This window comes from Vanacampus margaritifer, chromosome 6, assembly GCF_051991255.1.
Source record: "Vanacampus margaritifer isolate UIUO_Vmar chromosome 6, RoL_Vmar_1.0, whole genome shotgun sequence".
Classification (NCBI taxonomy): Eukaryota; Metazoa; Chordata; class Actinopteri; order Syngnathiformes; family Syngnathidae; genus Vanacampus; species Vanacampus margaritifer.
The window spans coordinates 18,982,010-19,041,698 of NC_135437.1; the positions used below are offsets into that span (position 1 = coordinate 18,982,010).

A 59,689-nucleotide genomic window follows, 5' to 3' on the forward strand; every position below is an offset into this window, starting at 1 on the left:
AAAGAACTAATAGCTGCTATGAAACTGCAGTTGTTTTTGTTTACATTCAAACTTGCGTGTTTCAAATGCTATGATAGCGAGATTACACTTTTCAACATCCCGGCGCTTTTTGTACGTCAGGGAACACTTCAATCCATCAACAACATGCAACAAGAGGGAACTAAACTGTGGACCGCCTGTATGCCAAATGTCAAAATGAAGGTAGCGCTTCTCGTATATTGAAATTAGAAATAATTATTATAATAATTTGAAACATTATAACATAACATAACATATGCTCTTTAAATAAATTTGACGTGCATTGAGTCTTTTTATTGCATTGTGAGAAATTTTCTCGAGTGTAGTCGGCATGTTTTTGCTTCCACAAACAAACAAACAAAAACCCTTCAAGACTTAATCAAGACAAGACAATAATCGTTTCACTCACGCTGAGCAGAATCATCTTTTAAGTCAACAAGAGCTTAGCAAATTCATTCTTGGAAATGATATGCCACTGCCTACAACTGCAGGGCTTTGAAATTAGCTCCGGATATACAAAGAGTGAAATAATGACACTGTTGTCGTTATTCCACTTGGAACAGAATGCCGAATGCGTGAAGTAAATTTTTGGAGTCGATTTTCTGCTATCAAATAAAAGAAGACCTACTGCATGACAGGAAGCGAATAATTGACTTTGCAACAGCTATAAACAACCAATGGCAAATATAATTGCACAGAACATAAGATAACTTTTAGCTCGTGTTAGGAGCTAAGTGTTGCTAAACAGGTTTATCACACTGGCATTCAGTGATGAGAGATTAGCTGACGAGCTTCTTTATATGCAGGTCAAAAGTTTTAGAACACGCCTCCTTTGTCTTTTTTTTTTTCGGAAGGAGGGGGGGGGGTTGAAAGTTGAGTAGCTCGAGTCTGTTGAAAAGCTTGAAAATGATACAAAAGTTTGTGGTAAACGGACAGAGGTTAAAAAAACCACAAAAAAAACAGGTACGTTTACATCAAACTGAAAAATAATATAAATTCCAGAATTATACAAAAAGGCCATTTGAAGTGAACACGTTTGCGCAATGGTACCAACTGTGGTGCCATTCCCTCGTTAGTTATTTGAACATTTTCATGGCATTGAATCAATCGCAACTGGACTGTTCTGGCACGCATGACCCGGATGAATGAGAATATTCACAGCCATTATTCCAACAGTACTGCATTGCAGAAAGTGCGTCTACAAAACATGTAATAGTGTACATTTTAATTTCCTCTCTGTTGTAGGCTAATGTTAATTTCATTCCACCAAATATTGGAATCGGCATGAAAAAAAATCCCTATCAATCGGGTTCTAGCGAGAACTGTCTCGTTCGCCATGAAAGGCCCTCAGAAACCGTGAGAAACTGAAATCTGTCTAGCAACAGAGCCGTAACAGAATCCCAAGACAAGTTTGTGAGAGTCAACAGCTCGTGTTGCTAGGCGGCTCGCGAGGGAAACATCTTGAAACACAGCAATCTCCAATTGATGCAAATGTTTTATTATTCATCAATTTGAGAGGTTTTAGCAGTATACGTTCAAAGAATGAAGTCGGCGTTGTATTCTGCGTGAACTCTGGGTCTGCAGGACCTTGGTATGCACCGTAGTGTACTCCCTTCCTATGTATGTAAATCAACAATGTATCTCAGTGTACTGATGAGTGGGAGACGTTGGTAGGAAGGACGGAGTTGCAGCCTTACTGATAGCAGATAAAAACACTTTCTCTGCTTCCCATAATAATTAGAGGTGGGATGGTTCACTAATTACTACTTCCATGGTCCCGGTTGTATCTCAGTTTTCAATCAATTATGTCTTATAAGTGAACGAACGAACGAACACATGAAGTATTATTTTGGGTTTGGGACGGTTACTTTAAAAATGTATTCCAATAGAGTTGCTAGTTACCTGTTAAAAATGTAGTTCATGATGTACCATAATATACAAAGTCATTTAACTTGATTACTTTCAGTTACTTTTGGATTACTCCAAGGAGTTCGAGTCTGGGTTCCACACAGATTAGGCTTTGATACAAGGTCATTCAAAGGTAAAAGTGTTGCCTGCTGTTCATGTTTGGGGAGACGGCTCACTGGTTTGCTGAAGGTACTCCTTGATAACGCTGATGATAGTGGACATCTCCGCCATGGCACCTTTGCCTGTAATAAATTCAACAATTACAAATAACACGGAGACAGAATGTGCGCTCATCATTATTCAATTTTGCCTGTGATAGATATTATAACATTTTTAATTCTTCATTTCATATATTAACCATTGTTACACATTATTAACATTTTAATTCTTTATATTAACCTTGTCGAAATGTTTTGTGTCCTGTGCAGAGCAGGTGGTGTTGATTTCGGTATAATCTGACCTTAAGCTGGGACATACTATTTAGTCTAAAAAAGTTCCTTCTAAGCGCTTTGTGCGAAAACACATTTGGTCCTTGAGAACAGAATCTGTTTTGAACACGCACCCCTGACTCTGTTTTCGCCATCGCTCATGGAAAAGTACCCAGAGAGTATGTTTTGTCTACAAATGAAAGAGAGGAGGTCTTTTAACTATAAGAAGCCATTGTACACGCGGAAGAGGCACATTTCGATGCTCTGAATTCCACCTGTTTAAGTGATGAATTAGAGGCTGTATGAGTGTCCAGAGATCTCTGTTAGATAAAATCATTTTTGCAAAGGTGTTTTTTCTTACATTAAATCTGTCTTCAAATTTTGGAACACGCAAAGAGGACAAATAATTTTATTCCTCTTTCACCTGCCAGCCATGTGCAACAACAACAAAAACAAGCAAAATTCCAGTTGGAATTTGAAATGGGACCGCTGACTTTTGCAAGTCATAAAGCCACATTTGCTTTTTGGCGAATTGGGCTTGCCGTGTACGACTATTTGAACCTTTGTTCTCAAATGAAAAGTCTTCCAATGGTCGAATTAGAAAGTGGTACAGAAGGTAAATGCACAAATAAGATATCTTAATTGTGGGCTTTTCATTTTTAGAATTTGAACCTTTTTATATAATATTAATAATATCATCGTTTTAATAATAATAACAAAAATGTGGATATTGCAGGTAAATCCCTTCAAGTTTTTAATTTGGGGATTTTGTTTTGAAATTTTGAAAAAGTAATAGGAATGAACTAAATAGTTTAAAGTTGGAATGGTTTCAATAGGTCAAAAAATTGAAATAACAGTATCTAATGATAATTATATTAATATAATAATAATTCCCTTCAAAAATGTTGTTTGCTGCTTTTATTTTTTAAATGTTGCAAAAAAAATAGAAGATGAGCTGAACAGTTTGCAGGTGAAACTGTTTGAATTGGTCTAAAATGTGGAAATTACAGGTAAATCCTCTTTTAAATTTAATGTAATTGCGGGACTTTATTTTGAAAAAAATTTTTTGGGGGGGGAAATAGGAAGAGGATTGAGCTGGCCTGTCTGAAATTGGAAGGGTTGGAATCTAGTACGTAAAAAAAAAATCTGTTAAGCAGAGTAACAAAATAAAATAAGAACATAATCATAGCTTTGTGAGGCATGCATTCATCCTGTAGATTGAATCCAACTCTTACATAAAGTTATTGTTGATACGCTTTTGCTTTTGTTCTTTTTACTCTCTGTCCCCTCTAATAGACTTCATTTGGTCGGACTTCATTTTAAATCCTGTTCCACAGCAAATAAAAATAGATTTAAAAACAAGCAGCCAAACTGAACAAGTTGAGAAAAAAAGAAGAAAATTCAATTTTCCATAATGTCACCTTTAATATTTAATTTTTTTGTGGTTTGATTGCACACACCTTTGTCTCCACACACCAGCTTCTTTGCAATGCAGGGGATTTCCACGTAGCCAAACTCTTTCAGCCTGTGTACTTGCTGGGCTGTGATGGGATGCTGCCACATAGCAGTGTTCATTGCAGGGCAGAAGAGGAGAGGGCGACTGGTATCCCAGGCTCTCACCACACACGTCTGCCAATGATAAACGCTAAGTCATCTGAAAATCATTATTTAAAAAATATATATATATGGTTCCAACATTCAGTGCTCTCACCAGCAAGTTGTCACAAATGCCACTAGCGATCTTTCCGAGCGTGTTTGCATCTAACGGGGCGATGACAAGAAGGTCTGCCCACCGTCTGAGCTCAATGTGTAGCACCGGGTCAGATCTCTGACTCCACATCTGGAACAAAAGCACAATTAATGACTCGCGGTGAAGGAGATGACAAAAATGCAAGTAAACCTTGTGCCAGATTCAAGTTAAGTGGAAACAGTCTGAGACGGAGTCCAATTGATCCAGGTTTCATAGCAGATTCCAGCTAGCAGGAAAGACCTCATGTAGTCGGAGGAGATATTGTCTCAACAAGGAAACGCTTGGAGGTTGTATGAATACACAGCGACACCATTATAATAATTATAATATAATAATATTAGTCCAAGTTATGACAACATTATAAAATTTCCCCCCGCAAGCAAAACAATGAAAGGAAATGGGTGCATGCTTGTGGCCACCCTGGTTGTCTCGCCTTGTTGATGACTATCGCGTACGAGAAAAACGTACCTCCCATTCATCTTTGTCACTGTAAATTTTTACTGACACCTCTTCAGGGTTATAAAAGTGCAGGGCATGCTCAGTTGTGACCACTCTGACATCCACCTGGGAAAAAAAGTAACATTTTGATTTAACAACAATATTGGCCTCTTACTTTTAGTTCTCAATAGACAACACAAAAGCCAGTAAACTCCACAGTTGAGTTAAATACTTTTTTTCAAGTAGGTCACCAGTGTCATTCATTCAGCCCTTAACTGAATTACTAATACACAGTAACAGTACTACAGTATATCTAAAATTCTATGAAATCACTGCACAGTTGAATACATTATGTTTAAAGTGAGCCCTAGGGAAAAGACGAGCTAATTAGTAACGGACTAGTGAATGGACAAAAAGACCTTTACTAGTTGAAAATCTCACCCCGGAGAGATGAAGAAGTTCAGAAACCAAAACAGGAAGTTTGAGGGCAGCTACACTCCCGGTTACTCCAACAAGCACACAAAAAGTCCCGGAAGTCTTCACTAAGTCGCTTGGAGGATGAGCATCATTTTCATCCGTCTGCATTCTGACATACTACCGAAGGTGAAACACTCGTTATCCTTGTTTTCGCTTTCCAAAACGTTTGGAATGCTTGTTGATTCTTCTCCACCGTTTCCACTTCCGCAAATAAACCACAATGGCCAATCGGAGTAGAGAATATTATACCAGCCAATCACAGTGGCGGACGATGAACACGTCACGCAGTCGAGCTCAAGCACGTCGCTTGGATGACAGCGCGAGAACGCGCCCGTTTGTGGAATGTTCTGGCTGCTCGCTAAACGCCTAGCATGGGGAACTTGAGCGGTCGTCTTGTCTTTTGATTTATTTTCAACTAATTGATTGATACGAAATAACAATGGCGTTGACGCCTCTTGTTTACTGGGCCCAACGCCACGAGGAAATCTACCTTCGGGTGGAGCTGACTGACGCACAGGTGAGTTTGTAACTCGTATTTCTTCACGGCAACCGAAGTAGCGGATAAATAATTACAGTTCGTGGAGTGGCAACGATGATCCCTTAACATCACATGGAGATAGATGGGTAATGTTCCTTATTTCATCATATGAATGGGACTAAACTTTTTTTTTTTTTCTTGCCTGCAGAATATTAGCGTCAACGTGCATGAAAACGTCCTTCACTTTCAAGGTGACATATTTCTGTGTGTGTCTGTGGTGTTCATGCTCCTGGTGCTTTTGGGGCATATTTAAAATGAAATATTTTGTGTGTGTGTAGCCCTGGGCCACGGTGCCAAAGGTCAAAACCTGTACCAATTCAGCATGGAGTTTCTTTTACCTGTAAAAACACAGGTACGTGCGGTTCTCCCTTCATGTTCATTTCCCTTCTCGTCTCCTCCTCCTAAACGACTTTGGTGGATATGTGCAGGTGGCTTACAAGTCCACTCAGCGGCAGGTGAGCTTCAACGTGAGGAAAGAGCAACGAGGCTGGTGGGAACGGTTGACCAAACAGGAACGCAAACCTCTTTTCTTGGCTCCAGACTTCGACCGCTGGCTCGATGAGTCGGACGCCGAGATGGAGATGAGGGAGAAGGTGAGCAAAAATTGCCAATGGCATAGTTTGTTTTGTAAACTAGTACATTGTGTTTACGAGCTTGGTCTCGGAACAAGTACATTTTGTAAGTCAAGGTATCACTAGTTGGTAAAGGCAGAAAAAGACGGTGAATAAACTGCTTTGTACTTTGCAAAGGAGGAGAGAAGAATCAGGCGGAAGGCTTCACAGTATGATGAGGACGGTGAGTGAGGACAGAAGTTTCTCCATTTTCAGATGGATGGATGGAAGTTTTACCATTTGCAAAAAGTCACCACAGTTTTTTTTTGTGTGTTTCAGGTTTCATCAGTCTGAAAACAGGATTTTTGTTTGCATACAACCTGGTGCAGTTTCTTGGCTTTTCATGGATCTTTGTCAACATGACCATTCGCCTCCTCAAGTTTGGTCAAGGTGAGCACTGTGTGTGCATGTGAGTGCTTTTCCCTGGCACGAAGGCCACATTAACGCCGTGCGCGTCACATTCCAGATTCCTTCTACGACACGTTTCACACCATATCCGGCGTCATGTTCTTCTGCCAGATCCTGGCAGCCGTCGAGGTCCTCAACGCCGCTTTTGGTGTGGTCAAGACGGGTGTGATGCCCACTTTTATACAGGTCTGTCAATGTGAAATCCCTTGGGGACTTTAATATTAGCTTTAACGTGAGTCTTGTTTCTTTTTAGCTGCTTGGAAGGAATTTCATCCTCTTCATCATTTTTGGTTGCTTGGAAGAAATGCAGAATAAGCCGGTGGTCTTCTTTGTTTTCTATTTGTGGAGTGCCATTGAAATATTTAGGTAGGCAATTTTACTCTCTAATCACTGTATGTTTAGTTAGGTATACACAGATGGAGTCATTTTTTTTCTTTTTTGGCACCAAAAATGTTACACAAGTACCGTTACTTAAGAATAAAAATAGTCCTTCAAATATTACTCAAAGCGGAAGTCAACTTTAAGCTTTTCTTGACAATAATATGTTATATGTGACCTCACTAGTCTAAACATGACATTCTGATTTATAATACAGCCCAACTTCAGCTGTGATTGGTTGTTACCTGAGCAACATTGATGTCATCTTCAGTCGGCAGCAAGTGGGAAAATGGCCGCCCCCTGAGATGGATTTTTTGCAATATAACCTGGATAGCAGAGTTACACCAGTAGGGCTGCATAGAACATATTATTGTCAAAAAAAGAATTTGGGTTTACTTCCCCTTTAAGTACGCGTCCAGTGAAAAAACTAGCAAGTAGCTTTTTGTTATAATATTCGATTAGAGCAGGTAACGTTAAGTAGAAAACAAATAAAAACTAGGAATTGAACTCATTATACTGCCATAAATTCATTAAAAAAAATGTTTTTAATCGCATGACTTCACCAGTTAACTCACGATTAATCACACATTTTATATCTGTTCTAAATGTTCAAAAAAAAAATTCTAGGGTTTCATAGTCTTGTTAACAAAAGTGGAAAAAAATGTTAAACTAATAGAAATAGTTCAAATTATTTTTTGACGTTTTTTAGCCGTCAATGGCAGTGAATTAATAAAAAAAGAAAAGATTATTAAAAATTCGGAGTGTCAGGCGATTAAAGTTTTTAATCGTAATTAATCGCATGACTTCACCAGTTAACTCACGATTAATCACACATTTTATATCTGTTCTAAATGTACAAAAATAAATTCTAGGGTTTGATAGTCTTGTTAACAAAAGTGGAAAAAAATGTTAAACTAATAGAAATAGTTCAAATTAATTTTTGACGTTTATAGACGTCAATGGCAGTGAATGAGTTAATTTCAGATATTTCCCCCCCACAAAAAATGTAACTAAAATAATAATGAATGAAATCTATATAAAATAACAAATTAAAGCAAATTCAGCTACAAGTAATGACCTTATAAACTTCACAGCAAAGGTTAGTCGTGGAGTTCTACTAGGCTGAAACATGGACGTTTTTAGGCAGTAACTGTTCTTTTTTTAAACTTAGATTGCATGTGACACCAGAGCAAAGGTGTTGTGCTTCTAATAATGACTGTGAGTCACACGCTGTATTGCTTTCCGTAGTTTCTGAATGCTTCACGTAAATGAAGTCACTTTGAAAACTTGTAGGTGTAGCCGCGGGGACATCGTGTGCTTTAACGTAGGCATAAATCAAAAAAAGAATACCTGGCGCAAACAATGACAGATAATTAAAGTTGCGGGATGAAGCTCAGTGTAAGGAAAGCGGTATTTTTCTTGACAAAAATACTCAAGTAAAAGTACCCACCTCTGAGCGCTTGACCTCAATAAGGTCATCTGATGTTAGTGAGTGTATATCCTCGCTCATTTATCGTCCGCATAAATAATGTCAACCCAAGGCTAACCAGGCTTTTGCTGCAGGTATCCATTCTACATGCTGGGATGCTTCAACACCGAGTGGAAAATCCTGACCTGGTTGCGATATTCCCTGTGGATGCCCCTTTACCCGCTCGGTGTTACAGCTGAAGGTACGTTTTGCCTTCAAGCGTCCGAAAGTTGATGGATGACCAAATACAAATACAAGTGTCATCGCAAACAGCTGTGGCCGTGATACAGTCCATCCCCATCTTTGAGCAAACCAACCTGTTCCGCATTCCTCTGCCGGAAGCCGCGGGCACGTCTCTCAGCTTTTCGTACGTCCTGCGCGTATACCTGGCGCTCATGTTTTTAGGTAAGCGCGCACTTTGAAAACAGAAGCAACGTTTTTTGCAAGAGCAATCCGATGTGAATTGTCGTGTGGGTTCATCCCTCCTTTCAGGACTTTTGATCAATTTTCGTCATCTCTACAAGCAAAGGCAGAGGCGCTTCCGCACCAAGAAGAGAAAAGCTCATTGATCCAGCGCTCCTCGCACCTTTCGCTGCCTGTTCATTTTTTAATCAACATTTCCTTGAGATTGGTCTCATTTTACAGGCGCCGTTCAGTGTTTCGCTAAAACTCCAAATACACACTTCCAAATACAACTCTTGATTCACTCTGTCTGCATGTTTTGGCAAATAGTTTTACATACATTTTAAATTTTACAACACCACAAAAGTGTTAACAACCCTGCTCAAAACAATGTGGGTGTGTCTGAAAGCACACCCTGCTTAATTAACTGTCAGATTACTAGTCCTTGAAAAATGAACCCTATTTGATCTAGTATGTTCATTATGCCTACACGTAGCACAACAAATATATCCACTAAAAGCCTCCGGTGCTGGAATGTATTACACCGGGAACAACGTGGCGCTCTAAAATAGCCACAACAGTGTAAAACCACTGACTAGCTGTTAATTTACTTTCAAATATATCCAATGGGAAGATATGTTATCAGGCTGTAGGCATAGCAAGCTAGCTAACTGCGCTACAGTTGCGCCATATTTCATGTGGTACCATTTTAGCCATGCTCAAAACATCTGGTAAACTGAAACGGTGAAAGGCAGTTTTAATGCTCTAGTTCCACATTTGAGTCCGAAATAATTTTGTCTGCACACATTTTTAGGAATTGTCTTGAAACCTGTATAATGCATTTAGGAACAAATATCGGAATTCATTTTACAGAGTCTTCTAAAGGGAACTCAACCCCCCCAAAAAATGTCTTGACAATAATATGTTCTATGCAGCCCCACTAGTCTGAATATGGTATTCTGGTTAGTATTGCGTTAGTAGAATGTGAGTTAAGCAGCAAAATCCAGCAGTTTGTATCAATATCAGACGGTGGCCATTTTGCCACTTGCGATTGAGTAAAAATTACATCACGGTTGCTCAGGGTCTCAGGTAACAACCAATCACAGCTCAGTTTCAGAAAACAGGTGAGCTGTGATTGGTCGTTGCCTGAGCCCTGAGCAACTGTGACGTCATCTTCAGTCGACAGCAAGTGGCAAAATGGCCGCCACCTGAGATGGATAAAAACGGATGGATTTTGCTTCATAACTCGTATTACACAAATGTAATATTAATCAGAATGCCATGTTTAGTGAGGTCCCATAACAAGAAATGTTTAATGTCACGTCATTAATAATGTTCATAAATCCCAACATTTCTGCTGCAATGTATGTGTTGTACTTAAAATTAAATAATAATAAATGTAAATTTGTGAATTAGAGCTCCAAAAGACCTCAGGGAAAATTCCATTTCTAACCAGTGATACTTTGTTAAAACTCCTTTTTTTTTTTTACTCTTTGAAATCCAACACAGAAAATGTTGATGTTTGGGGTGTCGAGCTGCATCATACCAAGAGGTGCTTCCTCATCTACTTGTGAACATGTCATGAAACTTGACAGTGATTTAACAGACTTTACTAACAGAAAGTATAAAAAGACCCCCCCCCCCCCTTTCTCCCAAAGAAGCAAAGTTTGTTATAGTTGTGTCACATACAAGGTTTTTGGAGCTGTGTTTAAAAATCACTACTGGTCCACGCAGTTGTCCATATTTCAGTGCATTTTCCCCACAAAGTCAGGCGTGGCTCAGCTTGAGAAGTCGGTGTGCATGGGGACAATGTTGTGCTCAAAAGCAGCGTATTGGGAGTCCCCGGTGCTGGCCAGCTTGAGCTGCTGGGCTGCGTGGGAGAGCTGGAAAGCGGCGTCGGGGTGGGCCGAGTCGGGCAGCAGCGTGCACTCCCGCTCCAGCAGCTCGGCCACTCCCTTGAGGAGGTCCCAGAATCCGAAAGCCAGGGCGGCCTTCCGAAGGCGGTTCAGCTCCTGCGAGGATTTGAGAAATTTGATTTTATTTTATTTTTTTCAAAGGGTGAGAATGTAGTGCAATTTTACCTTGTAGAAGGTCTGTGTTTTATCAGGCAGTTTTCTTGCATTCCTCAGAATCTTTTGCACATCAGTCTGAAATGAATATAAAATGAGTGGCTTTTTCATTACTATCATTTTAACAGGAAGTCATTTTCCTTGAGTATTTAACTAGTTCACTGCCATTGACGGCTATAGACGTCAAAAATTTCTATTCGTTTTTTCCACTTTTGTTAACAAGAGTATGAAAACCTAGAACAAATGTATTGTACATTTAGAACAGATATAAAATTTGTGATTAATCTTGAGTTAACTAGTGAAGTCATGTGATTAATTACAATTTAAAAAATGTATCGCCTGATGCCCCTAATAAAAAATAAAAAGGAAAGATTATTAAAAATTTGAGGCGTTGGACAATTAAATAGTTAACTCCCGATTAATCACAAATTTTATACCTGTTCTAAATGTACAATAAAAAAATTCTAGATTGTCACACTCAAAAAAATGTGAAACTAATAGCAATAGTTTAAATAAATTTTTGACGTCGATAGCCGTCAATGGCAGTGAGTGAGTTAATTACTATTGAATAATTTTATCAATGGTTGCTGCCTCACAAATTCCAAAAGCTCCATGTTTTAACTTGACATGTATTTTGTGAATTCATGACACACAAGATTCAAGCCTAAAAGCCTTTTGGGAATGACATTTGAATGAGCCTGGCCATCAAGCAGAAGGATTTCACCTGAAGTCCGCTGGCTTTAATCCACACGGTGACATTCTGTGCGTAGCTTCGTTTGACGGGCGGCTGCAAGGGGAAAGGACTTTTACTGTCATCCTCTCCGTAGGGATTTTCCACCGTCTCTGAAAGACAGGAATTAAAAGATAATCAAAATAATGATTAACTTCCTGATTATGCTCACATACAGGAACCTTTGTCCTTGGAAGTGAAAATGTATTTGAACGGTTAGTGTGCCAAAGGCGAATGTATACAAAGGTTCAAGAGGTGATCTGAGGTGAACGTACTGGAAAGAAGGGCTGCCATTTGCATGGGGGGGGGGGGGGGGGGGGTGTTACCTGAGATTGGTCCCAAATGGGAGATCTTCCCCAGCCAAGGCAGAGGTTCAGTACCGGGTTCAAACAGTGACATCATCAGATTTGATTTCTTCTTGCTGTCTGCTTGCGAATACAGCATGCCGAACCACTCGGGTCTGTGACAAACAGAATCACGTTAAACGTCTATTTTTGTTTTTTTTAATATTATGAAATCATAGACAATCATGCATGAAAGCGAATTGGCAAAGCTTTATGAATGTAGTACAATAAGTACGTAGTTTGTTGGCGTCCAGCAGAAACCTCGTATGTCCAAATATGGTCAAACTCATGTTGAACATATGGTGGGTCGGATTGGCTTAATTGCATTATTATTTATTTGACTGATTTTAGCACGGCTATCATTAAATTAAACTGATTGCTTTACAAAACTCCCAATTAAGTGAATTTTGGAGAATTCACCGATGCACACAAACGTGTTTGGGAATCACAGCCAACTCTAAACATGACAAGATCCTCAAAATCTGCATCGCGTCTCTCACCCCAACTGGACGAGCGCCACCATGCCCTCCACTTTGAGGCTGCCATGTAAGAGCACGCAGAAATTGGGACTTTTCCCTGCCATTTGACTTGCAGACACTTCCTCCTCCGGTTCATCTGCGCCGCCTGTGCCAACGTCGTCAACATCTGAGACAAAGTCAAAATTCTGTGTTTAAACACCATCAGGCTGCTATTTGGCACACTGGAGAATCAATTGTTACATTTTTGGTCGGAAAAATCTTTGGAGTTCTTTTTTCATTCTTTACTGCAGATATTATTAAGACTTAATTGTTTTCATTCTTAATCTATTGTATTTTGTGTTGAGGTACAGATAAAAGTGAAAATACTGGATTGGAAAAGGATTGTTTGATATTCCTTTGACAAGAGCTAAGCAATCATAGCACTGGAACAGTTCAACAATGACAAAACAGATGAAGGGTCAGAAAAAAAGCCATTTGCATTGTGGTATTTTTTTGGTGAAACGTATTCCAACAAAAATCATTAGGAAGAAATGTAATCTTGCAAAGTCAGTGTTAATGTAAACAAAAACGCACATCACGCTCACCTTTGTTGACAGCAATAGGCAGGACCAAGTGTCTGGATATGACAGGCGGGCTGGAGATGTCCGCAATTTCAATAAAGCCCACAATTTCCAGATCTGCGACAAATAGGACACAGCATTTATTTACGGCTCAACATGAGTCAGTTGTGATTTTTAAATTATATTTCCTACTAAGTGTGGAAAATTACTATCACTACATACTGAACTCTTCAACTGGATTTCCTGCTATCGGTATGATTTATACACCGTAGACTTGTCTGGCTGGTTGAAATCCACTTTCCAGATGTTACATTGTTCCAAGTTATCAGCAGATGACAAATCGTAGCACTTTATCATCACATTCTGGCCATACAGCCTGTAATCATCTTTACGGCAGCAAAAGTACCTGGGTTGACTGTTCGAGCTAAAGGTTCCACCTCCTCATCCACCACGACAGGCTCAGGTCGAGGGAAAACCTGAACATTTGCGGACAGGTTCCCACAGTGGAGGACAGCATGGAAGGGACAGTAGGCCCTGTCAATTAATCTCCTGGACACAAACACAGAAATTTTTATTTTTTATTTTTGGTACTTTTTACTGGTTACATTACAACAGCCGTACCCAAACATGGCCTGCACACCCTGCATGCATAGCGGGCCCTCCACCGTGAACACCTGTCCGTCACCTCCACTGAGACAAAGAAGCTCCTCCCATTTGTCCAATGCGCCTGTTATCTGTAACTGGAACACAACAATAACAATAATTTCAAGCTGCAGGTGTGTTGACTGTAAAACTGGTCATTAAAACAAAGAAAATTACCCGTTTTTGTATTTAACCAAACAATTTTTTAAACCAAACTACGTAACTTTTGTCTTACCTAAGTCTGCTAGCTTAATGCTAACACATAACACGTACCACTGTTGCATCGCTATTGCTGTAATTAAGCATTTAAACATTTTATATTTAAAGGGATGCTTTACTTATTTACTTACCATTTTCAGCAGTAAAACGTTAATATTTTGTTTATAATTAATTTGAATTTGAGGCTAAATGTGTTTTTAAATGTATTAATTGTACATGCAAAATTATGAAGTTATCAAATTCTCTAAGTAAAAATAAATAAATATTTGCAATATGTTCTATATATATATATGTTTCCCCCACTAGTTTAAACATGGTATTCTGATTTATATTGTGTTTGTGTAGAAAGAATTTATCAGAACAATACACTCCTTTTCAGATGACATTTTACGCAGCATCGCCTCCTGCTGTCGACTACATATGACGTCATAGGCTCTAATTCTGGCTTTTGTCACTGTGATGAGAACCAAAAAAGAATGGAGGCATAAAATGAAGTAAATGACTTAAGTACCTCCTCTGTATTGGCAACACACATGATGAACATTTTGGTCGGGAAGGGAAAGGGCAGAGGGAACTTCTTGTCGTCCCCACGGTGCCTCAGCGACTGCAAGGAGTGGCGAAGGGATCCTTTTCCAATACCGAGAGCTCCGTCGGTCACCAGCACCACCTTATGGACACAATGGGGAACAACATCAACAAAAACTTAATACCTGTGGAGACGTCAACTTTTCAGGTGGTCTGCTTTATTACAATACCTGACAGGGACAAGCACTTCCCCACTCTTGTTGCACAACGTTGCTGACTCCATTCAGAGCTGATTCCACGCACGTCTTGTCATAGTCTTCTAAGTTACTGAGGGCGTCCTGTACAGGAAGTAGTATTAATAATTACAGATGCCCCCCCCCCCGTCTCGTTAGATTCTTGGCGTGTACCTGTAAAGCGTTATAATCCCTGGTGAACGGCACTAACAGTTCCCAGAGGGACGAGAAGGCCATGAGTGCGGTGAACTCCAAGCGATAGTTGGAGGCCATGTGCTCGAATAACATATTGAGCCCGTGGACGGCCAAGTTCTTCCTCTGGAACTCTTCGCTGCTGTCCTGCGACACCGGCCTCGTCATGGACAGGGACGCGTCCATTAATACCACAGTAGGCATGATTTACTGCGAAAAGTGTTGAGGACTCAAGGAATGGGGGGGGAACAAACGCGAGTGAGCGAGCTACGTAGACGCTAGCATTGACATGCTAACGATAGCGTTCATCTTTTTAGAAAAGCTGATTATACATTGTAGTAATAAGTAGGCCTTAAATTGTTATGTTGTGAGTAAACCATCCACCGAGTAGAATACGAACTAAACTGGACGCTACGTTTTTAACTATTGTCTAGTTTCTGAAGCTTGCGTTCGCCCCTAGGAACGACCGAGTGCCTTTTGTGTTGACATGTGCACTCCATTTTTCATCCGACTGGAAAACATTAAGAACACAGTGTTCCGCTATTATTTTATGACATGTACAATACAGTAATTGTTAATTTGCATGTTTTTTAAATTTAAAAATACAATTTGTTACACACTAATAACACACAAATGCTGATAAATACAAAAGTAATTTTAGAAGAATAGAGTATAGAGTCTATATAGTCTATATATCTATATCTATACAGTCTACTAAATCCACGGTTTGTGAGTTTTTAGGAAAATCAATGACATTGGCGCGGCAGTGACAAGGTTAAAAGTAGGTGATATTCTGGCTGCAGGAAAGGAAATATTGCTACTCCTAAAGTGCTTTTTATTTGACAGAAAAAGCTATTCACAAATTCCATAAATGTGCAAATAAAATGGAGCGTTTCATCTTCCATTCTGAGGTACTGTAATAGTTAAAAAATTCGTCCAGACCTCACCCCAATAGCTTTGTACTTTTGGCAGTATTGTCAAAGATAAAAGATGTTGAGAAGCAAGGCAATAAATTGACAGCAATAAATACATTACTCAGATACATTGGGTTTAAAAACGATTTTATTATAATCACTAGGAGAAGTTCAATGTACACTCCGTTGTACATACAGTATTTTGTGTCGCACACCACAAATAACCAGATGACAGACGCAGGTATGCCAGGAAAGATGTCGGAGTGGCAGTAATTGCCTTGCTGGAAGCAGACTGGCATCTCTTCAACATCTAATTGTTTTTTTTTGTCTACAGTGGGACTCAAACTATGACCCTCTGGTTCCAAAACCGAATTCCTTATAGATGAAAGACAACTGTTCAAACTGTCACTGAATAGGAGCTAAACAGGAGAGTGAAGCAACACGCCAGCTTCACTTAACGTTTCTTCCTGGACACAAAATGTATTTTACACAAAGGAGACCTCTGGAGTTATCTTCCCTTCTCCTTGTTCTATTCTTCAAACTGTATACCACTTTGCCCACACCTCAGACTGGAGAGGATGTTGCTAAGGACTTATCAAAGAGCATAAAAAAACGCACATTTTGCTGCCATGGAAACCACCACTCCATCTCTACCAACCACAAACTGGCATCACATAAATGGTTCCCTCGCAACCATATTGTCACCTTCACCTCCTGGTGATGCTCCTCACATGCGTGGGGAATACCCTGAAGATCTGTTTGACATTCCAGAGCGCAGACGAGGTTGGGTGGTCCTGCACATCTTTGGCGTGATGTACATGTTTGTGTCACTCGCTATCGTGTGTGATGAGTTCTTTGTTCCCGCACTGGGGGTCATCATAGACAAGTTTGACATCTCGGACGACGTGGCAGGAGCTACCGTCATGGCCGCCGCAAGATCGTTCCCGAAGCTCTTCACTGCTGTTATAGCGGTTTTCTTCTCCCACAACAGTGTTGGCATAGGCACGGTCGTTGGCTCAGCAGTTTTCAATATTCTCTTTGTGACAGGACTGTGCGCTTTGTTGTCGCGGGAGTTTCTTCATCTGAGCAAGTGGCCTGTTTTCAGAGATGTTTCCTTCTACATAGTGGACATTTTACTACTCGCCATCTTCTACTTGGATAATGTCATCACGTGGTGGGAGAGTATGTCGCTGGTGGCAAGCTACGCTTTGTACTTAGTTTTCATGAAGTTTAATGCGCACATCAAAACAGCGTTGAAGCTCTTCAAAGAAACAAAGTGTTTTGAAATTATTTCCAGAGAGGACATTAGAAAGGTAAACATATCACTTGTAAAATGTAGTCATATTTTAAGGACAACATTTTTTTTTTTAAACGTCTTTTTTATTAATATTATTTTTAGGAATATGCCGGTAGAGCTTGCAAAGAGTCCCGAGATAAAAAGAAGAATGAGCACAAACAAGGGGAGCCTCTGTCGTTAAAATGGCCGACACCCAATGTAAACGAGCCACCTATCTCGTCCTGCTGCCCACCATTCTCCCTCTGTGGCTCACTGTTCCAGATGTGCGCTAACAGGTAAAAAAAAAATAAAAAAAATCACACTCAACCTCAGCTCAATGGACAGATGAGACATTTTCAGACGGGTCCTTTATTTGCTTTATTTACCATCCGACATGGTCAAAACATTGAAATTAAGCATACACATGAAAACAACATCTCAGTTTTAAAAATATTAAAAATGTCCTCCAGAATTCCAGAAAATATTTTGCAGTCACACTCCTGGGCTCCATTCTATGGATTTCAGTCTTCTCCTACCTCATGGTGTGGTGGGCCCATCAGGTCAGCTTCTGTAGCAATGTTTTTTTGTATTACAAATATGTAAACAATACTTTGAAATGGCAAATATAGACCACATTCTGAATCCTGTTTGTCCTCAGGTCGGCGAGACCTTCAGCATCCCAGCTGCAATTATGGGCCTGACTGTCCTAGCTGCCGGGACGTCCATCCCAGATATCATCACCAGTGTGATCGTGGCTCGTAAAGGCCTTGGCGACATGGCCGTGTCTAGTTTACTGGGCAATAACATCTTTAGCGTCACCATGTGGTGAGGTTCTGTCATCATCTGTGTTTTAATTCTGATGGTGAATTATTGACACATTTCCCGTCATCCATCTTTCAAAAAGTCTGCCGCTGCCATGGCTCCTGCACTCGCTCATCCACGGTTTGGATCCCGTGGCCGTCAGCAGCGACGGGCTCTTCTGTGCCATTGCGCTGCTCTTCCTCGTGCTCCTTTTCTTCATCATCTCCATCGTTTCCTGTAAATGGAAACTTGACAAGGTGCTGGGTTTCATCATGCTGCTGCTATATGTCAGCTTTGTGGTACTCAGCGTGATGCTGCAGTATCACTTTCTACTGTGCCCTGTTTAAGGTGGCTTTGCTTGGAATCACTACAATCAACAACATGTATTGTAAAACATTAGAAAGCCTGTAATCAATATAGGGGAAATGTCAAATATCTGGAAACTAATCGAATAAATCCAAAATATGTTAACTTTAGCGCCCCCCTGTGGTCAAAAGGAAGAATGCCTTATATCCGAACCGCTTATGTTTTGATGACCGTTTGCTCATCATATGTTCCTATACTGTATTTCATATACACAAGCATAAAATGTGACATTTTTCGCTACTTGGAAATTTTAACATCGTATTTTGTAATTACTTTGACATCAAAACTTTCCATAATAAACATTATGTAGTGACTCGTGGTCAATTTCAATGCCAAAATGGAAATACACTGAAGAAGACCAATCATTATTCTGCCGTTTGGAAAAATTAAACAAATCGATTTAATTAACTTGCTGGAGGGTTTTGTTTGCATATACAGAAAAATAAATGCCAGGAAGTATTCGGCACGAAAGCGGATATTTATTAGTGAGGTGGACCGCGATGAAGTGAGAGTAAGACAATACGGTGTAGCTAATCCTCTTAAAGCCTGCAGGTATTAGCTATTATGCTGATCCATTGTGAAGACGTGTCCCGCGTCCTACATAAACTGTTGGCTAGCTCGTCTGTGTGCGTGCCGCTCAACCAGCTCGACTTCAGTCTGATTGTCAGACATTTCTTCATTCTCTGGACCAAGCAGAATTTTGGTAAGTGTGCATCTTAAATTAAAATTCATTGTTGTTGTCATTATTTTAAAACCTAGCAAATATGTCATATATGTGGGCTGTTTACACCCTAAGTTTGAGCGCAGAACAATTTTTGTTCATTGAGTTCTGGTAAGCAGCGTTGATCATATTACTAATTAAAATTAAAAGAAGTAGTTAACGGGCTAACTCGGCTTCTTTTTTCATGGCAAATCCTCAACTTTATCAAACTTTGAAGCGTGCTTCTGATCGGGGTTTGTTTAGGCAAATTCCTGTGTCAGAAAATGTCAAAAGTGAGAGCTTTTGAATTAATTGGCCCAAAATGGCTGCTACAAATCAAAATGGCCGACTTGTATGTTTGTTTGTTTTGGTTATTATATGTTCATTTTTCTTTTCGGACAATCATAGAGACAATTTACAACATTCACTTTTCACATACAAATATACCCGAAAAGAAAAAGGGCTGTTTCGTTTGAAGCATATACACTTTTTAAACTGATGTTGTGTTGTTTGCTAACTTTCCAGGAGTTGCTACTGAGTGTTTTTTGTGGCGTCGTGTTCAGGACCCCGACAATTACATACATTTTGAGCAGGATACAAAAAGGTCATTTGTTTGTCAGAAGAGCAATGACAATTCTAAGCTCCAACTAATGTGGGGTTTTTTTTGCACATAGGTTGGTCAAATGATGTGAAATGAAACACGTCGAGGAAGTGTCGGATCCTGTCAGCCCCAGTCATTTGGGGTTAGCGCCGGACTGTCCCACTGGCCCTTAATGCATCGGAGTCCACCCTAGGACACCCTGGGAATTATGTATTGCCTGAGAAGGAAGCGACTTCGCTTGAGTCGAGTCTTATTCCTCCTGGCTGGGGTCTTCTTCTGCATCGCGTACCAGCTAACCATTAGCGCCGGACGCTACGAGGCGTTGCCGTCTCCTCAGATCAGAGACGCTTTTACCGAGGGTTCGGCCGGATGGGTGGAGGATGTCACGGCCGAGAGCCGGCAGAAGCCAAGGAACCAAACGGCACAGGCGACCCCGTCCAACTCCACCTTAGATGATAGCGCTACCACAAGAACTCCTCCGCCGGCGACCACCAACCGGACTGTACATTGCATATATGTCCCGCCTAAACCCAAGGAGGAGGTCCCCACTCCATCTTCTCCATCTGAAGCTCCTCACATGAAGGGAGAGTACCCCGAAGATATATTTTCAGTGGAGGAGCGTAGACGAGGCTGGGTGGTCTTGCACATCTCCGGCATGATGTACATGTTTGTGTCACTTGCCATCGTGTGTGACGAATTCTTCGTCCCCGCACTGGGGGTCATCATAGACAAATTCGAAATATCCGACGACGTGGCGGGAGCTACTTTCATGGCTGCCGGAGGATCTGCCCCAGAACTTTTCACCTCCTTGATCGGGGTCTTCATAGCCCATAGCAACGTTGGAATCGGGACTATCGTGGGTTCGGCGGTTTTCAACATCCTCTTCGTGATCGGGATGTGCGCTTTGTTCTCCAGGGAGGTTCTTCATCTCACCTGGTGGCCTCTCTTCAGAGATGTTTCCTTCTACATCGTGGACCTCATCTTGCTCATCATCTTCTTCTTGGACAATGTCATCATGTGGTGGGAGAGTCTGATGCTGGTGGCCAGCTACACCTTGTATGTCACCTTTATGAAGTTTAACGGCCAAATAGAACATGTGTTCAAGGCGCAGCTTTACAAACACAAGAGCATCGTCCAGATCATTACTGATGAGGAGCTAGAAGTGGTAAGGAGAACATTGGATGTTTTTGATGTTATTAAAATTACTAAGTGAACGAATAATGACACAATTCAAGCACATTTGCAACCAAAATATTAACTCATTGACTGCCATTGACGGCTATAGACGTCAAAAACTCATTTGAACTATTTCTATTAGTTTAGTTTTTTCCATTTTTGTTAACAAGAGTATGAAAACCTAGATTTTTTTTTTTGTACATTTAGAAAATATATAAAATTTGTGATTAATCGTGAGTTAACTAGTGAAGTCATGTGAATAATTACGATTACAAATTTTAATCGCCTGATGCCCCCAATTTTTTAATAATCTTTTTTTTTTTTTTTGGAAAAGATTATTAAAAATTATGGGCGTCAGGCGATTACTATTTTTAATCATAATTAATCACATGACTTCACTTGTTAACTCACGATTAATCACACATTTTATATCTGTTCTAATACAATATTTAAAAAAAATCTAGGTTTTCATACTCTTGTTAACAAAAGTGGGAAAACATAGTAGAAATAGTTAAAAGGAATTTTTGACGTCTATAGCCGTCAATGGCAGTGAATGAGTTAAAAGACATTTAGAAGCAAATAAATAAAATGTAGCTTTTCTGAAATTACTAAAAGACTGTAGAGAGAAATTTATTTTAAAAAATGCATAAAAGACCTTAATCAAAGAAATGGGCAAAAAGTATCATTTTTAATCTGGATTTAAAAGCATTTATACTTTGCGTGCAGCATAACAACCAAATGCCACTTCACCATGTTTGCTTTAAAACCTAGGCTCCATTCTAATTGACCTGAACCAATCATAGTTGGCCTGTCCCAAATGACCTATGAATTAGGATTATTGTAATTAGCAAAATTTAACAAAATAGCTCAAGCTAAAATGGAAAAATATTTTTATTAGCGAAAAACGAAAAAAAAAAAAAAAGATAACCGAAACTACATTATATGTTTATAAAGCTAACTAACATTAACTACAGCAAAAATGTTTAATCCTTTGTTTTCAAAATTTTCAATGAATTTCATACATGAGCGGTCTGGGTTTATTCTAGATGCATTTATTACTGTATCACTGACCGTACAGAAGAAAGTGGGTCCAACAGTCATTTGGGAATCTTTGTTATTACACAAAACTTAGTGATCTTGTTTCTTCACCTTGCACCCCACAAGTTCGTCCTATATATGAAAAAAAAACTAACAAAATCTTTTCAAAAAACAACAACTAACCATCCCCAAAAGAAAAAATAAGTCAACGCAAAACAAAAACTCACCAAAAACTTCTAAACCCTCAATCATTTCTCATATTTTCACTTTCTTTCTGTATACCGTCCCAAAACTTTTGTCCACCCACTTTCTCGCTAATCCAATCACCGAGTTGCGATTTTGTCATCATCGACTTTTATTCCCTAAAAGGATCACACTCGTTTATGAATGTGTCAAAAGAACAAAGTGACACTTTGAAAGGCCTGAACGCGAAGCGACATAATCCCTCGAGGGTATGCAGAGCTGCGCATAGAGTGGCGTCAACCTAAAGTGTGTTTACCCACTCGTTGACAAGCTTATGTGACAGAATGTAGATGCACATACATGGATTCAATCAGCTTGGAAATGAATAACATTGTTTAATCACAAATTTGCACACAGACGAAGGCCAATGGGGACGCTGAAGATAACACGCCTCCTCCTCCGGATGACCGGAATCGGTTAAAGGTAAAAAAAAAAAAAAGTGAAAGCAGTATTTTTGACCACTTTCAGTCATGTCTCCGCATGTTTAATAAATGACCTCCGTCCTGTTCATTTGCATGACGCTGCCATGGCAACAGCAAACCTCTTGCAGCCGCTAATAATGAATTCTGCCTGCATTTCATTTTGTGATGATCGTTTTCTCCCAGTTGAGGCCATCCCTTCAACGCGGTGGAAGCTCAGCGTCTTTGCACAACAGCACCATGAGGAACACCATTTTCCAACTCATGATACACACGTTAGACCCCCTGGGAGAAGGTGAGCGCCCCCTACAGCCCCACATCATCAGCAGTATGTTCGGTTTAGGTGAACGGTATGGGATTTTTTTAATAGGTTTTAGGTGAACTAATGAATACACGCACGCACATACACATACTCACCCACATACAAAAAAAAAAAAGAAAAAAGGAGAGCAATGATGATGACATGTCAAATCGGTAAAATTACCGAATGAACAATACTGAGCTCTCCAGAAAAAAAAAAAAGCAGTATGTTTGGCATTTCCTGGTTGACGTTCTTGTGGCGCTAGCGAATGTTGATTTCACCTCAAGGTCAATTCAAGGTTGCACTTGCAACGCTTCTTCAAAATTCTCTTAAACAGTCTTAAATGTTCTCTAACAGTCTTAATGGTCTTTTTTGTCGGAAGGACAATTTGAAAGAAAGACATTCGTTTGGTTGGGTTGCAAATGTCTTAAAGGCTTAAAGATTTTTTGCACAACTTCTAACGCTAAAAACAGATTCCCTTTGCTGTTTGCCTACCGAGTCGACGGCATGCAGATATTTCTTTGTGCCGATGTGAATGCTTGCAGGCAAATTCAAGGACAAAGCCGAGAGTCTGAATAATGTAGTGAGAAGAAAGGCTGAAGGTGAAATTGCAGCGAAGAGCGAAGAAGGTAACGCACAAACGTGAAGGTCATGCCACAAAATGATGTCTTTGTAACGATAACAGTTATCTATGTCACATAGTTGTTCATTTGACAATGGAATTGATTATTGTTGTGAAAATATTTGATCAAAAAAAAAAAAAGTTTTTTCTTCAATAGTTTTATTTTACAGGAATCGCCTTATATTCAAGGATAAAAAAAAAATGATTATAATAGTTTTGAATCTAAATATTATTTCTATTTGATGATTTTACATTAATTCCAAGATTTTACTCAATAGCTGTCGTAGAAAATGCAATTAATTGCGATTAATCACAAAATTTCGTGCGATTAATTAGTTCAATATTTACTTGACAGCACTAATATAATATAAAATAATAACATCGAAATTTTGCAGTAAAAAAATAAATAATGCATATATTTGTGGAGGCTGGGGTCAAGTTGTATTTTACCATTTGTATGTGCAGAATTTCACAAGTTACTTCGTGTTAAAGAGTAGAGATAGCTCTTAACTCATTCACTGCCATTGACGACTATAGACGTCAAAAATTCATGTGAACTTTTTCTATTAGTTTAACTTTTTTTTTCATTGATTTTTTTATGAAAACCTAGAATTTTTTTTATTGTACATTTATAACAGATATAAAATTTCAACTATTAAAGTCATGTGATTAATAACGAATACAAATTTTAATCTGACGCCCCTTATTTTTAATATATTTTTTTAAATTAGGGGCGTCAAGCGATTACATTTTTTAAAATTGTAATTAATCACATGACTTCACTAGTTAACTAACGATTAATCACAAATTTTATATCTGTTCTGAATGTACAATAAAAAAATCTAGATTTTCATACTCTTGTTAGCAAAAGTGGAAAAAAATGTTAAACTAATAGAAATAGTTCAAATTAATTTTTGACGTCTATAGCCGTCAACGGCAGTGAATTAGTCAATATGAAAAGAAAATGGCACTGAGCTGTCACCACCTTACAAATGCAGTTATGCCATCTAGTGGCAGGAAAATGACAAATCAATATCACACTTGTTTTTTACAGTACAGTACATCGTTTTAATTTTAACCTAATTTTACGAATTATGAAATTACTGTGTCAATGACTAAAAGATGCAGCCATATTTCTATTACTTTAACTCCCCCCACACACACTTTTATGTTCACAAGAGTATTAAAACGTAGAAAAAAATATTTGATTGTACATTTAGAACAGATATAAAATTAGCGATTAATACGTGTGTTAACTATTGAAGCCATGCGATTAATTACGATTAAAAAATTTAATGGCCTGATGCCTCTCATTTTTAAATAATCTTTTCTTTTTAAATGTTTTTAAAATAATCTTTTTTTTTAAAAGAAAAGATGAGTAAAAATTATGGCCGTCAAATTTTATATCTGTTCTAAATGTACAAAACTTGAATCGTCTCACACCCCTAAATATAATATTTCAGTATGATAATGTGCAGCATCTCACAGAGATATAATTGCTGTTATTAGATGGAGACAGCGGACAGGAGCAGACCAAAGACGACCAAACTGCTCCTGCAGGCGAAAATGAGGAGGAGGAGCCACCCGAAGATGAGAAGGTACTCTCCGTCAAGCATGTCAAAAAGGCCAGAAGTCAATCTTTGATCCCTTTCTATGTAAGACGAACATGCAGCATGCAGCACGCTCCGTACTTTCATACTTGTGTCCAGTATACGTCTTCTTCTTGCAACACTGCAGGAGGATCAGGCCGCCGGGGGGGACGGGTCAGACGAGTCAAGCAGCGGTGAGGAGGATAGTGATGAAGATGACAGTGATGAAGATGACAGCGAAGATGAGGAGAAGGAGGAGGAGCCTCTGTCTTTAGAGTGGCCCGACACGCCACGGAAGCAAGTCACTTACCTCTTGCTGCTGCCGATCATCTTCCCTCTCTGGCTCACCGTCCCCGACGTCCGCAAACAGGTAACGACATTCAAATACTGGAACAATCACAAAAACTTGTCAAATGTGAATTCTCCTTTTCTGATAGAATTCCAGGAAATTTTTCGTGGCCACCTTCCTGGGTTCCATTATGTGGATCGCCATCTTCTCTTACCTCATGGTGTGGTGGGCGCATCAGGTCAGGACAATTGATATTGGGTTTGTCAAAGTTGCTAACAAAATTAATCACAGCCAAAATTGAATGTACTCGCACCGGCACCGTGAACGAGCCTGACACAGATGCTGCAGTTACGCTTGGGGCCAGAGGTGGCAGTCGCGAGTAAAAAAGTGACAAACTGCACAAAGATCCTTGGAGTCATTTTTGAGTCACATGAAGTGCCCAAAAAGTGCCCCCAAATTGAACAGGAAGGGACCCGAATGTGCCCCAAATCAACAGGAAGTGACACGGTAGTGCCCCAAAATCAACAGGAAGTGACACGGAAGTGCCCCAAAATCAACAGGAAGTGACTCAAAAGTGCCCCTATATCAATGGGAAATACCCACTGATCTAAATCTATGACTGGATAACTGATAGGCCAGGACTTATGAAGCCGCCATATTGCTCCTCCCAAGAAACATTTCTCGGCATACCATCCTATACATTTAGAGTATCGAAATTGGAGAACATTTGAAACAGTACTTAGTAGTTTTAAATTTGTTTAACATAAACAAGACAACTTGCCCTGTATGAATTATTAATAATGTTTACAGGAGGAAACTTGTATATTTTTTATTAAAGAATTATAATTGTAATTCAACAAAAGATGCCAAATCTAATATTGGGGTATGAGGAACTGAGCGATAAAAGAAAAAGGGGGTCTTCAAAGCAGCACATTCCATCCACTTGTGCATTTTTTTTTAACTTGTTCTAAAAAAATAGTCACCCTATACTAACTGCCTACGAGCTGTATATGTCTAATCTGTACGTATACCGTATAGTTGATAACTTTATACAGTAGTCTGCTCGCGAGCTGGGAGGAGGAAGATGGCCGCCCTGTGACTTCAACGGCTAGCATCGGCTATCCAGCCATATATTCAGATCAATGGAAATACCTCAGATTTAACATCTGAGGTCGCTAACTATAATTATTTGGCATCTGAGTCGCTAACTATAATTATTTGGCAGGCCAAAGGTGCAAGTACACCGCGTGAAGTAATGTTGATTTAGCTTATTTATGTTTGTTTATAGTTAGAAAAATGGAAGTAATCAATCAGCCACACAATTCTTGCAGCTGAACTTTAGTTTGTCTGTACAGGTGGGCGAGACGATCGGAATCTCTGAAGAGATTATGGGCCTGACAATCCTGGCTGCCGGGACGTCCATCCCTGACCTCATCACCAGCGTCATCGTGGCCCGTAAAGGACTTGGCGACATGGCCGTGTCCAGCTCGGTGGGCAGCAATATCTTTGACATCACTGTGGGGTGAGTTTGAGCCCCATCTCTTCTTTTTTGACGGCATTTAAATATTTTGGCTTTGAATTTAGAATCCGTGCATATTTCTCTTCTTGTGTGTCGAAAGTCTGCCGCTGCCGTGGCTGATATACTCGTTCATCCACGGCTTGGTTCCCGTGGCCGTCAGCAGCAACGGGCTCTTCTGCGCCATCGTGCTGCTCTTCCTCATGCTCCTCTTCGTCATCATCTCCATCGCGTCGTGCAAGTGGAAGATGAACAAGGCTCTGGGCTTCACCATGTTCCTGCTCTATTTCATCTTCCTGGTGCTCAGCGTCATGCTGGAGGACCGCATCATCGTCTGTCCCGTCTCCATCTGAAGGTCATGTGACGTCACGCCAGGTGGACTCGGGACGCGGGACCCACACGCCCTCAGTATGATGTGCGGGAGGATTTCAGTTATAACAGAAAGCCTTCAGTTAAACTAAAAAGACTTCTGTTTTCAACTCAAATGTGCCTCTCATTACGAGGGGCCATCAGGGACATAAATTAAGAATTACAGGCACTACTAAAATGCTCTTTGTCACAGCACCAACAAAATTCGGGTATAACACTCACACACACACTACTGGAACATGTATTTCAGTATATAGTGTGAGAGCATTACGTATGTATGAGAGGATTGGAGTGTATGAGAATGTTTCATTATGAGAGTATATGAGAGGATTTTGTGTATGTGAGCATTTTAGTAAGATGCGTGAGGTCATTTGAGTTGAGTGTGAGGATTTTATGTATGAAAGCATTTTAGTGAGAATGTGTGAGAATTTCAGTTTGAGTGTATTTTATGAGAGAGGAAAGAGCATATTAGTATAAAGCGTGAGGGTATTTCACTGTGATGAGAAAGATTGAATTTCTGTTTGTGTGAGAGAGAAGTTTTTTGTATGCTAATGTTTTAGTATGATGTGGTAAAAGCATTTCAGGTGTGTGAGAGGACTTTGTAATGTGAGTTTTAGTAATGTGTGAGTGCATTTCAGTTGAGCGTGAGAGGGATTGATGTGAGCGTTTTAGTTATTGTGAGAGCATTTCAGTTGTGTGTGAAGATTGATGCGAGCGTTTTAGTATATGTGTGAGAGGATTTTGTGAATGTGGTATTAGCATGATGTATGAGAGAACTTCAGCTGAGTGTGAGATCATTTTTGCATGTGAGCATTATAAGTATAAACTGTCAGAGCATTTTGTCTATGTAAGCATTTTAATATGTGTGCGAGCATTTCGGTAGTGTGAGAATTTTGTCGATGTGAACATTTTAAAATGGGTGAAATTTCAGTCAATTTAGAAGGCCTCACTGATGTCGGTATGCTAGAACTTAAGCAAAATAAGTGTTTTAGTAGTCATTGTCAGAGCATTTCAGTAGTGTGTGACGTTTCAGTATAGCGTGAGAGTGAATCATTTTTAAATGAGTGTGTGAGCAAATAATTTTCCATTAGTGGGTTTGTGAGTTTTGAGTGAATCATTTTTTTTTGTAATTTCAGATGGCCCTTTATATTAAATTGCAGACCGTTTTGTTTTGTTTTAAATCGAAACTTTATGCAAATCAGCAATTCAAGCAGATATCCAAAAATGCTTGTGTTTATTACAAAATGAACACAAATAACAGATACACTTCTTTTGAATGTAGTTTCATATAAATTAGTGTCCACCTTACAAATGGTGAAAAACAAACCTTGACACAAGTAGACATCAAGTGGTGAGTTTTCATATAGAGAAAGTGTAGAGAATTTTGAGTCTTGAGCTTCTTCTAACGGGACACAGTGACTTGAAGTGATGCAGGGCACGGCTGCTCTTTCAAACCTTAAACCTTGCACACACACACAAAAAAACAACTGCTATGTGCAAGAAAACCTGCTTTATCTTCATTTTTTAGTCATTTATCAAATGAAATCTACAAAATACATCAAATTCTGTACATGTATACAGTTGTAAAGTTGTGATTAATCCAACTGAAATATTTTTGATTCCTCTAGTTATCACATATTTTGATTGTACTTTACTGAGGGAATGTATCATTTTGTGGTCCCATACAACACAACCTTGTAGAACAAATCTCACTTAAAAAAAAGAAGAAGCTATTGCTTAAAAACGATATGAATCATGTTAGAATTTCCCTTTTGGGTTCTTTTGGTACGTAAAACAATACACGAATAAACATTGTGCATATAAATGAATTTAGTGCTCCCTTCTTGACTTAAAAATGTTTTATTTCTTTTTTTTAAATGGTTATTTATTTCTTTATTTTTTACCACCATTTCCATGTACTTTAGTGTCTTCACGTTATAAAGTGTTTACATGGTGAGGATGAGTAGGAATGTATTTTGCTTTTGGTAAAGCTGTATGCGTTAAGACATAAAAAACATCAACAATACATTTTGTTTTACCTGGTCCGGTCAAACCCATCACATCTTTGGCTGCTGGGCCAATGCAGAGCTCATCTTGTCAAAGTGCTTTGAAACAGTTTCAACACGGGTCGCCAGGACCACAAAGTCAATGTTGAGAATACGCATTATTTCACATAGTTTTAAAACACATATTCATAAAAAAAAAAAAAGGGTAATAACTGTACAGTTTACTGGTAGCTATAGTAAAAATAAGGTGGAATGTCCTCAATATTTACTCAAGACTCACAGCTCCGCACGTCCCAGCGCTCAACAGTGAAGACATGTCATCATGGCAGTTGCTTTTGCTTTTAAGTCATATTCCCATTGTGCTTAAAAGGAGCTCAGGTGAGCTGGTCCTGAGTCTCAAAGTCCCAAACCTTTTTTTTTTTTTTTTGTGGCATCATGTGTTCACAGACTGGGCTCCCCAAAAGTTTTCCTGCACTCCATGACACCCGCTCCAGGGGGTCGGTCACAGTTATGTGTCAGTTTGACCTGACTGGGGGTGAAGCGGTCGTAGGCCAGCTTGTACTCGCGGTCAAATGCATCTGCAACAGAACCAGAATTAGTTAACAATGTGGATGCAAGGCCTTAAGAAGAACTTAGCCCTATCTGTCAAGCCAGCTGGCTAGCTATTTAGCTAGCTGGCTGGCTAACTGGCTATCTCAATTATACAAACTTGTAATCATGTAAGACTACTTTTATTTTTTAGAATAACATGACTTTAAAAAAAAAAAAAGTAGACCTCCAAGAATCACTTGAGTAAGAAAAAAAAAAAAGAACTCAAATACTGCATATAGCTGACTAGCTGGTAAGATAGCTATCTGGCTAGCTAACTGGCTATCCATCTTGCTAGCTTGATTATACAAAATTGTACTAATGTAAAACTATAGTTACTTTCAGAATAACATGACTCAATAAAAAAAGAGAAAAAAAAGTAGTTGTCCAAGAATTACTTAAATAAGTTTTAAAAAAGCTACTCAAGTATGAGTATAGCTGGCTATCAGGCAAGATAGCTATCTGGCTATATCACTAGCTCGATGTAATGATCTAATGTAAAACTACTGTTACTTTTAGAATAACATGACTCAATAAAAAACGAGGGAAAAAGTAGACCTCCAAAATTTACTTGAGTAAAAGTAAATGGAAAAAAAGATTCTCTAGTGAGTAACTAGTAGCTTTTGATTGATCTTGAATGTCAAATAGACAAAAACGTCAAATTAAATGTGGAAATTCAGATATTGCTCAATGATAACACTTTAACTAGAATAAATAAATGTTAAAACAACAAAATAAGGTGATTTGCTGTTTCTTCATGTTTCACTAATAAATCTTCCCAATGCTTTTTGTAAAAGATCTTAAAAGGGTTTTGTAAGAGAAACTTATATTTAAACGTCATGACGTCACAAAGCCTTTAAATGGCATTTAGTCAGTCATCGCGGCATTATGACGCTTCATTAGCGAACCTCTTTTAAGATGACGTGACAAACAGCATCAGGCTGAGGAGAAAGAGGACGTTTACTGAATCCGAAGACAGAACAAAGCGACAGAAAGAAGAAAATGAGCAAGCAGTCTTTAAGGTTTGATAAGCTGCCTTGGCAAATGCAACAATGTAATTTTTTTTTTTTTTTAAAAAAAAACAGTTGTAGGTTTCACTTAAAATTTCGCAGTCAGATATCATGTTTCTGAACTTACTGATGTTGATGTTGTTCTTCCCCAAAGACACCAGAGTGAGGAATAATAAATCTCTGTACAAGCTCCTATATGGGACACACAACCCCAAGTTAGTTACTTCTCACCGGTGTCCAATTCCAAAGTAAACCTGCACCTCCTCACCTCTGTCTTTTAAAACCCAGCTCGGGCCCCAGCAGCTGAATAATTTGGCTCATGGGCTGATAGATGTCGCTCTTCTTGATGCTCCTCACCAAACTCTGAAGCAACTCCACGGTGAAGAGCTGCCCCTCCTCGCACAGGCCCGAGCGAACCAGAGAGTTGGCGCCTGCGACCGAAACGGAGATCGAGTGAAGCACTGATAAGAACGGGCGGTCCAAAATGCAATGATGCGCAACTGTGCCATTACTTGAATGCATGATGTCATTTACTTATCTGTAACAGAATCTCAGGGCTAATTGAATCTTTTGAGATGTGGAGTAAATGAAAACAAATGCCTTCATGACTTACAATGCGTGTTCCAGAGGATGTAACAAGGTTGGACTTTGTCCTGGTGCAGCTTGAGGTTGTCCCACATGATCCTCACCAGCACCTGCTTGCTGTCTTCGGAGGAAACGCCGGAAAGAGTCTGCAGACATGAAAAGTAGTCAGTATTCCACATAATACTTTTCCTTTTAATTATAATAATAATAATGATAATGGGCTGTTTATTTTATTATATATATATACTGTCAAAATTATTGTATTAATTTTGAGTTAATTTAAAGTACCTTTAAATGCCACCCCAAAAATTTTTAAGGTGCGATTAATGACCGCCCCTTACTTAAGCCTGTACTGGAGGAATTCCAGTTGTAACGCAGCAGACACGTCAAAATTTAGTAGTAGTAAATTTAATAATAATAATGCATATATTTGTGGAGACTAATGTTGAGTTACATTTTACAATTTTAAAAATGTGCAAAATTTCACAAGTTACTTCAGGTTAAAGATTAGCTCTTAATATGAAAAGAAAACTGCACAGAGCTGGCTTTCACCAATGTCTTACAAATGCAATAATGCCATCTAGTGGCAAAAAAAAGGACCTCAACACAAATCAATATCACATTAGTTTTTTTTTTTTTACAGTTAAGTACATCTGTTTAATTTTAACCAAATTTTATGAATTATTCTGAGATTACTATCAATGACTAAAGTATGCAGCCATATTTCTATTACTTTAATTTTTTTCCCCACTTTTATGTTAAAAAGAGTACGAAAACTTTAGAACTAAATTTAGAACAGATATAAAATTTGCGATTAATCGTGAGTTAACTATTGAAGTCATGCGATTATTTATAACTACAAATTTTGACATCCCTAATATACATATAAATAAGTGGCTGATTAACTCATTCGCTTTTGTTAACAAGAGTATGAAAACCTAGAATTTTTTTATTGTACATTTAGAACAGATATAAATTTTGTGATTAATCGTGAGTTAACTAATGAAGTCATGTGATGAAATTTTTTTTTTAATCACCTGACGCCCCTAATTTTTAATAATCTTTTCTTCGTTTTTTTCAAAAAGTATTTTAAATTATTTTTTTAAACATTTTTAATAATCTTTTCTTTTTTTCTTTAAAAAAAAGAAGAAAAAAAGAGAAAAGATTATTAAAAATTAGGGGCGTCAGGCGATTAAATTTTTTCGCAATTAATCGCATGACTTCACTAGTTAACTCACGATTAATCGCAAATTTTATATCTGTTGTAAATGTACAATAATTTTTTTCTAGGTTTTCATACTGTGGTTAACAAAAGTGGAAAAAATATTAAACTAACAGAAATAGTTCAAATGAGTTTATAGCCGTCAATGGCAGAGAATGAGTTAATATAACTATGATTTTTTTCCCCCTGCCAAATAATTGAAATAGTCCTACAATATACAAAAATATTGGCATAGTCCTACAAAAAAAACACATCGGTCATTTCCTACTTTGAATGATTAAAAACATAGTATCAACAAGTTTTAGTAACCTGATCGCCATGGCGACAGTGTTGTGAGGCCAGGATGAGCGCCGGCAGATGACTGGGCAGCTCCAGCCTCCGAAAGAACCACACGAGGTTCCAGAAGACGATCGGGTGCTGGTCCACAACCCCTGGCGAGTAGATGGCCTGCTCGCCTTCATTCACAAGGAGGCTCTCCAGTTCCTTCCAAAGAACCAGAGGGCTCAGATACGGCACCGTCACCGGTTCTGACGTCCCGGCATTCCTTGGGCTAGTGTAGCCCGCCTCAGACGTTTTGGTTTCGCGGTTGAGTGAAGTAGGTGTGTCGCCCTCGGTAACAGGAACAGACTGCTGGAGGGATCTGAGAGTAGACGCGGTGGATCAGATTAAAGAGGCCACATGGATAAAGGATTTACGTGTGTGTGCGTGCGCGCGTTTGAATGAAACCACTTGCCTGCAGGTAGGCCTCAAATCTTTGACCTCCACGTTGAGGAAAGGCAGGAAGGCTGAGCCGCAGAAGGGACACGTGCTGTTGAGGTTGGAGTCGTTGGCCGTCCAGCCGGCCATGATCTCCTCGTCGTACACCAGAGAGTCGCACGTTTTGCAAAGCGAGCAGCTGGACATCATTACCTGCATGCAAAATGTCAAATCTGGGCAATGAAACCGCTTGGCAAAGATGGAGGAATATTTGCAGGTATGGATTATGAATGAACTCACCTCAATGGAATAAGTGGGAGAAGGCTTGAAGCGGTTTATTTCGGGTGAGGAATCCGGAGTGTGAGAACTTCGAGAAGGAACTGTCAAACCACCTACAAATAACGTATACACAAATTAGGTTCAACCCAATCAAATAAGAGAACAATTCAAAACAAACTTTGAGTTAGATTTTAATGCTGAACTAAAATTGGCATGCTGATTCCAAAATTTTAGTTATTTTTTGTGCATGCTGATTCCAAAATTTTAGTTATTTTTTGTAGCATGTCTCCCCATCTTACCCTCCAGATAAGCAAAATGCCACTGATTAGCTGGAGTAAGTAAGTAAGTCATTTTCAATCGACAGCAAGTGGCAAAATGGCTGCCTCTGAGATGGATAAATACTACTCCCTCGTACTGGGCTCCATCGGCCCCCGGGTGAATTTTGAACATTTTCCTGGAGGACTTTCAGGAAATGGATCCAGGGGCCTTTTTCCAATTTATCCAATGGTGTACAGCTCGTCGCTGTACGACCTATCACTCCAGAGATGGGGGGGGGGGACATGCCGGATTTTTACCCGCCGTAGGAACCATCGATCCTTGGTAAAATTATGGGATTTCCTGGGGCTGTATCTCCGCAACCCTAACTCCTACCGGGGACATACGGGCATCCCCATATTGGTCTCAACGAGACCCGTCGCTTCACAAACTTTTGCTTTGGAGATATAGGGCCGCCAATGTCATGTACGAGAACGCTGTCTTTTTCCCCCAGGAACGCTCCGCGAAGTCCGGGTACACTTTTTTATTTTTATTGCGCTGGCAGTGAATGAGTTAATCAGAATGCAATGTTAAGAATAGTGGGGCTTCACAGAACATATTATTGTAAATATTTTTTTTAGCTGACTTTAAAGCCAGCTGTCAGACCTAAAATTGTGTTCCCAATCTGCTCAAAATCCACAAAAGCATTTTTAGTGCGTGTATCTTTGTGCAGGTGTACCTAATTAGAGCATATGCGTGTTACTTGGAAGAGCCCACACGCTTACTCAGAGCTTTCACGCCTGCTGGCTTAATTTCCCTCAGCACAGCAGCAGGCGCACTTTAACACAAAACGACCAAATGTAGACAGTTGCTGTGAGAACGCACGAATGATGCTGCACTCAAACATGACTAACATCTTTTGCATCAGAGGTTTCGACACCGATGGGCTCCAATATACAGCGCGGTGAAACAAACCAGAGAAGGAGTTGTGTCGGAAGACCCTGTCGGGGGAGGCGGGGCTGCTCAGGTGGGCGTGGCCCGCCGCGGGGCTCCTCCTGAGTCGGGCCGCGGCGCCGTGCTGTGGGGACACGAAGCCGTCCGCGTCGAGGCAGGAGTCGTTATCGACCAGCGAGGAGCAGTCGGCGTCCCCCGAGGTGAGCGAGGACACGCTGATGCGATCGCAATTTGAGTCCTAAAAGACGAAATGTGTTCAGGGTGAAAAGGCTCGTCCGGAGTGACGCGCGCTTGGGCGGCGCTGACCTGTGTTAATGAGGTTTGCGAGGACAGGCGCGAGTAGAGGCGGCTGGCCTTTTCGGCGACGCCCTTGAAGAGGACGCTGCTCTTGAAGCTGTCCAGGCTGGGGGTGAAGAGGGAGTCCATGGAGAAGGAGGAGGTGGAAGGAGTTGGGGACGAGGGCAACACCAAGGACGAAGGCCGCTCCCTGCCGAGAGGGAGCGACGGCGACGTCCTGAGCCGCTCTCTCGATTTGACGGGTAGCGGCAGGTGGGTGTTGGAGCGTAGCAACGTGTGGGGTCGGGTGGACTGTGAGGAGGGGCTGGATTGGTTCTGCGCGTCCATGTTGGGTCTGCAGCTCCTCAGCGGGCTGTTGGTGTTGTTCATGTACGTTTCGATCTCCTCGGCCAGATCACGGCGGGCGGTGGGCGTGCTGACGCTGCCATGGCCGCGTTCTTGCGCCGTGGCCATAAGAGACAGGGGGTCGAACCCGGCTTCAATATCTGATCGACTCGTTGTCGCGCTGCTGCAGGTTCTGGTCGGGTCCTGTTCACCATCAGGCTCTGTCGCCTCCTCCAGACCGCTCAGTTTGTCAGCAGCAATTTGGTGATGCTTGTTGGAGTTGAGCGGAGGGACGGCGCGCTTCGGCACTCCCGACCCGACTGACAAGTCCAGAGACTTTGGCCGCTCTGCTTGGGTCAGAGGTCCGCACAGCATGTTGTCGCTTAATGACGGACTGGAAATCAGGCTGCCAGCATTGCCTGGAACACAAACACATCATTGTAGGGTGCAACAATTTCATTTATTTTTATTTTTGTGGGGTCCAATATCGAGACAATATTGAACTAACAATATAATAAACTATTTTGGTCTTATAGGTTACGTTTACCCTAAAATAAATGCAAACGAACTATGAATTAATTCATTGAAACCCAAATATGTTTTTTTTAATACTTTGTCCTTCACTCCCAAAAACGTATTTATATGTTGTTGTTTTTTAGAGCATACAGAAGGCTTTGATACAGCTTCTGACATGAAGAGGTTGCTTAAAGCAAAACGGCCAGCAGGTGGCAGCAGAGTATAAGACATCAGCCAGGGCCATGTTGCAACAAGCTCTTTTTGCCAGTGTTTTCAACAGGCTTGTGAATAATGATGAAACTTAGCTGCTAATTCTAATTGCTGAAAAACGGAAACAGATACAAATATATATATTTTTCCTGATGAAAGAAGAGACTCTAATCTTGGTAGGTTCCATGATTTTTATAGGAATAGGACTCTGTGGGCCTTGCAAAATCAGTCAAAATCCAGTAAAACAGCCGGGAGCGAAGGGGGCGGCTTCAGTAGGTGCTCTTGGTTTAAGAAAGTCTAGTGCAATGAGAATTGATTGCATTTACACTGCATCTTTAAAACAGCACCATAAAGAGGAGTAAAAACCCGCAAGTAGTTCATGAAGCTTCATTTTCCTCGTACCATATTGGTCGCCCTATTGTGTCTGTTTTACAATTAATTGCTATTTGATGCAATTTTAAGGAAAAATGCTATATTGGGATCTATAGTGAGCATGTTAGTATGAATGCATGAATATCAGTATGACAAAGCACTATCATCACAACGCCGGAGTGGAGCTGACCCCTAATGTTCTTTGTAGGAGGATGCAAGACAAATCCAATCACAAACAATGATCTGGTTACATAACACAACGCTCATCCATCAACAGTGTGGTTTTCAGATAATAAAAAAAAAAAACGACTTTACAGTACACCCACACTGGAACGTTTGTTTTGCATGCAGTCGTTTGGTGATTAATTTAGTTGTTATGGTCAGTGAGTGTGAGATTAAAAAAAATGTTTCATAACTCACTGTGCAGCTTCGTGCCTTTGTCCTCCATCAGTGGAATGTTTTCACCCTCTCTGCAGCACATCTCCTCCTTGGATAAGGAATCGTAGCCTTGGTCTGACTGGCCACCTGAAATTGAGTTTACAGTATATGATCATTTGGTTGTGCTGCTGCTGCATCTTTTCTCAGACTTTTTTTATTTGTATGTTTTTTAGCATTGCTTTGTCATCTTACGGCACATTCTGAAAAACTCATCCGCTGCCATTGCCAAAAATTAATTTGAACGATTTTTATTAGTTTAACACCCCCCCCCCACACACACACACACTTTTGTTAACGAGTATGAAAACCTAGAAAAAAATGTATTGTACAGTTAGAACAGATTTGTGATTAATCTTGTGTTATCTAGTGAAGTCATATGATTAATTACAATTAAAAAAATCACCTGATGCCCCTAATTAAATAAAAAGATTATTAAAAATTGTGGGCGTCACGATTTATCACAAATTTTATATCTGTTCTAAATGTACAATACAAAAATTCTAGGTTTTCATACTCTTGTTAACAAAAGTGGAAAAAAAATATGACACTAATAGAAATAGTTAAATTAATTTTTGACGTCTATAGCCGTCAATGGCAGTGAATGAGTTAATAGCGCTCCCTGAGTAAGTGAAAAAAATAGATCCTAAACCATCAATCTGCAGTGAGAACAGTCCGAAAACAAAATATGCCTGCCTACCTGTGCTCAATCCATCATCGCTGGAGTCCATCTTATTGAAGTCGGTATCGATGGAGGTGCGCTCGGCAGAATCATTTGCGCTGTCCAAACTGCCGTGACTGACGGTGTCGAGATCACTACCGTCTGGAGGCAGATAAGAGACAGCAGGAGTCACCACTTCAACGAAAACAAATGAAGAGCTCTTGGGCAAAATGCTCGGAATCCATATGAACTATTTAAAGAAAAATGTTCAAAAATGAAAAAAATTTCATTCAATTCTGTTGTGGACTCTTGTTTCTAATGTTGCAATCCTATTCATATGAATTGGGGATTTAACAATACGTCTTGTGAACCAGACCACAAATTACCGCCCATAAAAACAAGTCTTGAAATAAATCACCTCTCCAAACAATTCAACATTATAGGCGTCTTGATAGGAGAGGTTATTGTTATTCTACAGAGGATTTACCACTTTGTACTACCAGAATGATTTATGGCGTGCAGATTGTTGTTATTGGGTCTTTCACAACGTGTGATTAAAAAAATGTGTGTCTCAGTGAGGTGTTGAGAGAATTAGAGATGTAATTGTTGGTTGGGAATATGTTATTAGGTTAAATAAGATCACACATGATCAATGAGCTCTTTTTTTCATTAGCAACTATGGGGAGTCAAACGCTTAACGTCAGTGGATCATTTATCAAAGCTGCCTACAACAGTGGAGTGAGATTATTAACTATTATTGCAAAATGTAAGTACATAAAAGATTTTTCATTTTGAAAGCGTTGAGCCTGGCTTGGGATGTGTCACAAGAAGTTCACATCTTAAATCATCGGATAGAATTGTGCTGTGAACTCATTGACTGTAACATTGCACACGCCCAACTGGGTGATTACGGTTTTGCTTTCTATAAGAGTAGCACAAATCAAGCCTCCATTGCAAATGTTATGCTCCAGAGCAGCCCTGCAGTGAAAGCCGCAATATAGAAATACTTCAATATTGTCTTGGCATGAATATAAGTTAAGCAGCAAAAGCCACACATTTTTTTAATCAATATCGGAGGTGACCATTTTGTCACTTCTTGACTGAAAATAACATCACATACTCAGGTAATGACCAATCACGGCTCACCTGTGTTCTGAAGCTGAGCCGTGATTGGCTGTTACCTGAGCAACTGAGATGTTGTTTTCAGCCGACAGCAAGTGACAAAATGGCCACCCTCTGAGATGGATAAAAACGGGTGGATTTTGCTGCTTTGCTTTATTTGATATTGCAGTAATTTCTGGACTACAAGGCGCACCTGACTATAAGCCGTGCTAGCTAAATTTGGGGAATACTCAAGTTTGCTACACATATAAGCCGCACCCGACTAAGCCGCATTTTTGATATTGCAGTAATTTCTGGACTACAAGGCGCACCTGACTATAAGCCGCGCTAGCTAAATCTGGGGAATACTCGAGGTTTTTACACATATAAGCCGCACCTGACTAAGCCGCATCCTTGATATTGCAGTAATTTCTGGACTACAAGGCGCACCTAACTATAAGCCGCGCTAGCTAAATCTGGGGAATACTCGAGTTTGTTACACATATAAGCCGCACCTGACTAAGCCGCATCCTTGATATTGCAGTAATTTCTGGACTACAAGGCGCACCTGACTATAAGCCGCGCTAGCTAAATTTGGGAAATACTCCGGGTTCCCGCTACTTTTCCATAATGAGGGCGCAAATTGTCTCACTCTTGTTCAGTCTCGGCTACTGTATTTGGCCGTCACTTGGGTTTGTTTGTTCTGCCCGATGCTCTTGCGCTTCCTTTATAGTGCGCCCCCATTGTGATCTGATGGATAAGCCGCACCTTTGTATTAGCCGCAGGGTCGAATGCAAGTGAAAAAAGCAGCGGCTTGTAGTCCAGAAATTACTATAATCAGAGATTGTAAGGGCTAAAAAAGCCCAAGCCAATAATGTTTTAGGCCTTGTAGAAAAAAAATCTACAAGTAGATACAAATAGTAACAGTAAAACTTCCAAAGCCAAATCCTACCTGACAATTGAGTTTCTCTGTGTGTTTGTTTCTTCCCCGCTTGCTTGAATTGGCCGACACCCAGGACCACATTTCTCAGCTTCCCCCACAAAAAGAAGCCGCCTCTGGTGGTGGACGGCCACGTGCTCTCCAACACCGCCTGCGACATAAACGTCATTAGCACTTGAATGAAACCTTGCGAGGCGAGATCGATCTAGCGCTCAAATGCTCGCACCTTGTTGTAGTAGCCATAGGTGATGGCATTGGGTTGAATTCCAGCCTTTTTCATCTCGAACAGCACCTTCACTGCCAGAACTGGCTGGCTGTACTGACCGCACAGTTGCAGCAATACACGATAACACACCTTAGGAAAATAAAGTAAATCTGTAAAATCAGCCCTTTAAAAAAAAAAAAAAATGTTCGTAGAGAGTAGTGTGGGTGTTTCATACCTCATCAAGAGCCTGAAGCTTCTTGTCTTGCATCCTCCTCAGCACATCGTAGGCTGTGCGCAGTGCCCGCACTTTAGACGGACACGTACCGACGAAACCGGGCAGGCAGATGAACCAGAGGCCGTAGCAGTGACGCAGCAGACACTTGGACCACATCTGCGGCATAGACGAGTAGGTCCGCGCCATCCTTTGAGCAGATTTGATCTCCTGAAATAAAAGATTTATAGACGTGAACATGCTTTCAATTGTGTTTTCATGTTTGGCTGCAAAAAGGTAACGGACCTGTTTGGAGCGTCTGAAGATGGCGGTCGGGCTTGCTGGACTGCAGTGGCGTGAAGCCGTGCCTGCTGATGAAGGATTTGGTCCCTCAAGTGGTTGTAGGAGTTCAGAGCTTAGCACTGGAAAGCCAGAGTAGCTGGAGAAATACAGTCAATGGCATCAGACGCATGCTGACCATGGAATTGCTTTAGAGCGCAATATTGAAAGAAAATCATGTTGGGGTCACCAATGTGGACAAAACTGTTTACATGCTACTACCCTTCAACCCTGAACCAAGAGACATCGTACTCCCGCCCTTCCCTTAAAGGTCACATTTCTATCCCTTGTGAGTCACCACACAATAGAGAGGAATATGAGTTAAGCAGCAAAATCCAGCCGTTATTATCCATCTCAGGGGGCGGCCATTTTGCCACTTGCTGTCGAGTGGAAATGACATCACAGTTGCTCAGGTCTGAGGTAACGACCAATCACAGCTCAGCTTCAGGAATCTGTGAGCTGTGATTGGTCGTTGCCTGAGCAACTTTGATGTCATCTTCAGTCGACAGCAAGTGGCAAAATGGCCGCCCCGAGATGGATAAAAACAGCTGCATTTTGCTTGATAATGTAATATTAATCAGAATGTCATGTTTAGACTAAGAGAGGTCACTTTTAAACGTTGACTTCCCCGTTAAGATGTGAAAAAGCAAAAAAAAACACTACCCACAATGATGACATGTTTTTTTGTTGTTGATTTTTTTCTTTTTTTTTGAGAGTACTGTTCATTCGGTAATCTTACCAATTCGACATGTCATCATCATTGCTCTCTTTCTCTTTTTTCTTATTTTTCCTCTTTCTTTTTTTGGTATGTGCGTGCGTGTGAGTGTGTGCTCATTAATTCACCTAAAACCTATTAAAAATCCCATACCATTCACCTAAACCGAATACTTCAGAATCCAGCTAGAGTCGTGAGGTTGTCAGGAGACCAGAGGAAGGATCAAAGAAAAGAAAGAAAAGTGAAATCCAGCACCGACCAGACATCACCTGCTACCCACTGGCTTACCAACCAGAATCTTTCACCAACCCCAGAAACATCTAAATTCCAACAAATTAGGGAGACCTTAAAAGACCAAAGGAAAGACTGAGGAAAGGAAGGACGGATAGATGAAGCAGAGTGAGATCCACAGACATTAGCCTCACATTGTTGATCACATGTAGTGTAATACCTGTAGCACAGAGGATGCTCTTCTCCTTCTGGCAGGAGAGGCAGTTCTGGCGGGTTGATGTAAACAGTGTGCTCACTGCGATGGGATTCGTCCAGTTCGATTAGTCTGGCGTCGTCTGGCTTTTCACTATCAATCTGATTTGCAACAGAAACAGAAACAGAAAAACATAACCAAATAACGCAACACTGCTTTTGTGTCCGCAATCTTTGTGTTTTGTGAGGATGTGACACTAAAAGCTGCATGGGTGTGCATAAAATGCAGTCATTTGGTTTATTTGAATGTCTTAGCAGCTAATCCCCAACTTGGGCTTCATCAAAACATGAATATGATGGCAGCTGAATGGCTCCTGGGTGGTACTGCGTTAAAGGCTTTTTTCCACTCGGTCGAGTGGATGATTCAGAATGGCGACTTTCTTTGACCCGCTCGGCCTTGTTTCGATTCTGCTCTTTTGTTTCTTCCGCTCGCTGCCCTTCCTGTTACACCCGAGAGCTCTTTCTCAAGCGCGCTTGCGTCGTCAAACTCAGCAAGAGGCTGTTGACGATGAATGAATCAATGCTTCCACTTCTCAATACTAACCGCAGTGACCATTCATAGAGTGGCCCGCGCAGGACGCACGTGTGACTTCCGGATTGCAAAAGTTTGCAGGCGCAATCATTTTTTTCCGCCAAGAAAGGAAGTTTTTTTTTTCATTACAAAACATGCGCAGGAAAGTTTTGTCAAGTCTATACTTATACATAGGATAGAATGATTAACTCATTCACTGCCATTGACGGCTAAAAACGTCAAGAATACATTTGAACTATTTCTAATAGTTTAACATTTTTTTCCCTCTTTTGTTAACAAGAGTATGAAAAGCAAAAAAAAATGTATTGTACATTTAGAACAGATATAAAATTTGTGATTAATCGTGAGCTAACTAGTAAAGTCATGCGATTAATTACGATTAAAATTTTAATCACCTGACGCCCCAGATTTTTAATAATCTTTTCTTCTTTAAAAAAAAAATAATAATTCATACGCTGCCATTAACGGCTATAAACGTCGAAAATTAATTTGAACTAATTTCTATTATAATTTTTCCAATTTTGTTAATAAGAGTATGAAAATCTAGATTTTTTTTTAGAACAGATATACAATTTGCGATTAATCGTGAGTTAACTGGTGAAGTCATACGATTAATAACAATATAAAAAATTAAGTCTATACTCATACATAGGATAGAATGATTAACTCATTCACTGCCATTGACGGCTAAAAACGTCAAGAATACATTTGAACTATTTCTACTGGTTTAACATTTTTTTCCCTCTTTTGTTAACAAGAGTATGAAAAGCAAAAAAAAATGTATTGTACATTTAGAACAGATATAAAATTTGTGATTAATCGTGAGTTAACTAGTAAAGTCATGCGATTAATTACGATTAAAATTTTAATCACCTGACGCTCCAGATTTTTAATAATCTTTTCTTCTTTTAAAAAAAAAAATCATTCGCTGCCATTAACGGCTATAAACGTCGAAAATTCATTTGAACTAATTTCTATTATAATTTTTCCAATTTTGTTAATAAGAGTATGAAAATCTAGATTTTTTTTTTAGAACAGATATAAAATTTGCGATTAATCGTGAGTTAACTAGTGAAGTCATACGATTAATAACAATAAAAAAAATTAATTGCCTGACGCCCCTGATTTTTCAAATATTTTTTTGTTAATAAATTTATGGCAGTGATTGAGCTAAGTAACTCTTAATGTAACTTTAAAAATAAATGTCCAGACGCCACTTAAAAATTCATGCATTCTTCAGCATCATCCTTCATAACTGACTCATGAGGGATTTTAGTGACGATCATTAATCTCGTGTCCCGGCATCGTCTCAACCGCTTGACTCTAATGATGGTGGGTCAATAATGTGGATTGCTGACATAAACAAGCAGCTAATGCACAAACCCGTCTTGCGCTCTGAACGTGCACGCAAACAAACCATGTTTTAAAGTCAACAGGAGACCACACATGAAGCTATTAGTGCGGTATAGCTTGAACTCAATGCTATGTTTTGACAACAAAAGCTGGTGTGTGTTTACCTTGGCAACTGTGGAGAGCTACCAGGCAGCAGAGAAAGGAGAAAAATAATAAATGTTACAAAAGACGTACAGATATTAGGCATAGTAAAGAACTCAGGGGTTTAGTGTTTGTTTCTTCCCATAAAAAGGATTCATCATTTCTGAGATGAAGACGATAAGGTAAGAAGATTAGTTGCAACTGTCACCTTATCGGCGCACTCGTCGAAGAAAGCCAGACTTGCATCTTTGTCACTGACAAAGGAGCATTCCTCAATGAAGCGGCTGAACATTTGGGTCTTGGTCATGAGTGAGTAGAACCTCTGATGGGAGCGGTCTCTGCTTTTCAAGAACCCTGAAAACAAAATATTATGTAAGGACACTGCATTATGAGACTTATTCAACCGGACCCTCATTCATCAAATAGCTTTTGTTGAGATGTGTCTTATCAGAACTGAGGTTGAAACGAGTTCTCTCCTGCGCTGCTTGCATAAGAGGTCTCATAAAATTACTCATTGAATGGTTTCACTCTGTACCAACATTTAGTACATTCAATGGCGCCAAAACCAAATGAAAAAATTCAAAACGTGCCGACAAACAACATAAAGCCAACCTTGGATGTCAAAAAGGGAGCTGACATCGGTGGTCTTCTCCGAGGGGGCCTGCGTTATGGGCTGCAAGTACGAGCGGTAACCTCGGAGGATGGCCGCCATGAAGCGCAGGAATGCTTCCTGGATTTCCAGCTCCAGAGTTTGGAGAGATTTTCCGCCGTTGAGTTCGTTGTCAGCCACCGCGTGCTCCATCTGCACATCTTCCTGGCTTAAGTAACCACCTGACAACAACAGTACATTTTGTAATATCTAAAAGCCACTGTTTATGTAATGTGACTTGCCAGATGTTTTCATTCATAAATCTTCTGGAAAAGGTTATGAACGTTTTGTCTTTCAATTTAACTCATTCACTGCAATTGACGGCTGTAGACATCAAAAATTCATTTGAACTATTTATACGAGTTTAACATTTTTTCCCACTTTTTTTAACAAGAGTATGAAAACCTAAAAAAAAAAAAGATCGGACATTTAGAACAGATATAAAATTTGTGATTAATCGTGAGTTAACTAGTGAAGTCATGCGATAAATTACGAAAAAATTTTAATTATCTGACACACATAATTTTTAATCATCTTTTCTTTATTGATTAAAAAAGTAATTTTAAATGTCTTTTTAATAAACTTTTTTTTTCTTTTAAAAAAAAGAAAAGATTATTAAAAATTAGGGGCATCAGGCGATTAATTTTTAATCATAATTAATCGCATGACTTCAGTAGTAAACTCACGATTATTCACCAATTTTATACCTATTCTAAATGTACAATAAAATTTTTTTTTTCTAGGTTTTCTCAAAAAAGTCGGAAAAAATGTTCAACTAATAAGAGATAGTTAAAAGGATTTTTTTTACGTCTATAGCCGTCAATGGCAGTGAATGAGTTAATTTAGACTCACAACCAACTAAGTTTTGAGTGAAGTTGCGATAGAAAGTAGTTCTCTTTTTCACAGCCATTTTTTTCAGACATTGCAAAAGAGCCATGTGATATGTGGGGAAAGTTAAGTAAGACACTTGTACGTGTGGGAATTACTAAATGCGGTTAATTAGACTGAGATAACAGGAGTGGGCACCTTAAAGTATCCTCAAAGGAGGCTCTCAAATTACCCACAGTTTTGGATCGCAATATTAAGTATTGGGTGACTTACTGTAAAATTCACTGTAGATGCTGACTCAGCGACTAAATTATTCATGAAACCAGATATTGGCCTTGACTCACCCTCCACGAGCTGCTGGTGGAGTTTATTCAAGGAATTCAAAAGATGTTTGCAAGCTCTCCCGGGCAAAATTTTCCACGTTAAAGCCTTTTTGTCTTCTTTCCTGCAAGCACACGGCATGGGTTCCATTACACGGGGAGGACACGTTGCCAAAAGAACTAAAGAGGGAGGCAGACGCTCTCATATCAGGACTGACAATTTAATCTCCCGATGAGACAACCGTTGAAAACCCAGCGGTACATTAAGGTGATTTAGCATCAGGATATTTCACATTCAAGCTATTACATAAGGGAGGCTCTCGCTGATAACCTTGGAGTGGAACTTTCATCATAAAAACTAGAAATGTCAATCGGAAACGTTATTTTTCGATTTGTGGTCACTCACTGGGAAATGGTGTTGGTGTCCAAATCGACGCAGCTGATGTCAGCCGGGGGCACGTACAGGTCAAAGTATCGGGAATCCACACCCACGATGAAAGGACACGGGGCACTGAGTACGCCCGCCAGGGCCAGTGGGCACAGAGGGATGTATGGGCACGGCCAGTGGAAGGGGAATATCATCTGAAAGGGAGACGTTTTCATGTCAAATGAGAACGTTACCACATTCGGAACTACGACAGTAAATTCTGTCGAGTAAATTTTGCTCTACAGTCTATTTGGTCCTACTCTAGAGTAAAATGTATACTTGGAAGAGAGATAAACTGTAAATGTTCCCCAATTATGTCTAAATTTTAAAAAGTCTTTTTACGCGAATTTGCCCATCACATGGAAAAAGTACATTTTACAAGTAGAGAGTTGGACTAATTTATTTAACCCTGGAGAACCCAAGAACCCTTTTCTTCTTTGGAAAATTATGAATTATACATTAAATGACTGCTATAAATTCACGGAACACCAAAATATATGTTTTTTCAATTTTAACCCTTTTTTTTTAACTAGCTCAGAGTTGCTAATTTATCAAAAAAAAAAAATATAAAACATACTCCTAGGCATTCTGCAACATGATATGAAATAGATTAACCAAAAAAACACAATTTTACCATCTGATGGTTTGCTGAGAAGATGGTTTTGTTTGGATTGATTTCCAGCTCAACAAAACAGCATATTGACAGCCATCTTGTCACCACCACTCTGGCTCATGTAAGTGCAATATTCATCCACTAGATGGCCCCATGCAGGGGTCAGAAGTGGCACTATGGACTTTTGAAGTTAAATTTGTAAAAAAAAAAAAAAAAAAGGTCTTTGTTATTTGAGTAGCAGAATTTATAGGGGCCAAATTTGACCCTGTGTGTTCTCCAGGGTTAAAATAAAAACATTATATAAGGGTTGAGGAACTACTTTTCTGCTTGCCACTTTACCACCTGAGCTATGCCACTTCTTCTTCTGTTTGCTTATATCCAAGTGTAAATTGTACTCTATTTAGACTGGGCTCAAATAAACTCTGTTTAGAGTCAAATTGACTCGACAGAATTTACTCTATCGAGATTAGCATAGCTGTGGTAGTTAATATATGCACGGGAAGAGAAAAGACTCACAGACACGAGTGCCTCTGTAACACTGGTGAGTACGGCAGGCCGCAGGGAGTGAACCAGGATCTTGTGCTCCGTGACAGCCAACACCAGCAGCGTGGCAGCGTTTTTTGGGCCCAGGTTCAGTAGCAATGTGGAGAGGCTTCCGCCACTCAGAGGCAGTGGAGAGGACACGGGCTGGCTCAGTATCAGGCTGTCATGTGGCGAGAGCTTTAGAAAAGAGTGCACAAACTGTGAGCATCCTGGAAGATAATTCAATTCAGCATTCATTAACTGCCATTGACGGCTATAGACGTCAAAAATTCATTTGAACTATTGCTTTTAGTTTCACATTTTTTCCCACTTTTGTTAACAAGAGTATGAAAGCCTAGAAAAAAAATATTGTACATTTAGAACAAATATAAAATTTGTGATTAATCGTGAGTTAACTAGTGAAGTCATGTGATAATTACAATTAAAAAATGTAATTGCCTGACGGGCCTAATTAAAAATATATATAAAAAATAAGGGCCTTTTAATCATAATTAATCGCAGGATAATTTTCTATCTGTTATAAATGTACAATAAAAAAATTCTAGGTTTTCATAAAAAATTTAATGAAATGAAAAAAAAGTTAAACTAATAGAAATAGTTCACATGAATTTTTGACGTTTATAGTCGTCAATGGCAGTGAATGAGTTAAAAACGCTCACTTAGTGGGTTTGAGCTTTCCCAAAACACAGGATGTTCAGAACATCCTAAAAAGCACATGGGCTACAATTAAAAATAAATTATAGTCTGACGCCCCTAAGTTTTAATAATATTTGTTTTCTTTTTCTTTTTTAATTAGGGGCATCAGGCGATTACATTTTTTAATTGTAATTTATCACATGACTTGACATGACATAATTTATCACATGACTTCACTAGCAACCACAAATTTTATATCTCTTCTAAATGTACATTTTTTTCTAGGTTTTCATACTCTTGCTAACAAAAGTAAAAAAAAATAACATCAAACTAATAGAAATAGTTCAAATACATTTTTGACGTCTATAGCCGTCAATGGCAGTGAATGAGTTAATACCTGCACAAGGATGCGTGGCCTCTGCGTCGAGGGGAATGGCACATTTTGCATGAAGTGAGAGATGTGCCTACACACACACCAAAAAAAACATTAGCACCAAGAAACAATTTTCTCACAATAAATAAGTGCAAATCGGGCTAACTTTTCAATGGGCAGCGCGTGCGGTCCCGAAATGGAGTATCGATAGAGAAAGGTGAGGAAGCTCCTGAAGGACTGGAAGAAGGGCCAGTGGGAGAGGAGGCAGATGCTCTTGTTGCTGTAAACACTCCAGGTCCCGCCGGGTCCCAGATCAGAGCTGAGCAGGCCGAGCTGTGACAGCTGACGCTCGGACAGGTTCTCCTCCGAGTAAGGCTCATAGAACTGGATCGCTGCTCCGTACACCTGCAAAACAAAATGGAGTCACCGTGTTACAGAGCTATTTCAGGCACAACACTAACGTCGGCACACAATTGCTTAACACTTCAAACAACCGCTATAACACCAGCTCCTTTGTTCTTCCTCACAAGTGAATGAGAATTTCCAGGCATGTGGTACCTGGGGGTCTCTGCGGGGTGCGGAACGGCGGTACCAGACGAGGAGTGAGCATTGAGGCGTTTCGCAATGAGCTATCCATTATTCACAAGATGAGCTGCAAATTTTCCTTTTTATGCCACGTTGCTCTCAAAGTCACAACAAGTCTTTTCAGTATTCCAAACACAGCCCTTAAACTTGGAATCCAGTCATAAAGTTGAGATGTTGTCAGGATTCTGTGTTATTCTTGGAAATTGGACTACAGTTCATGAACAAACACATTCCCTGTGGGATACCACGGTATCGAATGGATGATTAAAGGAGACATTGTGAATGTTCTCACAATTTAAAACAGTTCCCACGTGTCAAATAACATGTCACGTTAAAATACATCCACGATTAAGAATTGCAATACACTTTACACACCTAATTTTTGTCTTGCTGAAATGAGGCTGTTTTGAGTCTTATATGCAAGTCAGCCGGCAGTCACCGCACCCTATTTAATGCTTATCACAAATTAACGCTAATCTGGGCGTTCCAACAGAACAATGCAGTTCTGCTTTTATTTTGGCTTTGAAAGTCCCGTTTGTGGCCTAGCTGCCAAATCATGGGCGGAGACCGTCAGCGTGGGCGTGGTTATATGTAAATTAGCCACTCTTTTACCTGACAATGGTGCATAAATTTCGTAAGGTTTGTTCACACACACATTTTTAGGAAAAAAACGATATATTTTACATGGTTGTTTTATTTCAAACTTTAGGAATAATAACAGCAAAATCCCCGTTTTCATCCATCTCGGGTCGGCCATTTTGACACTTGCTGTCGGGTTCAATCACGGCTCAGCTTGTGAAAGTCACATTACCAAACTAAGAAAACAGGTGTGCCTTGATTGGTCATTACTGAGCAACTGCGATGTCATTTTCAGTGGACAGCAAGTGGCAAAATGGCCGCCCCCTTAGATGGATAAACATTGTTGGATTTTGCTGCTTATTTCATGTTACACAAATGCGATAATAACTCATTCACTGCCATTGACGGCAATAGACGTCAAAAATTCATTTGAACTATTTCTATTATTTTAACATTTTTTCTAATTTTGTTAACAAGAGTAGGAAAACCTATATATTTTTATTGTACATATAGAACAGATATATATTTTTTAAAAAAGTCATGCGATTAATTAATTACGATAAAAAAAAATTATCGCTTGACGCCCCGAATTTTTAATAATCTTTAAGTCGCGTCAGGCGATCAAAATTTTTAATTGTAATTGATCGCATTACTTCAATAGTTAACTCACGATTAATCACACATTTTATATCTGTCTTAATAGTAGAATAACATTTTTTCCTAGGTTGTCATACTCTTGTTAACAAAAGTGGAAAACAATTTGAAAACTAATAGAAAGCCAGGTTTAGACTAGTGTGCGCACATACATTAAGAAATAAAGCCAAATTTTCACATCTGCCTTAAAGTATGTCACGTAAGCCACAACAGAAAATATTTGGAGCACTTTACCTTTTCTCCTGAAGCTCCCGTGAGGACAAATGTGGAAAAAACGGGAAGGGCGTGTTTGGTGTGCGAAGGCCAGCACTCAATTGTTGCCCCCATGGGCAGACAGAACATAGGCACTGACTCAGGCAATGGAAAGGACTCATAGTCCTCTGCGGGGTACCTGCACAGCAGACCTGTAACAAACACATCAACATTTACAATTTGACTCCATATGTCTTTTCAACTTAGATGATTACACATTTTCATAGAAAGCTTCACTGTAGGCCTACCTGCTTTGCATGCAATAGTGTTAGCTTTTGCCAGAGACTTCTTGTAACACAAGTAGACGGATGATCCCCACTAAAAGATAAAACCATTGGTCAATGAAATCACTTTCCCTCCCCCCTAAACAATATCCAAGACTTCTTTCCCCACCATGCTGCTGTTGAGGTTCTTGTCCACCTTGCAGAAGGTGTGAGGGGGCGTCTCGCCCTTGCCGGGCACGATGACGCAGACATCAGTGACGGCCAGTGAGGTATGCGGCTGGCTCTTGGGAGCGCGGCGGTAGGTGATGTAGATGCGTTGGGACGACGAGCTGCTGATGTTGGCGGGGCGACCTGAGGGTGTGGTCTGGACGATGTGACATCCAGGCTTCAGCTTTTCTTTCCACTCATACAAAACCCTGAAAAAAGAATTACAGTTGGTTTATTATGGCCAGTTCACAACAAACCGTGTCCTTTATATTCATGTCAGTATGTCGAATGAATGAAGTCGGCTGTACTGTAGTGCTGTCACTATCGAATCTTTTCAAAAATCAATGATCCTATTGACAATTTCATCGAATAATCGAGTAATCAGCCCACCCATTTTTTTGAGTCAATATAAGTATTTATAACTTGTTATCTTCTATGTCTACACATTAACACCAACACAATTAGCCTATGCTAAACGGTTAGCAATCACGATTAGCATTAGCACGCTAGCGATTATCACTTCATGTAAACAAACACTACTATGTAGTTCACACATCATCATTATATCTACATTACACGTGTAATGGTGTCTTAAAAGTCTCTTACAGACAATGCTTCAAGTTATTCTATGAGTAAACAAGGGTAGAGCTAGCTGTTAGCTACATGAGGTCAATAACTTCTTGTGCCTGTCTTCTTTTGGGCACGTTTAGTGCATGACTGTCCTCTACTGGTTAAATGATGAACACCTAAAACCGAGTGGCAGGTTATATTTTGGAATAATTAATTCCAGCCCATGTGCTTTTTAGGATGTTCTGAACGTCTTGTGTTTAGGGAAAGCTCAAACCCACTAAGAACTAAGTGAGCGTTTTTAACTCATTCACTGCCATTGACGACTATAAACGTCAAAAATCCATGTGAACTATTTCTATTAGTTTAACATTTTTTTTCATTTCATTAATTTTTTTTATTAAAACCTAGAATTTTTTTTATTGTACATTTATAACATATAAAATTATCCTGCGATTAATTACGGTTAAAAGGCCCTCATTTTTTTAAATTAGGCCCGTCAGGCAATTAAATTTTTTAATTGTAATTATCACATGACTTCACTAGTTAACTCACGATTAATCACAAATTTTACATCTGTTCTAAATTTAGAATATTTTTTTCCCTAGGTTTTCATACTCTTGTTAGCAAAAGAAGAAGAAAAAATATTAAACTCATAGGAATAGTTTAAATGAATTTTTGTCGTCTCCGGCCGTCAATGGAAGTAACGTGAATGAGTTAAGCAGACAAATCTCATCCGCTATTCAGCCACTAGATGGTGCACTAACAGAAGAAATAAAGATCAGATCACTGCCGCCATTCCAATACTGAGTGCGTCTGCAAAAAACATGGACAGCCCAAACATGATTCTGGCAGTGCAGAAAATTTTAGTGGACTCATTCGACTGACCAACATCCGGTCTAACCTGCCCCTGTGCGGATTTTCGCTTCCATACATTCGTCCAGTGCGATCCCGAAGTGTCCGAGAGCAGATTAATGTGACCCAAGGCAGAGCGGTGATTAGTGACGCCGCTGGGTAAAGGGTCAGCGACAGCGGATTAGCGCTTACCCAAGATCTGTCAGCGGAGGCTTATCTCTGCCCCGTTTGAAGCACAGGAAAATCTGCGGCCCCCTGAGGCTGGCTCCGTTGAGCTCGGCAGACAGGCCCGAGGGGGTGTTTTCCACACAGGTGAAGCCGGGGGGCACCCCCTCGCCCAGGGAACGGATCACCACGGCCACATCTGTGATGGGCGCTTTGGGCTTGATGGATTTGGGCGCGGTATCGTCAAAGTGCAGCTCCTCCTCCAAAAGCTTGGACGAGTCGGTGAGGCCCGCAACCACCAAGTAGTCGGCGACACGGGGCGCTTTATCCTCCATCATTTCCCCATTCCCAAAGTGGGGGCTGGAATGCAGAGAGGAGAGGGAACGGAAGAGCGCCTCGATGAATTTGAATCACTCGGCTAAAAAAAAAAAAAAAAAAAAAAAAAAAAGCATGAGGAAAGTGAAATCACATTTCAGTGTGTCGCTGAGCATAACATAAAATGTAAAACAGACGTAACCTATGTAACACATTCAAATAATGAGAGCATCTGGAAACACTTTCATTCTTGTCTGCTAAATCTCAATATTTCAACCGGAAAAAAAATGGGAAAGCCTTGAGACCGGCGACCTTCCTCTCTGCCGTGACTGATTATGTAACACAAAACATGTGCTTTTTTGTACAGAATACAAAACGGACAACATCGCTTCAGGGAGATAAGACGGGACGCTATTTTAAGGAGGGAACATTTTGGACACAGTCGGCCGTGTTGTGCAAAAAGAAAGGGAGGCTGTCAGGTAAATCGCAAAAAGCATGAAGAGCCGACAGCAAGCAGCGCGTTATTTCTCTCGGCACGCTCCTCACCTGCAATGACGGACTGATGAACTGATTTGGTGCGAGCGTCGGGCCGTCCGTTTCTAACAAGCAAAATCAAGCGTGGGCGTCGTTCAACTGGCCGTCGCTGATGACGTCATGTTGTTTAGAGCTGAAATCCTATTTTGCATTTTTGACAAATGTAGTATCGGCCTTTTTAACTCATTCACTGCCATTGACGGCTATAGATGTCAAAAATTCATTTGAACTATTTCTATTATTTTATCCTTTTTTTCCCCACTTTTGTTAACAAGAGTATGAAAACCTAGATTTTTTTAATTGTACATTTAGAACAGATATAACATTTGTGATTAATCATGAGTTAACTAGTGAAGACATGCGATTAATTACAATTAAGCCTGTCGCCCCTGATTTTTAATAATCTTTTTTTAATTTCTTTTAATGAATTTATGCCAGCGAATGAGTTAAAAATCTGACGGCCGATAATAGATCCATTTAAAACCGTGTTAACCTCAGGGAACTATATTTAGATTTTCGGTTAACTTTATTTAAAGATGCTGCTGACCCTAAGAACTCTCTGCGTCTTTTGTTTTTGTTGGAAAGTCAAACAAACATACATGAATGTTTTAACATTTCAGTTATTTTTACATTTAGAAAAACATATTTACTCTAGAAAACTATAGGTTGGTATAGGGATGCATTTTTTTTTTATTTTAATCAGTCATTCAGGACGATTACGATTTTAATCTAATAAACCCAGCAAATGTTTATTTAAAGGTCTCATTTATTCAAAAATAATTCCTGTGCAAAATCTTCAAACAACAATAATGTATACTGATTCTAAATCAGTTTTAACATAACCTTAACATTCATAGTTAGCAAAATTACAACTCACAATAACATCTGGATCGAACAGAATATAAGAACAACAGCTTTTAATAATCCAGAAGACAAAAATTCAATTTTACGATTTAGCAAATTTTGAACGATTCAATTTTCAAAATAATGATTAATCGAATTAATTCAATTTATTGCCCAGCCCTATGTTGGCATGATATTTACTTGTTTATGTTTTCATTTACATTTACATACAGATGATCCTGTGAGGCTTTTGTTTTAGATGATGATTGACTAATTAAAAAAAAAATATATATAGACATTTTGCAAATCTGAAAAGTTGTTCAATAGTAACTCCAACAAGGTTAAGAGTTGGAATTTGTATTAAAAAATTTTGGGGCGCTAATACGCTAATAATCGGTATCAGCCCTTAAAAAAAAAACATATCGATCTATCTCTAATTCTGTCTCATTTGCCATAAAATGTGATGATCAACAATTAGGGCTTTTTTTTCCTCAGTATAAGTGAAAATTTAAAATTCAATCAAATCGGGACTCTTTCGTTTGGTGGTCAGGTCAGTGTGCCAATTGTTTTTTGTTTTTTTCCTCGATGTAAAATGCCTCAGCTCAATAAAGGGTGAAAATCGCTACAGTAGAACCAGCAACGCCGACCGTCTGGCAAAATTAAAACACGACTTATGACACAATGTTGAAATGTTCTCTGTTATTGCAGCTGGTTCATTTGTTCCCTACAGTGTTGAGTCTGAGTGGGAACCATCATGACTCAGCAAGAAAGAATGACAGCGCCCTTGTTGCCACTCTTACTACATTTTTGCTCATTGTTTTTGCCCCGCTTGAGAAAATAAAACCATCATTTCTTGTGGTTATGACTGCTTTCAATCATGTAAGCAGCATTCTAGTCGTTTCGCTTAGCTCTTGTCCTTGGACAGACGATTTACAGGGCGTATTTGTATAAAGACAAACAAGCGTTCGCAACTAAGGACAATTTAGACTTGAATGAGCGTTTTAGGAATGTGGAAGGAAGCCAGGAAGCGGGATTAAGACGGAGCCGGCGTGAAACGGATTTAGAAGCTTTCAGATGAGCAGACGATGAGAGAATGTGGAATATGAAGGAGTCCACCTGACTTCAAATGCGGAATCTTCCAAACTTCAATCAAGCGCGGGAGGGTGCATACATTTTGACGTATGTTTTCTCGCCATGTGCGCGCACAGCTGGAACAAACAACTCCTTCCTCATTTTTCATTCAGCCATTTTCTTGCACTGCAGCGGATTTCCTGAAACAAGCCAACTTCTCTAATCTCATCCGTTGTTGTTGTTGTTGTTGATGAGTCATGTCCAAAGCATCATAGTTGTTAATACCACTTGAGACATCCTCTTCCCAAAAGTTGAAAAGGATGATTTGATTTATTCAGCACCTTATTTGCTGTTGTAATGGTCTCATTGTGTTTGGCAATTAACTCATTCACTGCCATTGACAGCAATAGACGTCAAAAATTAATTTGAACTATTTCTATTAGTTTAACATCCCCCCCCCCCCCATTTTTATTAACAAGAGTATGATAGACTAGATTTTTTTTTGGGTACATTTAGAACAGATCTAAAATTTGTGATTAATCGTGAGTTAACTAGTGAAGTCATGCGATTAATTACGATTACAAATTTTAATCGCCTGATGCCCCTAATTTTTAATCATCTTTTCTTTAATACTCTTAAAAAAATATTATTTAAAATTAAGGGTGTCAGGCGATTACAATTTTTAATAGTAATTAATCGCATGACTGAACTAGTTAACTCACGATTAAAAAAATAATAATTTAGGTATTCATACTCTTGTTAGCAAAAGTCGGAAAAATGTTAAACTAATAGAAATAGTTCATGATTTATGATTTTAATTGCCCGACGCTCCTAATTTTGAATTGTACTTAATCACATGACTTTAATAGTTAACTCACGATTAATCATACATTTTATATCTGTTCTAAATGAACAATATTTTTTTCTAGGTTTTCATACTCTTGTTAACAAAAGTGGGAATTTTTTTTAAACTAATTGATAAAGTTCAAATAAATTTTTGACATCAATAGGCGTCAATGGCAGTGAATGAGTTAACATAACCCAATAACTCCAAATGCATTTTATATTGCCTTTTGTCTTGTCATGGTTTTCTAAGAATGCGAAGGCTTTTCATTCCTGGCATCCCAGAGTTTTTTGATGGAGTTGAGAGGTCTGTTTGGGATTAAAGGGCCTGTTGGTAGCGGGGCGGGGGGGGGGGGGGGGGGTGACATCACATTTCACTAGACATCTGTTGTTAAACAACCAATACAACCCTTATCGTCGTCATCATCATTTCTTTGCATTCAGTGTGCTGCACACACAACCACCTGAATACAATTATTTAAAAAATAGTTCTTAACGGACAATTATAGATTCAATGATTTGAATTCAAATCTCAGATAATGATGACGGAGGAGGCAAGCACAACAGTACAGCGCAGGTTTGGTTTCCACACGTTAGAGTCCATTTTAGGCAGCATCTCTTCACTGGATGAGATGAAACGAGCCCTCCTATTTGCCTCCATCAGGACCAAAAGGGTACGCAAGTGAACAACAACAACAACACGCCGGCTAACACTGATGCGTGTACAATGATACGCGAACGTTAGCGAACAACGTCGCCATTTATTAACGTCGTCTTAGAAAACGTTGATTGTTCTTACAATAAGCATTGTTACGCAAACGCAGAGCGTCACAGGGTGGGTGGGGGAGGGGTGGGGGGGTTTCAAATGGCGAATATATCAAAAACATCAACGTCAAAACAGAGATTTAAACAACGCATGTTCGTACTGTACTCACGTCTCAAGACGAGCGGGCGCTGTAACGTACTTGACGAGAAATCCTTTCAGCGTGATGTCCGCCGACGCCAAATGAAGATCTCTTCTTTATTCTGCTCGTCCTGTCTCCAAATCTCCAAACGTGAACGTCAAAATCATGGAGAAGGTGATAATAATTCACAGCGGGTTGAATGGTGGATGAACGCCTCTTCTCAGCGTACGTATGCCTGAGCAGCGATTTATCCAGACCTAAGCGTGACACGTGACTTATTACAAACGTCAATGACGTCACGCGTGACGTTTTAAGCAACCAGAAAGTGGTAGTGCCTAATATGATGAAAGCGTTGATGTTGAGTACAGTTCTATTGATATTGTATTGATTATCTTTCGATGTTGATATTTGAGAAAGTTGTGTTGTCTGTTGTTTGCAATATATATTTTTTGAGTCCAGTAACAAAAACACTACTCCGTCCCCATTTCTTGGCCAATTTAAACCATTACAACTTCTAAGTACTCAGCTCATTCATGACATCTTTGGAAATATTTAACACTCTCCAAATTCTAATTTTCCACAATAAAATAAATTAAGAGATAGTTTACATATTTACTTCCACATTTCTTGCTTGAATTCAAACCATTCCAACTTCAGGGTCTCTGAGCCGAACAAAATTCTTACAAACATCTTATATAAAGAAAGACCGTTACAGCTATTTAACCTCCCTTTTTTCAACTACTGTAGGTAAAACGGCTTAATGTAGCGTCACTGCATCTACAAAAACTGTGACTACAAAATTACAGCTTTCTTTACTGGGGCGCCATCTTTTGGATTGGTGGTGAAATTACAAGGGGTCCTCGTTTTACGATGACGACTATTCAAATGAAATAGCCATTCAAATGAATTGTGTTTCAATAGTACCGCTACCTTCGTTATGCAGACTAGCATGATACGCATTAACCTTTTAGTTTCTTCTGTTTATGTCTTGAGGAAACGCACTTAATTGTTTCGTTTAAAAAGAATGCTTTGCTGTCACCTAGCGGCGAGCATGCGCAACGACAGTGCTCATTTCAGTTACAGTCGGTATTTCGTCTCTTGAGTGATTGCTGGCTCAATGGACATAATTTTAATTAGGGGATTTGTCATACGGACATCACTGAATACAGCGAAGAGTTGAAAGCTAATGAAACAGGACAACAGATAATGACTCGGGTGGGGGTTGGAGTGTGTGGGGGGATTTAATTAAGACTCAATTAGGTCCAATTGGAATTTGTGCTATTGAGTGAATCTGAAAGTCAAGTGATTAAAGCAAAACTACGCTCTTGTTCTTAACTACATGGTGTTAAGATATTGTATTTTATTTAAAAAAATAAATACAAAAAAGAAATACAGTAGTTACATAAATAGAATGGTTTTTGCTTCAATCACACTGAGGGCCACAAGTGCTCAGTAAGTTGCAGTAATATTCGTTTTTTTTGCAGAGGATAAATAATATATCTGCTATTCGTTAGCTCATCTACGGTGTTTTGTAGCGCTTGTCAGCATTATTCTAAAACGACTCATCAAACGCAAAGGTGCGTGACTATTTTTAATGTTATTCTCTTTTGTTTTTTGTTTGACAGTAAACTGCGAGTGGCAATAGATGGAAGCCTCTTTAAAAAAATAAAAATAAATTGTTCATATCTACCAAAGTGCTGCTTGTTGTTAAATGAGTTAAGTTGGGTTGGCCAGACGACAGCTCGTACCTCAAGGCACCACTGCAGTTAACTCACAATTTAAATGAGTAGGCTCCGATATTCAGTTTGGATGCAGAGAAGTGCAACTTTGTTTTTTACAAGTGGGGTCACGTTCAGTTCTTTATGAGCATTATCGAGCTAGGGTCTCTGTTATAACATTTAGCACAGCTTGTAAGCAGTAATGAAGCCATTAAAAATTAACATTGTTTTTCGGCAAGCGCGCTGCTAACATTAAGCAGTGAAAGTCGGTATGAAAGAGCTGACTTCAGGCAGTTGTTAGGCTGAAAAATTATAATGGCTTTGTGTGTGTGTGTGTGTGTGTGTGTGTGTCTGCAGTTTGAGAAAACAAAAGACAAAGCACCACAGAAATATGAACGGAAGCCAGTGGAACATAAAACTGCTGGGTTAATCATCGGCAGTTTTGATTGATTTTAGAACATTCATTCTAGAACGTTCTATAAAATCACCCAAAAATGTTTTGAAAAATGGCAAGACAGAGATGCTCATTTTTGATTGGTCCTGTCAGACGTAATAATAAAATAACTGTAAATTAGAAAATATTATTTTATGTATATCTTAACCCTGGAGAACCCACGGGGTCAAATTTGGCCCCTATAAATTCTGCTACTCAAATAACAAATACCTTTTTTTTTCTTTTACAAATTTAACTTCAAAAGTCCAGAGTGCCACTTCTGACCCCTGCATGGGGCCATCTAGTGGATGAATATTGCACTTACATGAGCCAGAGTGGTGGTGACAAGATGGCTGGCAACATGCTGTTTTGTTGAGCTGGAAATCAATCCGAACAAAACCATCTTCTCAGCAAACCATCAGATGGTAAAATTGTGTTTTTTTTTTGTTAATCTTTTTCATATCATGTTGCAGAACGCCTAGGAGTATGTTTTAGATATATATTTTGATAACAACAACAACAACACAGTTTCAAGAGCAAGGAGGTAATACCAGGGGACAACAGGAGAGGTGAAAGAAGCCACTGGAAGGCAACAACAGTGCTTGTTATCTTGTCCTTCATGCAAAGAGGATCATGAAGAGCACAATCATACCAAACTGTCAAAAACAGACTCTGTGAGCGTCCACAAGGAGGTGCAGTATGTGCTCACTCACCATTGCTGCGCCATTTTCTCCACAGATGGGAGTATTATCTTTAGTTTTTTTAACCAGTGTATGTATTATTTATGCTACACATTTAGCATGAACCACCTTGGACGGTCACCGTTATACGTATATGCAAATTCCTGCATTGTGAACGTACCTTCAATGCATCGCTGATGCGTGTTTTTCTGACTTCCCTTGAACTATTTAATGACGCTCCAGTTGGAGGTTATAAAACTAAATACACAAAAATGATTACACGCATTGTATTTTTAAATATAGCACATATTTCGTTTTAGAATTATCACCAGTGCTAAAGTTAGCAGTGAATGGGAAGTGAGTGATAATCATTCAAATAACGAATATTCACACAGGAATGCTG

General features: G+C 39.6%; 5 protein-coding genes and 1 pseudogene across 8 annotated transcripts; 3 read left to right on the forward strand and 3 right to left on the reverse strand.

The window, feature by feature from the left end:
- Window positions 1–1,495: 1,495 nt before the first annotated feature.
- ppcdc (phosphopantothenoylcysteine decarboxylase) lies at window positions 1,496–5,222 on the reverse strand. Its single transcript, XM_077568800.1, has 5 exons — window positions 4,984–5,222; window positions 4,573–4,668; window positions 4,066–4,194; window positions 3,815–3,983; window positions 1,496–2,168 (listed from the first exon to the last, which is right to left on the reverse strand). The coding sequence occupies exons 1-5, from the start codon at window positions 5,125–5,127 to the stop codon at window positions 2,080–2,082; spliced, it is 627 nt and encodes a 208-aa protein (XP_077424926.1). The 5' UTR covers window positions 5,128–5,222; the 3' UTR covers window positions 1,496–2,079.
- On the forward strand, window positions 5,201–9,117 carry hacd3 (3-hydroxyacyl-CoA dehydratase 3). Its single transcript, XM_077568799.1, has 11 exons — window positions 5,201–5,536; window positions 5,706–5,748; window positions 5,836–5,909; window positions 5,986–6,150; window positions 6,307–6,352; window positions 6,448–6,558; window positions 6,635–6,762; window positions 6,830–6,942; window positions 8,518–8,624; window positions 8,696–8,827; window positions 8,915–9,117. Exons 1-11 carry the CDS (start codon window positions 5,459–5,461, stop codon window positions 8,989–8,991), a joined length of 1,074 nt encoding a protein of 357 aa, XP_077424925.1. The 5' UTR covers window positions 5,201–5,458; the 3' UTR covers window positions 8,992–9,117.
- Window positions 9,118–9,971: 854 nt separating this feature from the next.
- ints14 (integrator complex subunit 14) lies at window positions 9,972–15,335 on the reverse strand. The gene is made up of 11 exons (XM_077568797.1): window positions 14,800–15,335; window positions 14,623–14,730; window positions 14,379–14,534; window positions 13,628–13,746; window positions 13,413–13,555; window positions 13,031–13,123; window positions 12,468–12,612; window positions 11,950–12,083; window positions 11,618–11,736; window positions 10,906–10,971; window positions 9,972–10,836 (listed from the first exon to the last, which is right to left on the reverse strand). Exons 1-11 carry the CDS (start codon window positions 15,019–15,021, stop codon window positions 10,603–10,605), a joined length of 1,539 nt encoding a protein of 512 aa, XP_077424923.1. The 5' UTR covers window positions 15,022–15,335; the 3' UTR covers window positions 9,972–10,602.
- On the forward strand, window positions 14,865–18,279 carry LOC144053183 (sodium/potassium/calcium exchanger 1-like; annotated as a pseudogene). The gene is made up of 6 exons (XR_013294348.1): window positions 14,865–15,013; window positions 16,066–17,044; window positions 17,131–17,303; window positions 17,478–17,567; window positions 17,666–17,832; window positions 17,912–18,279. The product of XR_013294348.1 is annotated as a sodium/potassium/calcium exchanger 1-like (transcript).
- A 137-nt stretch (window positions 18,280–18,416) lies between these two features.
- LOC144053893 (sodium/potassium/calcium exchanger 1-like) lies at window positions 18,417–28,866 on the forward strand. Of its 3 annotated transcripts, none has more exons than XM_077568785.1 (11): window positions 18,417–18,877; window positions 19,400–19,478; window positions 19,549–20,640; window positions 22,290–22,355; window positions 22,538–22,646; window positions 23,198–23,281; window positions 24,784–24,929; window positions 25,012–25,233; window positions 25,301–25,390; window positions 26,508–26,674; window positions 26,772–28,866. In XM_077568785.1, the coding sequence occupies exons 3-11, from the start codon at window positions 19,684–19,686 to the stop codon at window positions 27,019–27,021; spliced, it is 2,091 nt and encodes a 696-aa protein (XP_077424911.1). In that variant the 5' UTR covers window positions 18,417–18,877; window positions 19,400–19,478; window positions 19,549–19,683; the 3' UTR covers window positions 27,022–28,866. The 3 variants fall into 3 exon arrangements, with proteins under 3 accessions (XP_077424911.1, XP_077424913.1, XP_077424912.1); XM_077568787.1 differs by having other exon boundaries at window positions 24,784–24,872; XM_077568786.1 differs by lacking the exon at window positions 19,400–19,478.
- Window positions 28,255–56,716, reverse strand: dennd4a (DENN/MADD domain containing 4A). The gene is made up of 28 exons (XM_077568777.1): window positions 56,486–56,716; window positions 51,972–52,362; window positions 50,320–50,566; window positions 50,175–50,244; window positions 49,909–50,078; window positions 48,023–48,261; window positions 47,881–47,947; window positions 46,821–47,024; window positions 45,671–45,846; window positions 45,289–45,389; window positions 44,080–44,298; window positions 43,676–43,821; window positions 43,491–43,508; window positions 41,410–41,543; window positions 40,211–40,343; window positions 39,929–40,135; window positions 39,715–39,843; window positions 39,501–39,639; window positions 37,487–37,609; window positions 36,772–36,876; window positions 34,939–35,672; window positions 34,654–34,870; window positions 33,445–33,536; window positions 32,758–33,357; window positions 31,255–31,372; window positions 30,910–31,072; window positions 30,769–30,833; window positions 28,255–29,621 (listed from the first exon to the last, which is right to left on the reverse strand). The coding sequence occupies exons 2-24, from the start codon at window positions 52,280–52,282 to the stop codon at window positions 33,109–33,111; spliced, it is 4,230 nt and encodes a 1,409-aa protein (XP_077424903.1). The 5' UTR covers window positions 52,283–52,362; window positions 56,486–56,716; the 3' UTR covers window positions 28,255–29,621; window positions 30,769–30,833; window positions 30,910–31,072; window positions 31,255–31,372; window positions 32,758–33,108.
- Between the last annotated feature and the right edge of the window lie 2,973 nt (window positions 56,717–59,689).

Excerpts from the sequence above, each read along its gene's own strand:
- LOC144053893 (XM_077568785.1), top strand. The coding sequence starts at position 19,684 with ATGTATTGCCTGAGAAGGAAGCGACTTCGCTTGAGTCGAGTCTTATTC. Across the intron at positions 20,641-22,289 it reads CTGATGAGGAGCTAGAAGTG|ACGAAGGCCAATGGGGACGC; the intron begins GTAAGGAGAACA and ends ATTTGCACACAG. Across the intron at positions 25,391-26,507 it reads TGGTGTGGTGGGCGCATCAG|GTGGGCGAGACGATCGGAAT; the intron begins GTCAGGACAATT and ends TTGTCTGTACAG.
- dennd4a (XM_077568777.1), bottom strand. The coding sequence starts at position 52,282 with ATGATGGAGGATAAAGCGCCCCGTGTCGCCGACTACTTGGTGGTTGCG. Across the intron at positions 48,262-49,908 it reads CGGGAGCTTCAGGAGAAAAG|GTGTACGGAGCAGCGATCCA; the intron begins GTAAAGTGCTCC and ends TTTGTTTTGCAG. Across the intron at positions 40,344-41,409 it reads GAGCATCCTCTGTGCTACAG|CTACTCTGGCTTTCCAGTGC; the intron begins GTATTACACTAC and ends GTATTTCTCCAG.
- ints14 (XM_077568797.1), bottom strand. The coding sequence starts at position 15,021 with ATGCCTACTGTGGTATTAATGGACGCGTCCCTGTCCATGACGAGGCCG. Across the intron at positions 13,124-13,412 it reads AGCTCGAACAGTCAACCCAG|ATCTGGAAATTGTGGGCTTT; the intron begins GTACTTTTGCTG and ends TATTTGTCGCAG. Across the intron at positions 12,613-13,030 it reads GCCTATTGCTGTCAACAAAG|ATGTTGACGACGTTGGCACA; the intron begins GTGAGCGTGATG and ends ACTTTGTCTCAG.
- hacd3 (XM_077568799.1), top strand. The coding sequence starts at position 5,459 with ATGGCGTTGACGCCTCTTGTTTACTGGGCCCAACGCCACGAGGAAATC. Across the intron at positions 5,749-5,835 it reads AAACGTCCTTCACTTTCAAG|CCCTGGGCCACGGTGCCAAA; the intron begins GTGACATATTTC and ends GTGTGTGTGTAG. Across the intron at positions 6,559-6,634 it reads CCTCCTCAAGTTTGGTCAAG|ATTCCTTCTACGACACGTTT; the intron begins GTGAGCACTGTG and ends GTCACATTCCAG.
- ppcdc (XM_077568800.1), bottom strand. The coding sequence starts at position 5,127 with ATGCAGACGGATGAAAATGATGCTCATCCTCCAAGCGACTTAGTGAAG. Across the intron at positions 4,195-4,572 it reads GTGACAAAGATGAATGGGAG|ATGTGGAGTCAGAGATCTGA; the intron begins GTACGTTTTTCT and ends CTTTTGTTCCAG. Across the intron at positions 3,984-4,065 it reads GCATTTGTGACAACTTGCTG|ACGTGTGTGGTGAGAGCCTG; the intron begins GTGAGAGCACTG and ends TATCATTGGCAG.